Source organism: Papilio xuthus, unplaced genomic scaffold, assembly GCF_000836235.2.
Source record: "Papilio xuthus unplaced genomic scaffold, Pxut_1.1 DF826949.1, whole genome shotgun sequence".
Lineage (NCBI taxonomy): Eukaryota > Metazoa > Arthropoda > Insecta > Lepidoptera > Papilionidae > Papilio > Papilio xuthus.
The window spans coordinates 1,681,711-1,753,799 of NW_013531700.1; the positions used below are offsets into that span (position 1 = coordinate 1,681,711).

General features: G+C 34.0%; 2 protein-coding genes across 5 annotated transcripts in view; one reads left to right on the forward strand and one right to left on the reverse strand.

Annotated features, from left to right (window-relative positions):
• Positions 1 to 6,897: 6,897 nt before the first annotated feature.
• On the forward strand, positions 6,898 to 47,749 carry LOC106120769 (cyclin-dependent kinase inhibitor 1). 2 transcript variants are annotated; one of them, XM_013316196.1, is made up of 3 exons: positions 6,898 to 6,971; positions 8,173 to 8,636; positions 46,322 to 47,749. In XM_013316196.1, exons 2-3 carry the CDS (start codon positions 8,189 to 8,191, stop codon positions 46,462 to 46,464), a joined length of 591 nt encoding a protein of 196 aa, XP_013171650.1. In that variant the 5' UTR covers positions 6,898 to 6,971; positions 8,173 to 8,188; the 3' UTR covers positions 46,465 to 47,749. The 2 variants fall into 2 exon arrangements, with proteins under 2 accessions (XP_013171650.1, XP_013171649.1); XM_013316195.1 differs by lacking the exon at positions 6,898 to 6,971 and having other exon boundaries at positions 7,962 to 8,636.
• An 8,252-nt stretch (positions 47,750 to 56,001) lies between these two features.
• Hipk (Homeodomain interacting protein kinase) overlaps positions 56,002 to 72,089 on the reverse strand; it is an 80,076-nt gene continuing 63,988 nt past the window's right edge. Inside the window, exons 1-22 of one of the 3 annotated variants that reach the window (XM_013316129.1) lie at positions 71,541 to 71,641; positions 68,545 to 68,738; positions 67,926 to 67,995; positions 67,460 to 67,595; positions 65,984 to 66,202; positions 65,385 to 65,539; positions 64,872 to 65,048; positions 64,511 to 64,664; positions 64,117 to 64,218; positions 63,782 to 63,892; positions 63,405 to 63,572; positions 63,005 to 63,124; positions 62,175 to 62,395; positions 61,709 to 61,774; positions 60,757 to 60,864; positions 60,050 to 60,252; positions 59,505 to 59,683; positions 58,937 to 59,143; positions 58,606 to 58,683; positions 58,300 to 58,487; positions 57,974 to 58,078; positions 56,002 to 57,749 (exon numbers count right to left, since the gene is read on the reverse strand). In XM_013316129.1, the coding sequence (XP_013171583.1) occupies positions 57,563 to 57,749; positions 57,974 to 58,078; positions 58,300 to 58,487; positions 58,606 to 58,683; positions 58,937 to 59,143; positions 59,505 to 59,683; positions 60,050 to 60,252; positions 60,757 to 60,864; positions 61,709 to 61,774; positions 62,175 to 62,395; positions 63,005 to 63,124; positions 63,405 to 63,572; positions 63,782 to 63,892; positions 64,117 to 64,218; positions 64,511 to 64,664; positions 64,872 to 65,048; positions 65,385 to 65,539; positions 65,984 to 66,202; positions 67,460 to 67,595; positions 67,926 to 67,995; positions 68,545 to 68,738; positions 71,541 to 71,620 (3,228 nt within the window). In that variant the 5' untranslated portion in view covers positions 71,621 to 71,641 and the 3' untranslated portion in view covers positions 56,002 to 57,562. Of the gene's footprint in view, positions 57,750 to 57,973; positions 58,079 to 58,299; positions 58,488 to 58,605; positions 58,684 to 58,936; positions 59,144 to 59,504; positions 59,684 to 60,049; positions 60,253 to 60,756; positions 60,865 to 61,708; positions 61,775 to 62,174; positions 62,396 to 63,004; positions 63,125 to 63,404; positions 63,573 to 63,781; positions 63,893 to 64,116; positions 64,219 to 64,510; positions 64,665 to 64,871; positions 65,049 to 65,384; positions 65,540 to 65,983; positions 66,203 to 67,459; positions 67,596 to 67,925; positions 67,996 to 68,544; positions 68,739 to 71,540; positions 71,642 to 72,089 lie in introns of those variants that run through there. The other 2 variants (XM_013316127.1, XM_013316128.1) reach the window with 2 other exon arrangements.

Here is a 72,089-nt window from a genome sequence, read left to right on the forward strand (position 1 = left end):
CGCTGAAATTTGGCATACATATAGAACATAGTCTGGAAGAACACATAGGCTTCTAATAATTTTTTTTATTTGATGTTTTCCTTCATAGTAAGAACGTCAGATAAATGTACATATGTAAATCGGAAATCGAAAAACACATTGGTACATGGCGGGATTCGAACCCAGGACCTGCAGATTGCAAATCAAGTGCTTGACACCTAAGCCACCGACGCTGTCCCCAATATAGTCATCTACAAACAGAATTATGGCTTAAATTTACTGGAATAATACCATTACATACATCGAAGTACCTCGTGAAAGTCTTTGTTACGTAAACACTTTTGTACCTTTTAAAGATTAGATCTAATACAATTGTAAGATTTATATACAATTAATGTAAGCATTACACATTTTTGTTAGCTATCTAATCTGAATAATTCATGAAGAAACTAATGTTTATCTTGAAATAAATTAACATATTACTTTAAGTGTTCAATTGTTTACAAACTGTGAAACAAGATATAGTAAGTAATTGTACGGATTAGAAATTAAAATTCGTTTTAAACTTTCGAATAGCGTCGTGAATGGATGAAACTAAACGTCTTTGTGAAACGGAGTAACCGTTGGTGTCGTAGATTAAAAACTCAGTATAAAACATATCGTAAAAAAACTTCAAAAACCCACGGTAAATGTTAAGAAAGAAAAAAAGAGATCACGGATTGACGATGACATATATATATGCAAGCACAATAATACGCAAATATGAATATATAAAAACACATCTTACTAATATTACAAATGTGAATGTTTAGATGGATGGATGAATGGATGTTTGTATGAAGGTATCTTCAAACCGCTGAACAGATCTCGAAGATATTTGGCATACATATAGAACTTATATTGTTTTTAATTCCACGCGGACGGAGTCGATGGCAACAACTTGCTTAGTTATTATTTTTACCAGTTACATACCGGTTAAAACCAATTCATTGATTGCACTGGCTAACCTTTAGCCGCTATAAACGATAAAAAAAATCGGTTATCCATTTTAAAAATCGAATATAATAATAAAACAAATGATAACGAGGTGGTGAGACGAAAAAAACGATCAACTGATAAATTTCACACTTGACCGCACACGGTTTTTGTTCGATTTCGGCATAAATACAATCTTGCGGTCACAATTTCACTTTCGTTCCGACCCGTGTAATCAACCCCGAACTTCGATATACTTGATAGTTTTTGTAACATAACAGAGGTGAGGAGGAAGGGAGGTGAGTAGAGGGGTCCTGTAATGGGCTTCATCCTCCCGCAATCAGTGCAGGAGTTTGTGACGCATGAATTTATACGAGCAAGGGTTTTTTTCACACGTAGTGTTTTATTAACTATTAAAATTTACTAATATTATACATGCGAATGAAGATGGATGGATGGATGTTTGTTTGAAGGTATCTCCAAAACGGCGTAACGGATCTCGATTAAATTTGGCATTCATATAGAACATAGTCTGGAAGAACACACAGGCTACAAACATTCGCATTTATAATAATAATAACATATAGACAAGTTCACAATCTGACGACAATTTATAAATATTTTGAAGTATGTGAATAAACAAATTATGAATTCTTCTTAAAAATACCATTGCGTTTGTTTGAAATTATTTTTAAAGGTTGTTCAAAGACATGAGTTCATTGCAGTTCATTTCAACGCGTTCCAAACAAATCATGCACTTTGTAAACATTTTTTATACACATCTTTGTTTAATGACTAGCTGTCGGCCGCGAATCCATCTGCGCGAAATTAAAAAAAAAATAATTAGTAGCTTATGTGTAGCCAACCTTCAAACAAACGTCCATCTATCCAAACATTCGTTTTTATAACATTAGTAAGATAGTGTTCTGTGAATCTCAGCTATTCTAGGCAACCATAAATATTAGGTAGAACCATAACCTACATTTCTCCGTATAAAAAGCACGACACAAAATCGTGTCGTGTGAATCGCGCTTGCACGTACAAGATTGGCACCTGTCAACCGCCACCACGCAGCACGGTCACCGCAACAATTATTGTGTTGCGATTGAAATAGAACTCCAATGTAACTCTAAAGCACTAACGGTCGAGTAATTGGAACAATTTGTCCGTTTTCTGTCTCTTTGTGTCGTAGCTGGACATTGAAATTAAAAAAAAATATCATCAAAAATTCAAAGGTTTTTAATTATGAACTTTTATTCATGGTAGAAAAACTCAATTTTGAATGTGTTCAATTAATTTAGATATACGATACAGTTTACAAAACCTGACCATTTAGAGAAATATATAGACGAGAGAAAGGTCAATAATAAACCGCTTAGACAATTAATTTCTTAAGACATAATAATTTAAAAAAATTTAACAGTGATAGAGCCCGCTTTTACATCCTCACACGAATTGGCGCGGTTCGCCCGGTGAAATACCACGACCACACAGAAGACAGGCGTGAAGTGGAAGCCATTCCGCGTAGAGTCTGATGAGTGTGCGTCCCGGAGGCTTAATTTAGTCCTCTTTCCCTTCCCACCCTTTTTCTTATAAGGAAAAGATGGGAAGTGGAACTGGATTTGGATGAGAGGATGCATGGAAAGGTAAAATATTTTCTTTCTGTGCAACCTCTCACCTTCTCTCTAGTCATCTTATGATATAAAAACAATTGTTAATTGTCATTTTTTTTTAAATTTCAGTGTTAAAAGCTTATTCGTCTTAATCAAGTTTCCTTTGCCGCGATTTACCAAGCTCACGTCCATCATGAGTCGGCAGTACCGACCTTTATTTGTGCGTGTCTAAACTTTTTATAACAACTCCTGTGTGATCTTAGACCTTTTCGGGTTAAATCGATCAATGCATGAACATGCTTTGCCCTTTGTACTGTCGGGTACAAAAGTGTTAAATAATTCTTAATATATTAGGATTGATTGATAGGAAAGCATAAAATGCTTAAGTAAGATTCAAATATGTAGAATATTATTAAAAAACAGAAAACTAACAAAACGCTTTGATTTCAAATTGTAAAGTAGATAAAGACGTCGGTGGCTCAGTGGCCAAGCACTTGACTTGCAATCTGCAGGTCCTGGGTTCGAATTCCGATTTACATATGTACATTTCTCCGACGTTCTTAAGGTGAAGGAAAACATCGTGATGCAACCTGCACATATCTGAGAAGAAATTTAAAGATATGTGTGAAGTCAACCAACCCGCACTTGGTCAGCGTGGTTAACTATGGCCTAATCATCCTTAACTTAGGGTAGGCTCCGAGACCCTCGGTGGGGACGTATAGTGAGCTGATGATGATGATGAAAATAGATAAATCATTTAAATAACGTATTCATCCTGTTTCGATTAAACATTAAATCAGTTCTATCTATCTATAACTGTATTATTGTGAGTTTGGACTGCATCCCATACATTCTCTGTGACAAACCAGAGACGAAAATATGTGTCCATTCAAGAGATACTACAGTCGAGAAACAATTTCAAATTTCTTGAATGGTGTATTAAGATAAAATGTTATGAATGACAATTAAATGCATCAAAACTTTATCGCATTATATAATGCCATTGAACTGGATGACCCAGTTAGCGCGGAAGAGATATTCCGACATCATTCATTGTCCGGGACCAAATTGATAAGACATACTATAGATATTATATGCGTGTATATATTGAATACTACTAACTAATCGTATTTAGTGACAATATTTGCTATCTAAAACTGCACAATACTGAAACAGAGATCAAAAGTTGATAATTTCTGGTAATTAATTTTGCTAACTTGGTCCGCGTCATCGGTTACGCAAATTTCAATCATCCCAGCTAATTTAACTAAAAATTAATCTAACTATAATTAAGTAGTCGTAAGAAGATATTAAGTACCTTTTTTTTATAGTCAGGAAATGCATTTACGCACGCCTACGGCGTAGGGAGTGTGGGACTCGCCGGCCACAGAAGGTGACCAGAATACCCACTAAAACCTGACTGCCCTCTGACGCATTATGGCGGGCGCCACGGGAACGCTTTCGCTTACTAGATATTAAGTACCTAGTACAACATAAGTTAAAAGAATTTTTGTTTGAAAATTTAAAATAAATCTTTTGAACAAATAAATGTTGCTACATCTATGAAAACTTTTATTTATTAAATATTATATTAAAAGGTTATATTATATTATTAGACCAATCAATTTTCATTAAATTGTTTTATTTCATGTCATAATTCTATTACATGTATAAATAATAATAAAAATGTACCAAAATCTTTCTCTCCACGACTGTACAGGTCGTGAATTTTCTACACAATTTCTATCAATTACACGGCACACCGTGCCCATTCCTGTGTGTATTACCCGCCTTAATTCTTACGAGACGTCATGCGTTGATTTTGGTATTTATCTTTTTTTTATACGACGCGTTACTAATTAGAATCAATCCTGATGGAAGAACAGAGTATATTATAGTCACGATTATTTAACCTAACCATTGGACTAAAATTAGTTTATTATAGTAGAAAAAAAATCTTCTTACTCTAGGATTGTTGCGTGGTTACCTTAAAATAAAATCTTTAAATGCTATTATACATAAATATTAAAAAGCTGAATATTTTATTTTGAGAAACGGAAAATATAAACTATAGCTTTCGTACGCGATGTCCGCGCGAAATTTAAAAAAAGGGTCTTAACAGACGGACAACATAGTGATCCTTTAAGGATTCCGTATTTTTTCTTTCGAGGTACGGAATCCTAAAAACTACCAGGGTGAATAGTTTATGTGTCCTTCCAGACAATGTTCTAAAACTATGTCAAATTTCATCGAGATCTATAGTCTGTTCTGGAGACACCTTTTAACATTCATACATCCAAACATTCACATTTATAATATTAGTAAGAAGTAAGATAGTGACAGCAATTTGCAAATGTTTAAAAGATTTTTTTTAAATATTAACAGATCTTTGTAAATTTACTAATATTTCTTTTACCATTCCAACTAAGCTCTAGGCTTGTGCTCGGACATGGTCTACGACAAAAGTCGAATGACGGGATTCGAACCCCCAAACCGATCGGAAATCCGTACCCTTAACCATTAGGCTATTGATGGAACGGAATTTTTTAAGTATTGAATAGAAATATCGTATACCTAACCACGTATATAACTTCGGATATTGTTATACGTAGCAAATGCATTTTGCATAACTCTGACAAGATTAAAAAAAAGTCGGAAACGCACGTAATCTGTGTTTGCCAGCTGGTCGGATGAGGGTACAGTTTTTGTGGCAAGGATGAAGTGTGGCCTGAAAATGTGTTTTGGATCAATCATCTAACGCGGTTAAATCCTACACTAATTTTAAGTTTGGAGAAAAAAACAGTCGACTCGCGACTTGCGTCCTGTTAGTTTTTATTAACACGATTTACAGTTGGACCATAAAGATTTACTTTCCGGTAATATCTATAGGAAATATGTTACGAATATTATATATGCGAATGTTTATATAGATGGATAGTTGGATGTTTGTTTGATAACCAAAACAGCTGCATAGATCTCGCTGAAATTTGGCAAAGGTGTAGAACAGTCTGCAATTATTTCTTCTATTCCTCGCGAACAGAGTCGCGGGCGTCATCTAGTAATGTTTAAAAATGCGAATGTTTGGATGTAAGGTTGCATACATGGATGGATGGATAGACGTTTGTTCGTCGATACCTCCAAAACAGCTGCATGGATCTCACTGAAATTTGGTAAAGATATAGAACATAGACTGGAAGGACGCATAGGCTACTATCTTTTTAATTCCGCTCGTACGGAGTCGCGGGCGACTGTTAGTATTGTTATAAATTCCATCGATGCGAAGCCGGAACGGACAAATAAATATTTCAAATATTTTCTATGTATACATTCTCAAAGTATATTATTTTCGCAATATAATAAGATATCCATATAAACTTTAAGATGAAACTATGCAACTGCGAAGAAAGTTATTTTTTTGTTTAAAATTCGAACATCTACTGAAAACATCTGCTTGGAACGGAAACGCTTTTTGTACGTTTACCGTTCGGTAAAGCATAAGTTTCCGTTAGCGTAAAGTGATAAATTATAAACATCGATTATATACAAATGCCCTGAAACTTAGCATTTTAACTTATAAAAATATATTGAATCCTAAATACATAATTTTAGCGCCTGCTAAAAAATAATATTGTAATTTTTGGGCAATTTATAAACAAAAATTGTGTCAGATTTGCCTGAAATTACATAGAAATTTAAATTTGGCGGTTAAACTTACAAATTCATTGAATTCAATAATGCTACTATTTTAAGGTGCATAATTAATTTTATAATTATTGTAAATATGCTATAGGTTTAAATACTTTTTGCTTGTTTTATCACATATTTAAAAAAAGGATTTACTTCTCGTAGTTTTTTAATCTGTATTTTGATATTTTTCAAATCAATGCAGTGGTCATGATAAATTCCATCATTCTTAAATATTATAAAAAAAATACCAGAACAGACAATTGTAATTAAATGAAAAAAGATTCGTTTTTGTGAAGGTAATATTAAAAATATGAATAATAACGTATTATATATTGCAAATGCTATTTTAAACCTACCTATTTTATATTAAAACAAACTAAACCGTGAATTTAGTTGAATAAATGTACCAACAGCGGTTTAATAAGAAAACACTCATGATCAAAAAGGCGCCAAATAAGATTTTCCGTAACAAAGCTTATGCGCACCGGAAAGTCTTACATTTATTTCGCGCCATCCGCTGCCTCGACCAACCGAAATTTGCCGCCTAAAATCGCATATCCAATCAGACAAGTGGCCGCCATTTTCCACCAATGAGCGTCGATCCCGCGTTCTCGCCATCGCGTCATTGTCATATCTCAAAAATTAGTACAACAGTGCAGTGAACCCCGACGGTTAATTGACGATTTTTCCGTGAAATATCATAGTATATATCTAAAGGTGAGTAACAATTTGTAATATTTACAATAAAAAGTGTTCATCCGATATTATTTTCTGATTTACACGAGTAGAAGTCTACATATATCGGAAATATTCCACAATTTCTTTCTGCTGTGACGGTGAACAAGAATTCATGAACACCCGAGCTACATTTTGATAATAATATATAATTTTAAGTAATAAATATTTGTCTATTTTTTAAAAAGATGTCTTGAAACGAATACTGTAAAGTTAAAATAATCGGTTTAAATCGTACCATACAAATCTAGTCAGTCTTGCATCGGCAAAATGGCGGCGATGTCAAATACTATTAATATATCTTCTGTCCTCCTTTCACACCGTGCGTTTGAGTTAAGAGCAAAAGAGACGGCGATATTTCCGATAAGTAGATTTAAAGTATGCTGCACACGTAACTAGACACGTCTTCGTTCTTCGTAAACAAGTCCGACGGCAGTGTTGCCATTCTTTACACAACTATACCGCCCGAAGTTTGGGGAATATTTATGATGTAATGAAAGACCTATGTTATAAAATACAAATATATAAATTATTATAATTATAAGGTTTTTAAATTTCAAATTTGATTAATTTTCGTACCTATGGACTAATTTGTATCTAGTGTAATATAGGTCCATTTTAAATATACAATTTATTTATTTCTGTTTATTTGTAGGTTCCCACTCCAAATGGTAGTAATTCTATTCTATATGACATATTTCCAACGAAATTATCAAATATAATTAAAATTTTGATATACGAGTAAAACTATCTCTCTAAATCACAAGACAATATTAATTAGTTGCCAAATTATTCTAGACAAAATCTAAGAAAGTTGTGTATTATTACAGAGTTAGTTAAAATAATCTGGTCATGTGGTGATATAATACTTCTACTGAATACCACGAGTATCAGCGCCACGCTGTGGCAAAAAGGGGAACTAAAGAACGCGTCGTCTCGGAGCTCCACGCCGCTGCCGCGGAGCGCGGACAGGGTGACGCGTGCCTCGATTGCGCAGTCGAGAATTTGATTCCGTGCGTACGGACGTATTTTACCGTCGTCCGTAGCGTCGCGTTTATACGTTTTGTTTACTCTTATTAGATATCAACTTTAACTATTAGTGCGTGATGAACCTTAAAGTTACTACGGTGTAAAGTTAATCGCGCTACTAAACTAAATACAAATATTTTTTGGTTTCTGCTAGGCGAAGAGCGTCGCGGATGCGATCGGGGAGTGCGTTCGCCCTGTGTTCGGCTGTGCAATTGGACTCCGTTTCGAAGATGTCTACGTTGAGTGTTCGTGCCCCTGGCATCCAGGCTACCACCATGCTGGACACAAGGTCTCTCAGAGTGCGCGGTGTCACTAATATTGACACAGTGCGAAGAAACTTATTTGGGTGCACCGACAGAGAAGAGAACAGGAGATTTGTTGAACGTGAGTTGGCTCGGCAGCTGGAATTAGACAGTCAAAGATGGGGCTTCGATTTCGCAAATGAGAAACCTTTACCGGGGCCGCAGAGATTCGCATGGCAACTGGTCCCTATATCGAGTATCCCAGTGGCACTCAGAAGAGCACCAATCACGGTCGCTACACCCAAGCCGAGTACACCCTCGCAGGAAACTCAAGTGGCGAGTCCAGAGAACACGAAAACCCAAAAAAGGATAACAGGTCAGTGGTCAATACTAACATTCATAGATGTTTTTATTAACTTCGTAGCTATAACAACAACTTCTGTTGTATTCACAAGCGTAATTACAAAAATAAACATTCTGTAAAACGTCACGTTAGTTCTATCTCGCTCTGTGGTTGACTAATTGACTTTTATGATTTATCCGTATATGTAAAAGGAAACAATTTTAGTCTTTAAATCCCTTGAGTGAAGTAAGAAAATTGCTTGCGAAATTATTAGAGTTAGTGCAATAGCACGTGGTAACAGAATGGAACAAACTCAAGGTCATTTAGCGTTGTGTTCGACGCGACTTTTATCGGACAATGCAATTGTTTTGTTGATCCTACTAATGCATACAAACATAATAATTTATTTGTTCAGTGATTCGTGATACATTTGTACATATTATACTGAACAACTACTAAAAATATTTTAAACATCATCTTCGAATGAAATCCAGATTTTTTTGTACTAGAAAATATCTATTTATTATGGAGTAGTCTTAAAAACCAGCTCGTTGCGTACAAATTATCATCATTCAATGTTTGACGCGTTTGTTTATTAATGTAAATCCAAGTTATGTCTTTAGGGCTTTTTTTTGTTTTAAAATCTTTTGTGTTATAACCCTTTTATACCAGAACAATGCTGTTGATTACTTTCCTTTATTAAAGTAAAGGTCGACCGGCAATTTTTTGTCCATATTGGGTGTTAACTTCATAAAGGTTCGAAGTAGGAAGTCTATTATTGCGTAATTTATAACATTGTAATTAAAAATTAAAACTTAATCCTTTCTTAGTTGCTTTTAAATTTGACATCCGGTACAGGCTTGTTTTACTTATGAAAAAGTTGTCGTACTGCTTATTAATTTAGCGAATTTGATCAGTAAAAAAAACAAAAAGGGTTAAGATGTTGGGTGTCGGATTTTAACGGTATTGGATTTGATTCCTGGTTACAATTTTTTTAATTTAATACGATTGCTATAAAGTTATAATTAGCAATTTATTATAATGTTTACTACGTCTGTTACGGATTAGTCTGATTCGCGTGGTCCCACACATGTGCGAACTAAAATAGGCCAAGTGTGGGAGCGAAGGAATATTATAAACAAACGGATTATGTAGGTCATAATATCACTTGTAGAGACCGCTAAATACAAGCGTAACACATGTTAGGCAAATTTAAATAATCTACTTGAAATTGAATTTGCTGCAACACTTGAATATATTGCTAGGTTTATTGAAAGTAGTTTTATAATTTATTTATCATAAAAAATATACACAAATCTTCTCCATCATTCTTATAAGATTTTTAATAATTTTAGTATATTAGTAGATAATGCTTTTATAATCGATTGTGTAATTCAAATATAATTGCCAACAACGTTACCGATATAATTTGTTACGCTCTGAATAAATATGCGTTGCATAAACGATCGCTCTTATACTATGCAACGTAAGAAAATATATGACTAGCATTAAACGAAAATCTAAATTTTACCTGTCAACTGTCAAAGCATCAAAAAAAAATCCTGTTTAAACTAACTATTTTTCTTCGACTTTACTTGCGCTTTCATAATTCATTGAATTCACGCAACCATTGAGTTATTGTTTTTTTAGAATATAAATATTTCAATTGATGTTTCCTAATAGTAACGTACGTTGCGTAGTAAATATCTCATGTCCTTGTTGCACCCACGCGCGGGATTCTCCTCGGCACTACTCGTCAATTGGCGCCATTTTGCAAAATGGCGACCTAATTTCTATCTTAATTGCGGTAAATCATAAAGAAGATTCGCTGAATTGTAAACGACTTATTTTTAATTCTGTTAATTTTCTTTATATTTATATTATTTATTATTACTAGATTTATTTTTCAAGTCGCTTAACCATGAAATAGAGCGTTTACTTTCGGCAGATGTATGTTTTTACTATGAATTTCTAAGAGTACTCTAATCGCACTTTGGGGTCACGGTTTCATTGTCTGGAACTGACCAGCCGTAGAAACTATGTAGGGGGTCTAAGAAATAATCGTGTCGCCCAATTTCTTACGTCCCTTTGCTTGTTACGGAACATAATTATACCTTTTGGGGGGTTCATCGAACTTTACGATTTGATTTGCGTATGGGAATGTTACTGGACATCTGCGGGGTTTCTAATATTGTATTGTAGTATTGCATTTGAAATGTTGTCCTCTAGTTTAAAGTTACGATCAGATTTCAATTCGATAATTTAAATGACCGTTGTTAATTTTTTAAATGTTAACATTTTTGCTACAAAAAAATTGCCACAACTCTTTTAAAAACAGTTGAAATTTATTTAACCGATTCTTATACCCTGAATAAGCTGATAGAATTTCATAAAAATAGATCAAGTCGTTCGGAGGAGTATGGTAACTAACATTGTGATACGAGAATCTCATAAATAAGATTAATAACTCGGCAGTAAATAATTAAATCTAACTAGTACAGCATTCTAACGCGAAATATTATTAATTGTAGCCGAATTGCATACGTCCCTTATAAATCCGCATTGTGATTCGTAATGCGCGGGCGCAGTGGCTCGTGCCCTTTGTGTTGGCACCCTCGCATGACACCGCCAACGGTCATATCGATTTTTTAACTGTCATTTCTCCCTCTATCTTTCCCGTCATTGTAATGCAAAGATCACTGTTGCAGAACAATATTGTTCTAAAAGTAATAAATTAAATTTTTTATTATTTTAACTTTTTATGCAATAAAATGTAATAAAAACGTATATTGTACACAGTTTATTTATTTATATATTTATAATGGCTATCATATTTTTTTTTATTCGAAATTTAAAAAATGTTACAATTTTTTTTCGGTAGTATACTTTAGTACAAAATTATTGGGACATACGAAATTTGGAGTAAAAATTGTTAAATGCGGGTGATATATGTGCTGTCAGCGCACGTGTTGTGAATTTTCAAATTTGGAAAGACCGGGGGCCGGTAACGGTCTCCCCTGCATCTGCTGCTTCACAATATTTATAGCCTACCCTACGTTCGGTTACCGTGTTGCATTTGCGAGGGATGCGTATAGCTTTAGTATTATTATTTTCAACTCAAATCTATATTATTTTAATTTGTAACTCAATTAGATAGCTTGGAAAATATTATAAAATTCTATTTTTACGTTTTTTTTTTCGTTTTAATTTTTCATTTGTTTTACAAAAAGACAAACTATACGATTGAATAAATTAAGATCGTTTAATTTACAAGTCCTTGTTTGTCAAATCTACCTACAGACTACATCTGGGTCACAGAGTGACACATAAAATAAATGGCCACAAATTACACGTTGTCCTGTTTCGAGTCACTTCCAACGACACTTGTTAATTGCAGACAACACTTGCACTTGTTAACATTTTGCAATCGGTGACCACCGGCATGAGACTAATGCGTCAAAGTACGTTACAGTTCACACGGAAACCGCCCGCGCTCACGTGTGTATCAACCCTAAGGAAACAAGCAATGTAAGATATGGTTCAATGCGCCCAACGGCTGCGAACGTTTGCCGATAAAAAGTAAAGTTTCACAAGCTTTTCTATGCCAATGCCACGAATGGCCAGCTCTGAACCTTTAGTTCCGAGTAACGAGTACGCGTCTTAGCTTTGAACTACTTCCTCATACCTATTTGGATATAATTGCATCCATACAGATGAAGTTGTCGAGCTTCTTTATAAATTCAACAGACGTGTTCTATGATATTGAACAACTAAGATTCTCTTATCGTAAATTTATACAAAAGATATCTTAATAATTAGAACGAAAATATGTTTTTATATTATAATATCGACAATGGAAACACACACGCACAGTGGACACTATTTTTTTTTAAGTATAATACATAAATTTCAAGAACATTCAAAAACTTTCATAGCAAATCTTTCTTACTATCACTTCACTAACGCTATGATAAATAAATAAAATTAATAAAACTCGTGTAACCTTTAACCCCTTGAGGTAACTAGTTTGTTTTTACATTTTCCTCCCCCTCGTAAGAAAGTTCGTAGTAAAATGCATAAAAACAGCTGATAAATCAAGTTCTGTCACGGGCGAAGGACCTCGAATGTTTGTCTATGGGAAAGCCAAAAGACGCAGAGCGTAAAATCTCAAATTCCATTCGCCCCTTAGTTCCAGCGAAAGTGAAATTTTCGACTTTTGCTTTCAATAGACCCATGAGTACAATATATAGCAAGTACTATATCTTACTAATATTATAAATGTGAAAGTTTAGATGAATTAGTGTTTGTTACAAGGTATCTCCGGAAAGGCTCAATGGATCTTTATGAAATTTGACACAGATATTGAACATAGTCTGGAAGAACACATAAGTTACTTATTCATTTGTTTTTAACTCGAAATCGCAGCATCATCTAGACAAAGTATATTTAACATAGTACCTTAAAACAAAAGGGAATGGATACAGTAATTAATTTTTTTTAATATTTTTATCGTCAATGGCCATCATTTTATCGTAAATATTTTTATCGCCACAATTACAGTAGCTAAATTCTCTCATAACAATTATATTAAACAACGTTTTGTCAATCTATAATTTACCTGTAACAAGCAGTGTAGCCCTCGCTCCGGGCCATATAATTGATATCGATATATCGCCCTTGTTAATAGCTTTCCCATGACTATGAGATAAACACGTGGGATCCAATATTGGAGTACTTCGTTACATTTAAACAATGATCCTTTTATTATATAATTGCCCTACGACTGGTCAACCGTTAAATTACATTGTTAACTAAATGTTAGTTTAATCTACTTTCTATTTTATTTTACTAGCTGTCTCCTGCGACTACGTCTGCACGGAGTAAACAATACTTAATTAGTAGCCTATGTGGTCTTCCAGGTTATGTTCTAAATCTATATGCTAATTTTCAGCGAAATACATGCAGCCGTTCTAGAAAGATCGATGCATTTTATATATCAGTAAAAAAAAATTATAAAATTCTTAAGCCCATAGTGACTTTCTGGTTACTAATTTTATTTGAATTAGAGACCAAGTTACATCTCGATTTCTCTTTCATACTATTAAAATAATATATTCGAATATAAATCGATACTAATATTTTTAATGCATTTCATACGTTTAATCGATTATCAACTTTATATCATAGTGTTAAAGTATATAATCAAGCGATATGAATACAGTTTCCTTGGACAGTAGCCGTTCAGGATAATCTCAATTGCACCCATAGACCGGTAACCATACAGTCAATCACATTGACAGATGCACTTCTATTTAATTGCCTACACATCTGTTTATGAATATTAGCTGAATATGGAAACTAGGGATGTACCAAAGTTATCGACATATCGATCATACAACTTATCGTTTATTTTGTCGATAGTCGAATAAAATCATTGTGGCATAATATAACGATCTCTTGCAGATTAGCGTCTACTATAGTTTTATATTTATCGATAAAATTTACAGAGCTTTGCACAAATAAACTCCCCCAAGCACACCTCAGTGCAAACAAAGCGAGGGGAGTTTTTTTTTCGCATATATTGCACCGGATCAATAAATAATCGCCGGTGTTTGAACCTCGTGTGAAAATGACCTATACTCTTGCTGATATTTAATTAGTCAACGGACACTTACGTGCAGGATAGTACTAAGTACAGATAAGTGATAAAAAAAAATTGTCAACCACTGTACGCTGCTTCAAAGATTTTTTTTGACATCGTATTGATTTGACATGACAGTCAAATTGACATTCTGTTCAATTTATTGACAATTCTTTTAGAAACGAACCTAGAATCTTTTACATACTAAGCGTCAAAAATATGGTAATTGGTACATTGTCAAAATTCAAATTTCACTTCTTTTATATTCTACTAACTAATGCTCGCGAAGAATTAAAAAATAAGTCATAATCAATCACAACCTATGTGCTCTTCGAGGATATGTTCTACGTCAATGCCAAATATCATCGGAAACCGTTCAGCCGTTATGAAGATATATTTTAACAAACATCCATCATTGTAAACATTCCCATAATATTAGTAAGATTTCGAGTTTTTTTTTAAATTAAAATATTAGCAGATTTTTTTGTAAATTTACTAATATTTCTTTTACCATTCCAACTAAGCTCTAGGCTTGTGCTAGTATATGGTTTACGACAATAGTCGAATGGCGGGATTCGAACCCCCGACCTCGTGATCGGAAATCCGCAACCTTAACCATTAGGCTATTGACGCTTGGATGTATGGTTAAAATAAATATTTTCTGATTGTATTACCTGGCAATACTAAGACCTCAGTTCCACTGGGGTGGTCGCTTACCCCTACACTTCAGTGACAAGCTTTAACACCAAACAATTCCGACATCAATCATATTTTATTATGTTCAATTTAAACTCGGTAGCGTTATTGTTTTAATGCAACGCGTCAATTTCAATCAGGCAAAATGTCGGATTTTTTTTTTGTTCCGTCTGACAACCGGACAAAGAGGGCAACGCCATTCTGTCAAATACGTTAGCAATAAAAATCGATAGCGGTGTTATTTAACAACTATTAGAAATATTTCTTGACAGTAACTTAACACGTACAATGCTGGCACTTTCAAGTAGGGCTTGTGCCATTTAACGTGTTAAATGGATTTTTTAAATGCAATATTTTTAATAAAATAATAGTTGTAGTCTTTTAAAAGATCGTTAACTCTCAGGTTAGTGACTTTTAGTATATTAAAAGCAAAAAAAAAGATATACGTAATTATAATTCTCTAACTAAAATATGACAAGCCGAATCATTTCTTCGTAGTCTCAAATTGTGCAAACCGTAATGTTCCGCATACTGAACAAGATAAGCAGTTGTGGTACTTTACTTTGTAAATAACGGTTCCAAGCGTTTTATTTTAAGAGCTGAAAAAAATCAGCCAGCATTTTATTTAACTGGAAAAGATTAAATAGAAAAAAAAACAATAAAAAAGTATTTTGGTTGCAGACGTGAAGTAATCCATTATAGAAAGTATATACTTATATACTTCAAAATATTATAAATGCTAATGGTTGGATGGATAGATGGATGGATGTTTGTTTGAAGGTATATCAAGAACGGCTGTATGGATTTTGCTGAAATTTGGCATAGATGTAGAAGATAGTCTGGAAGAACTCATAGGCTACTTATTAAGTTTTTCTTTAATCCCGCGCAGACGGAGTCGCGAGCGATAACTAGTACAAAAATAAAAGTAATTTAAAGTAGAAAATCAACGGATACAAAAAAAAATAACACGCAACACAGAAATGTTCTTAGTGCGGAAGTGGCATCCGTGGGAACCAACACCCTGTGACGTCACAAGGACTACTCGACCACCCTTGAGGGTCATAACAATCACTTAAATTACTTATTAAGTGCCTACGTTAAATCTTGATAGTCTTAAGTATTTGAAATCGTAAATAATTACTAACTTTATGTAAATTGCAATTAAAATTCGCACAATTCTATTTATTATGTATCTAAGTCTCAATAAACATGATACTTAGGTGATTGAACTATAGGAAATTAACATAGTATTTCTTAAACATAACCCAACTTGTATCATAACGCACCTAGGTCTTTATGCAAATAGGTTAAAGACCAAGTAGTGTCGTATTCCAATCCGGTAATAATAACGAAGTAACGGCCCGAGCCGAGGTTCCTGAGGGAGCCCTCGAGCTTAGTTACTCTTAAACGAGGTTTAGGCTAAATGACATCTGCGCTCAGCCACCTCAAGCTCGGTGAAGCTGTAAATGCCTCCTCAAGTCAAACACTGGCAATCAGTCACAAAAAAAAAACAAAAATAGTGTCGTATAAGTGTAGTTCCTTAAAGGGCGACAACGCATCAGTAGTTCCTCTGGTGTTGCAGATGTCCATGGGTGTCGTTGATCACCTCGGTGTTCCCGTCGCTCGTTTGCTCTTATAAAAAAAAAGTATTTTTATATTCCATTCTAGCTGTCGCCCGCGATTCCATCCGCGAGGAATAAAAAACAACTTAGTAGCCTATGTGTTCTTCCAGTCTGTGTTCTACATCTATGCCAAATTTTAGCGAGATTCATGCAGCCGGTTAGGAGATACATACAAACAAATTACCATCCATCTAAACATTCGCATTTATATTAATAAGATATCATTATACAGATATAAATATTTAAAAAAAAAACTATTTTCTAAATATGGTTCTTAAATTTACTTTGTAGAATAAAACTATTGCTTAAATCCTTTATTCATTCGAAGACGACATTGTTTACTAAGTAAATAACTTCAACCCTTTACTGCTGTATGTAAACATAACAAAACAAATCAACAAATAATTGAATAACATCCTAATGTCAACATTAGAAAGTAAATTAAATACTTTCTCTAAGACTTTCTAATATAACATATATTAACTAAGATATAGTAAATTAAATGATGGTCCATAAAATACTTCAATTAACACTTTCCGGTGTTATATAAATAAAAACTCGAACAACCATCTGGTCGTTTACAATCTCATAAAACGAAATAATTAAGAAATGTTTCGAAATACGTTTTTAGAAAGGACTCTGTCCCATAATTATGTAAATGACATCTGTTGTCTGTTTCTGGAAAGGCGTGAAGATGCGTGATGAATTACAAACCCTTGTGTACAGTCCTTGATATTTATAAATCAACATTATTCCAAATGGAATGTTACTATTGAAAATACAATCGCCACTCGAGACGCGGTCGGATTAGGCGTTTCGTTACATTGTTACATTTTAAAGAATCACTATTGTTATACGATAAATCATATCATTTACATTATAACGTTGACAGAAAAAAAATAAGGGTCAATAACTTTATTATAAAAGTGGCCAGTCACATCTTCGCATGGACGACAGTTTTTTTAATCATAATTCTTAAAAGCCAGCAACGTATCTGCATTTCCTATGGTGTTGCGATAATCTATGGTTATCGTTGATCATCTCAGTTTTCCCTCCGCTTGTTTGCTCCCTTCAAAATATACCTAGCAGATGAAAAGTTTATATTTACATGAAGACATCAATGTATGTGGATTTTAAATATATACTAAGGCAAACACTAAACCTAATACAATACTCAAAAGCCTACCTGTCAAGCTGCTAACTTAATTTATAGTTAAACAGGTAAACACTTAACAGAGTCGAGTTTCAAAATGTTTGTCGTTTACTATTTGTACTACGCACTGTACGTGATCCCTCCAATACTCTTACTAGCGTAGGACGAAGAAAAAATTTAGAGGGGTTTTGAGTATTTCCAACACCTTTCACCGTAGCAGAATTACCAAACACGGCAAATACTATTTGATAATTGTGCTTGCTTTTAAATTTAACGTGTTTAATACTTCCCATTGAGTGTATAACATTCTAAAAACAAATTTAAATCAATTACAGAGTCTAAATTTCCCTACTAGATTTTGTAAATAGTTTTTGAGTTTATTTAAAATTAAAGCATGTACATTTTTTTTACAAAAGGCAAACAAAACACGTGTGAAAAATAACTCCATAGGGTTAATCTGTCCAGTCAATCCAGTGTTTCTATTATTCGCGCCAATTCATCTGTCACAAATGTCATCCGAGATGTCGTCCATCTTGAAACTACGACCCCGATTTGACGGATAGCGTTTGTTGAATAGATATTTATGTAAATGCCAAATTGAAATGTTAATTTTCTTTATAATAATTGAGTTGAGTTTATAACTGAATAAATATAAAATGGAATGGTCATTTATAGTTTCACACGTATTATTTGTTAACAGACATATTGTTGAAGATACATGAACATTTAATTAAGAAAACATATACTAAACTAATATTATAAATGTGAATGTTTAGATGAATGGTTGAATGGATCTCGATGAAATTTGGTATTAATATAGAACACAGTCTGGAAAACACATAGGCTAATAATTAAGTTTTGTTTTAATTCCGCTCAGACGGAGTCGCAGGCGACAGCTTGTACTAAAGTAGAATTAATAAATATTTTAATCTATCGATATTATATGGCCAAAGGCGTACACAATTTATTTTGTCATTATTAATGTTAATAATACGTATATTTCGTTTAAGTTTATTTGTACGGTATAAACAAAAACAAACATAAAGTACTGCGTACCATAATGTACTAAGGCCATGCCCCTTTGACCCATGCACTCTGACACTCACATGATTTATTACCATCATCATCTTTGCATTATGCTTTTCAAACAAATCAAACCGGACTCGAATCATATTATTCACTTCTTGTAAATATAATAACAAAACGACTGAAAAATCTAAAAACGTTATAAGTTGTCGAAAATCTCAAGTTTTGCTTTAGGACTTTAGTACTTTTTTTATAAAACATCTTTCGAGCATTGGTACAATTTACCTTCAACACTTTAAGGTCATCCTTCTCGATAGGAAGCACCCTCCTTTCCATATATGACTGGCATCTAGACTTTCCACCCTCATACGTAGTCACTTTCACGGTTAAATTCTTTACTTGAATAAAAAAATGTCATGTCTGTTGCTTCTATATTCTATGGTATTTGAATAGAGGCCACAGCAATAATAACAAGCCGTTGTTGAAGACGTAAATTCATATTTCATTGAATTCAAGATGACAATTAAAGATATAGAGTTACGAAATGAATTTAAAATTAAATTTATACAAATATTAAATGTATAATAGAGCTAATTGTGTGTGAACGTAATGTGAAATATGAATATTGATTATGCTAATTAAAATCATTTCCAACAAGGGGTTGTGAACAGATTTTTATTAACTTCACAAAAGGAGATTCACAATCTTACTTTTTATATATATTAAAAGCGAATGTTTAGATGGATGTTTGTTTGTATTGAAGGTATCTCCAGAATGGTTCAACGGATCTCAATGAAATTATGCAGGGATGTAGAACATAATCTACTAATGAAGGTTTTTCTTTAATTCCGCGCGGACGAAGTCGCGTGCGTCAGCTAGTTACAAATTCCTTCGTTGAGGAAGTCAATAATAACTGTTAACCCCATGATTAATATAATCGTGAGATTTTGTATTAAAAAAAATACACAGTCGGTAAAATTTTGTTTGGTTTCCCAAGACAGTAATTCGCAATCAACGCATCAGTGCACATTTGGGTTGATACCCGAAAGTTTTTGCACCGTTATTTGAGGCTTTAATCGTCAAACTGTGAGTTTTAAATCGAAACAATAGAATATAAACATTATCATCTCTTTCATTTACTTTGAATAGAACAAGGACAGTTTTTTATATAGTGAAAACTGTACTGATATATTTTAATCTACTCTGTCTACTTTATTAGAACTTTATTTTAGAGAATAGGGCAAAATCAATGCTTTGTTAAGATTAGATAAAGACTTAATTATCATATTGTAACATTGGTTCACATATCCTACGTACTTCTAATATATTGTTATAAAAAAATCCGACACTGTGCCGGTGTACTGACGCAACACTAGCCTTAATAAAATGTCCACGTTTATGTCCCCTCACTAATCATTCTGACAATTGACATTGTAACGAAAGCGCGCCATTCGCGTCAAAGGATGTTACTAAATGTCTAAAAATATAATCGATTTTCTTAATAGTGTGTAATTAAATTGGCGTATTTTCAGTACAATATGAACTAAATTAATTTATGATTCATTTTTAAATGAACTCATGCGTTAGTTAACAGGATGCACGCAAGGTTTCACAATAATTACAGAACAGTGACCTATCGTCTAAAGTTGCCAACCCTAGCTCAAACCATCCGACGAAAAGGGTAACTGAGACATGTAACTCTTTTCAGTATCTAGTTTAAAAAACAGAGGAACATATGAACTGTGTCTAACTAGCGATTCCGTTATCTTGTAGGCCGAGGCCCTAGTAAGGTATGGCCTTCCTTCTAACGGTAAAAAATTGCCTACTTTTGACTTCATTCGTTGTTTACTTTACCTCTTTTGCTATTACGGAAAAATTGTCGGATTATATGATTTTGACACCCCTAATGATAGCAATTTATCAATAGATAAAACTTTATGTTGACTTACCCGTATTTTAAGCCAATATAGAATGTGTCATAGTCAATAGTTTCGATTTTTTTGACCTTAGCCTATTTAAACAATTGACGCATTGTAATTTCTGTGTATTCTTGATGACAAATTGTAAATTTTGACCTTTAGCATAAATCATGATACGGCCATTCTAAAAGCCCTTTTTTGTTTAAAAATATTCCACTTCGATAACTTTACAACATTGTCAATTATTCAATTGTTTATTTACCAAATAGACTGAGTGTGACGATTTAAAAAAAATTGCGCAGTGCGGGGCTCGTCTGGCGGCGCCTGCGCATCGGGGTCATCGAACTGACAAGCTGATGTTATTGAACGTGGCACTACCATAACACGCAGTAGGCAAACATAGGGCTACCAGTGGTTGTAACTGGCCTACGACAAACTATAAAAAAAACGAAATCATAATTTTACGACTCTCTTAAACGTACACCAGTCTTCTAATTTGTGTTTGGATAGTCCTTTTAAAAATGATTAAAGAAAAATTGTAACTATCCATTAAAGGTTGGCAACGCTTCTGCAATGATGTCTATGGGCAGCAGAATTCAGGTGACCGCTTGCTCGTTTGCCACCTTTTAATTAACTTAAGCAACCCTAATGTTGCCATGGAATAGAGTTTGCATGTTCAAAAGCATTTTGTTAACCGATTAGGCACACATCTTAAAATACACAACAAGAATCTTATGCACCACTGATAAGAAATAAATAATTAACCCTGCTTACCATACTATACCTTTATAAATGTAAAAAATCAATTGACTTTAACTGCCTTACAAAACTTCATAAAATCTTTTAAACGAAGGCCACATTGAATAAACTAAACACAATCTCAAGCTATTTTGTTTTGTAATTTATTTATTATATCTACAAAACCCACGGATTCTTAGCAATTTTAAAAGTAATAATTTTTACGTCGTGATTTTATAAAAAAATCTAGTGTGTATACAGCCTTATGTCAGTGTTAACGGTACACATGACAACGCCTTTCGAGGCCCGACACTAAATTTGAATAACAACGTATGCATTTTTACAACATAAACAATATCTGTATCCTTTTTGCTTCGACATTGTAGATGTTAAATTATTTAAAAACAAACAAGAATATATTTAGAATTGTTAACAGGTTAACGACTTGTATTTTTTTTTTAATTTTGTCTGATAAAGTTTATTTTAAACATTTTTTGAATATGAGCCAAATAGTTTTGTGCTAATTCTAACAAAATATATTATACAATAAATGTGTTCTTTGTTTAAAATTGTTTTTAGTCTGTGGTTGTTACTTATTACGTTTTTACATAACGGTAAAACGGTAACTAAGTTCAAGTAATTCAGTTTGCTAGATTTTTAAGACAATGTCAAAGAGGTGATTGAACTCAACTAAGTTAAACGTTCCTTTTGTATTATGAATTTTATTTTAATACATAAAATGCAATGAGATGTTATTACAAAAACTAAAGTTATTAATGTTTGGAAACATCGGACATTTCTTAAGCAGTTTCTAAGTAAAGATTTAATTATCAAGAAGTTATACAATTGTTTTTGCTAGAGAAAGTGTTAAATTAATTTCAACTAAACATGTTTTTGACAATTGTAAACGTTAACAACAACAAGACTTCAACATATCATGAATAATGTTTGTTTAATTTGCAAGTAAATATTTACGATTTCCGTAGTCCGTCGCGTCCAGAATCGACCATTAACCTTACCATGCCAAAATCGACACAACAATACTGAGTTTACAAACAAATAAAGTTCGTCGCACTCACTCTATTAATGAGTGAGAGAGACAGACGCCTACGCTAAACGTTTGGGCAAAGGGGTTATTCAACTTTCGCGGGCTTCTGCACGAAATTGTCGTAATCGCTCCAATTTTATTGGGTTATTTTTACAATGACAATGAATTTTAGAAAAGTTGACGTTCTAAATTCAAAATGTTTATATAATCGACCAGTTACAAATGTCAACTTTTTATTTTTGTATTTACTAGTCTGTCGCTATTTTTTATTCGTAAAACCGATAATATTTTAGACGCAAATTATCCGCCATTTTAAATGTTTTTACAATTGCGACAGACTGGCCATTATCATTTGATTTGTAATGACCAACTGTATAGCAATATGTACACAAGATAATGTGTTTGTAAACTTATGACCAATTAACTTATTTATTGCGTTTAAATTGAGATTATTCACTATCTAAAATAAAACTTGGTCATTTTAATTGCCTTTTAAATTATTTGAAACCAAAAGTTTTAATTAAAAAAACTAAAGTCATTGAGTCATTATGTTGGTATTTACGAACGTCGGTGGCTCATGGGTCAGGCCCTTCATCTCGAATCCCGCCATGTACCAATGTGTTTTTCGATTTCCGATCTACATATGTACATTTATCCGACGTTCTTACGGTGAAGGAAAACATCCTGATGCAACCTGCACATATCTGAGAAGATATTCAAAGATATGTGTGAAGTCAACCAACGCGCACTTGGCCAGCGTGGTTGACTATGCCCTAATCACCCTTAACTTAGGGTAGGCTCCCAGCGCCTCAGTGTGAACCTATAGTGAGCTGATGATGATGATTGGTTGTTTGACGTGTTACGAAATTAAAACAAAAAATGTGTATAATTACTAAAAAATATACGTAATATTGTCAATTATAATCTATTAATACTCATAAAGTAATGTATTTCTATGTAAGAAGTTGTTTTCATCACGGTTAGTAATGAAAAAAACATTACGTGCATGACAAACGTCCTGCGATGCCTAGATGATGGATGATGTTATGCAAAAAGTCGTCAACGTTGTTTAATACCGATATGGAAAATAATTCACACCCTTATGATAGTGAATGTGTTTTATAAATAAAAATGAAAGTATACTAACTATATCTCTCGGTTTCTGTCGCTCAATTTAAAATAATATTATCATTTTTTCATGTTTGTTTTTTATTAATCTCATTAAAAAATAATCTTATAATTGAATACCAAATTATTTTTAGACATTACTGTTTTAAGCGGTAAATATCCGACCTTCACAAATTACACGCAAGTGTAATTAAACTGTTTTAGGACAGAGAAAGTGCTGCGCTCCGCTTTCGTAACTGTAAATTATCTTACGCCTTTAACACCGTTTACATTATGTTTACCGCAAGTTTCCACTTACGAAACATATACAAAAACGTCATTCCAAAAGTTTAAAATAAGAACTAAAAAATGAATAAAGCGATTTCAAGATGTACATAACGAATACCATCATACATTGCCATAGATTGTTACATTAAACTTACATCTTTTATCGTGGGTTTCTGAGATCAAAATCTTCTTTTCAAACACGTTGTTATCTCTGTTTTGTCAAATATCACAGGGATGACGATATGTTTTATACAGAGATTTTTGTCTCGGAAATCCACGGTAAAAGGCTTAGTATGAAATAACTATAAACTTTTTTTTCCGTTGGACACTTCCTATAGTTATAACCGTTTGATATTAGACCACTTCAGTCCTTATACAGACTATTATTTTAATAAGCGGTCATTTGGTCCTAGTACAATTATCTCGAATACTCAGAATACCAGTGGAAAATCTAAAAAAGTAATTGACTTGATTGAAGTAAATTATTTAGAATTACGTGTATACCTTAGCGTGTTAAGTTCGTGGGAATTTTAACTTATGATATTTAAGTTGAAATACATTTATTCTATTACTAGCTGTCGCCTGTGACTCCGTATGCGCGGGATTAGAAAAAACTTAGTAGCCTATGTGTTCTTCCAGACTATGTTCTACATGTTATGCTTAATTTCAAACCTTTAAACAAAAATCTGACCACTCAAACATTTGCTTATATTAGTTAGAAATAAGATTTGTTACGTTTTTGGTTTAAATTGAAAGTATTTTTTTTATATCATTGCAATATTTTAACGTGTTTTTTTTTCTTGCAGGTAAGAAATTCCAACGTAATTCAAAATGGTGCATCATACGCGTAAGTTGTTAGAAATCGTTATTTTCCATACAAACTCGATCTCGCCAACATAGCTTCTAGATTAATTTTATAGTTGCCCTGTTTTCTATTACTTATAAAGAATGATGCAACATGTATCAAATAATATCAGTCACAATTTCTTATTCATAAGACATGTCAAATACAATTAATGTTTTTGAAAACCGGTATACAGTTATAAAAACACGATACTATGATACACCCATAAATGGATACTAAATATTCGATATTACTAATATTATAAATACGAATGTTTAAATGGATGTTTGTATCTCAAGTACGGATCAACGGATTTGGAAAAAAAATGGCATAGATGTAGAACATAGTCTGAAATAACACATGATTTTAAATACCACACAGACAAGGTCGCGGGCGACAGCTAGTGCATAACAAAATCCTTCATCCTATCCGTTTTATAAAGGTGTTGATACACTATGCTACTTCGTTGTTATAAGAAAACGTTATTAGTATGCTACTGTTATTTCAATCCGTTAGTGAACAACTCCCTTTCTCGCCATTCTAATAGCGCTTAAACGGTCGAGAAGTGCGTTCCGTTTTACGTTTTGTTGGCATTACATTCGCTTGTACGCATTTGTTGTTTATTGCGCGTGTTATCGGGTAACATTTTGTCTCGACCCTCGTTACTGTTTTATGCGTAACACTGAAAGCGCCGGCCATGTACTGCTTTGCTTTTTGGGTCAAGTGCGGGCTACCACTTTGATAGATGCTGTATTTGATAAGAAAGGTTTAGTCAATTGTTTATTAAATAAAATTACCCTAATCTGGATAGGTTGACAACCCTATGTTAAGGTTGACTCTAGACTATTATTTTAACAATGTTACTTCGTAAAGTTAAAATAAGATTTAATATTCAACGTAATAAAATCCTATGTATCCAAATTAAGAAGGCGTTACTTACGTTCATGTATACGAGACCGCAATCTGATTTGTATAAAGATCAAATAACATGTGGTACTCACCGCGTAATGCGAAACGGATCCCTGTGCGGTTTTACTGCACATCTCTGATGTCATGACATTTGAGACAATTTGCTGTCGCCCTCTCGGATTTGCTAACCGAGATTTCCTTGATACAATCGTTGTTACGATAAACTTAAGTACATTAAATTACCTATCTAAATTTTGTTATAGCAATCGAAAAACTAGATCTATCAATTGATAGATCTAGTTAGATTATATCTAGTATAAATTAAAATAATCTACGGATCCATTATTGTTATCGATGTTGTTGAAGTCTAATCTAGATGTTATAATAGAAAAAATCATCCTGTATTGTTTAGTAGAAACTAATCTAATTATAAAAATACACCAAAAATACAACGCACTAGGACAAAATAACAAAGAATTGCCTCACGATAATGAGTTCAAGGGCTATCTCATCTCAGTCAATGAGTTACAATTACTAAATGGGACCTTCGTAGTTTTTGTGGCCCACTAACCCCCTTTTCTAATACAAGATAATATTTTTTTTATTGTCAAGATTACGCTTAATCTCTATTTGATGACGTTTGTCTCCTAACTGAACCCCCGAGGGCTTTTGAACTGACCTATATTTAAATAGTATCATTATTTAAAAAAATATCCTACGTTCTAAATGTTTTTCTGTGAAAATATCTCACTTTTTCTCATGAATCTTTTTTTAATTTATAGAGATATAATTTTCTATCATACACTTTTTAGCTTAGGTTATTGTTTTTAAATTTAATTTACTTTTAATGACAAATCAACTATTTTTAGAACTGGCTGACAATTTTTTTACATAGTCATGAGCATAATTTACGCACGCTGATGCGCGCCGGAATAGGCTACTATTTTTTTTTTATTCTGAGCTTACAAAGTTGCAGGCGACCACTATATTAATTCAAGTTTCATGCCAGTATTAATCCACTGTAAATGTTGCCGTTAAAAGAACAACGAACAGGCAGACAGACGGCTAATATGTCTGATAATTCACGTGCGCGACTTGTATTACGAATTGTATGACCGTTTATTGTACCTCAAATGTTCTGCTCGAGCATAATGCCCTCACAATGTTACACTTCTCTGAATACGAACTGACTGGGTGCGTTAAGACACTTGGATATTTTCTTAGAACAAACTCATCTAGGGTTGGCAATTTATTTTTCCTAAAAATACTTTTACGATATATTAAATTGGCCAATGTGACCATATAAGTATCTATTAATGATGTATGAGTAAAGGGGAAATACATTATAACATGTTTTCTTTTTCTAGTCCATTTTGGTTAGATGACAACCCTATAGCCTAATCATCCAGTAAAGGTTTTAAGTTACCTGTGCGACTGAAAGGAACGATATTATCATACAGCGTTCTCTCTCTCTCTCTCATTTACTATTCGAGAGAGCTCGTAAACTGATTTCGGAGCGAACGAAAAAAAATTGTTTTGGTTTTTTCACAACGGGCCATCGACTCCAAAAAAAGCTGGCTTATTGGAGATTTTGTACTACGCCGTAAATAAACTACTACGGGACGCTTGTTTTTTTTTATTGTAAAGCGTAAATTCGAACGTGTTTAGGCAACGGTCTTACTAGTACTTTAGTTACGTGGCGTATGGTACTGCGTTTTATTTTTTTCCTTATCAAAGTGAAGTAGGTCACAGCTAATCTAATGTTTTTTTTTTTACGTACGCTGTAGTATTTTATATTCAGCCAAATACATTTTTATCTGTCGCTGTATTCAAAGAGGTTTTATATAAACAATGAATTAACGCTATATTACTTTGGATTGTAATTTTAAAATAGAAAAATAGACTTTACAATCTGTAAAGAACAACGTCTTTCGTAGTACGGTTACGACAACTTAAGTTGTCTAATGTTTTCATTTATAATTATATTTTAATTGAGCAGAAACTAGCTATCTGAAGGAAGCTGCCCGGCCAATGCAATCTCGGAGATGCGCGGTCACTGACCGTGCGAGCGAGATACCGCTATACGAAAGAGCGAAACGCATAAGATGCGCGTACGCACCGAAAAGGAATGAAATTATTGTGTATTATTGTTTGATATTGTTGTGTGCAAGTCCAAGTTGTAGGTGTGTGTTACATTAACGTATTTATTATTAATAAACTATAGAACTACGCCATAAATATATTCAAAAGTATTTAACAAATACAAAAGCTTCCTTATATCCGTTAAACGTTTCTTACAAGGTTGAATTCCCAAATTACTTTGTAAAGTTTTTAATACCTCGTGTATAGGATCGACTAATATGTACCTACAAGGATTATTAACTTTGATTCATGTTCCCAACGTGCCGACACGTTTCGCTCCGTCCTATGTTTGAAATAATAAAAAGCCTTTGCCTTCACGCATAATAAATATACAGAAGCGTTCTATAAAGGTTACTACGATCGAAGAAAAATATTATTCATAACCTTGTGGCCAATTAAAGATTACGTAAATTTATTACAGATAAAAATATCTTTAAAAAAACAAAGAAAGCTAACTCTAAAATCAGTCAAGATATTTACGATACAGATTATATACATTTCGTCGAAAAACATTGCTTTTGCTCTGTCGGTCAATATTAAAAAAAAAACAAGTTTCGTTAGCCATCTGTCAATGGCGCATCACTTTTCCCGCCAAACGCATTCCGCGCGCGATTCCCATGCAATATGGCGAGCGTGTTACTCTCGCTACGATAATTTCTAATGATTATGCATCAACCTTACTGCGCCTGCACACCACGAGCTCACGCAACCGACAATACGCTTTCAACCATTCATATTCAAATCTCCACAATCGCATAAAACTTACTGTTTATTGCTTAAAATACACAAATAGGGTCTGTACCCAGTACCCGTCTTTGTGGGTCAAACTGTACCCATTGTTACACTAAGTTGTCCCCTCTGAATGGGAATAGGTTACAGGGGACAAAGGTGGTGACATGTCTAAAGATAGAGAATGGTCAACCCTATTTCGTTCTTAGGTTATGTTAATGAGATTTAATTGAGTTCAATAATGGACGGAATGATGGATTCGCAGTGACCCAAAGGTCGCAAGGCGCGATAATTACAATGACTATGATTTTTTTTAATATGTCATACGTATATTATATGTTATGTTAGAGCGTCGGTGGCTCAGGGGATGCAATCCGCAGGTCTTGGGTTCGAATCCCACCATGTACCAATGTGTTTTTCGATTTACATATGTACATTTATCCGACGTTCGTACGGTGAAGGAAAACATCGTGATGCAACCTGCACATATCTGAGAAGAAATTCAAAGATATGTGTGAAGTCAATCAACCCGCATTGGGCCAGCGTGGTTGACTATGGCCTATCACCCTTAACTTAGGGTAGGCTCCGAACCCCTCGGTGGGGACGTGTAGTGAGCTGATGATGATATTATATGTAGTGTCTTTTACTATGACTTACACGTGCAAATACACTATAGAATTCGAAGTCAAAACTTGAAAGGGATGTGTTCTTTTTCGTAATACAATTATTTGTCATGTTGTGAAGTTATTTAACCTTAATCTAACAGTGGTAGACACCAACATCTGTTCTACGAATTGGCTAGCTATACCACGACTAGACAGAAGACGTAGTAATTACGCGTTTGTTTTAATGAGTCGTGCTGGACGCTTAATTTTAGTCATCTTTCCCTTCTTTTTCTTAAAAGTAAAGTATGGGAAGGGCAAATATCTCCTTTTCATGCCATCACTGAAGTCTATAGGCAGGCTTGCCAGTTTACCACCTTATAATGTAAAAAAATTTATACCATAGTATGACGCACTAAATTAATCAAAGTCACATAATTAACGATATAAAATCGTTTGTATAATGGAATTGATAAACAATCACTATCCACAATCTATTGTTTATTTCCGTAATCGTAAAGATAAGTTTCAAGGTATATTGATATACAAGCTGTAGCGCGCAACTCCGTCCGCGCGGTATTAAATACAAACATAATTAGTAGCCTATGTATTCTTCCAGATTATGTTCTACATCTATGCCAAATCCATACAGCCGTTCTGGAGATACCTTCAAGCAAACATCCATCCATATTAGTAAGAAGTAATATCTAACAGGAAACTGCGTCGTCTTTATCATAGAAACAATATTAACAGACAAGACAGACCGTTTTCATAACATATCCTGCGGTAGGTCGGTATATCTGTAAACATAAGCACGTGCGGACTAGCGGTAGTGGGTAGCGGCAACAACAAAGCATTATACAATAATGAACGCCTGTTCTGACGCTTCGACAACTTTTTACACTGTTCACAGTTAACCGTGATGTGTAAAGGAAGTTAAAAAAAAAGTTAAAATAAACGCGTCGAAAGTGAATCGAAATTGGAAAGATTAAGAATATTTAAGTTAAAAAAAGAGATTTTTTTATATTAGTTTATGCCATGTTAACCCACGTTTAAGTTCAACAAATGTCAATCAATTGAATGTCAAGACAAAAGGTCGTTTACCTGTACTTTTGACATTTCAAGAATTAAAATTATACAAAGACTAAGCTTAGATAATAAACGTTTATAAAACAAGATTTAATTATTTATTTTTTGATATGCAATAATGACGTAATTCATTTTATTTGCATTTACAAATCTACATTAATTTTGTACTAAAAATTATTACAAGTTCAGTGCACGAGAATTTAAATATCAAAAAGTTTTTATTCGTCTTGGTAGTCACGATAAACAACAACACAAGAAAAAAGTTATAAAAGAAAATAGAAACTATTGACTACGAAATATGTCTCTAAAAAGAGCCTAAAACATTCACATGCATACAGTCAAGAACATTTATTCCATACCCATTTCAATGTTTTAGTCTAAAACGATTGTATTGTAAGTGGTAAGCAAATTTAATTCTTTAACTGTACTTCATAATCACTATATGTACAAACGAGCATATTCTATTTATAGGCAACAAACACGGATAAGGCAACACTAGATATGGCATGTGGGACAGACAGACCGTCTCTACGCACTTTATCATTACACGATTGTAACATATGCAAATGGCTCGCACTAAGGTCAAGGAATACGTCTATTGCTTTCAATATTTACTACAAGGCTACGTGCAGTTTAACCGTAAACATTGTAACTGTGTTTATTCTTAACTATCTTACTAATATAATATACGAATGTTTAGATGGATGTTTGTTTAAAGGTAACTACAGAACAGCTGAACGAATCTCGATGAAATTTGGCATACATCTAGAACATATAGACCAATAATTAAGTTTTTTAAAATTCTACATCTATGCTAAGTTTCCGCGAGTTTCCTTCTGACAGAATCTATTCATCCATCCATCTAAACTTTCGCATTTATATTAGTTAGATTATGTCAGTGTAAACCCACGGTAAAGTGTCAAATGTTGTTGACTAGTCATTTTACATGACAATAATAATATACAAAAAAATATTGTTCCATCAAACTTTTAGACACACGCATAAATCTCGAAGTGATAAGTAAGAGCGTAATTACTTTTTTTCGTGAAAGTGCATTCGAAGTATATTGAAAGTGGCAACATACATGAAATAAATACGTTAATACACATCAGCAATATGCGTCGCTGGCAACATTTGTCTATAAATAGTTTTATCACGAACCCGTTTACATGTTATCGTTCGAATGTTTTGTAAACAATGCATCTCTTACCTACGAATTTATATTGAATACTAGCTAAAAAAATAAAAAACTTAATTAGTAATCTATGCGTTCTTCCAGACTACGTTCATTGCATTCAGCAAGATCCATGTAGCCGTTCTGGAGATACGTACAAAAATATCCATCCAAACATTCGCATTTATAATATTAATAAGAAGTAGATTTTTTTATAATATTTTAAATACTACGACACACAAGTTTTTGTAAAAAATGCAGTTTAGCTTGTTTTTAAGTTTAAAGAAAATACGATAAATAAAAATAAAAACGATAAAAAAATTGAAAAATCCTCTTAATTTTTTTTATTTTTAATTCAAAGACATTAGTAATATTTAATGCCATTTCTTATCGGACTGAAAAAAGTCATTTTGAATTAATAAAAACACGTCAAACTAACTTACCTGGCGAGTTCACTTTCATACGAAAAAACCGTAGTCGCATGGAACGTGTTAAAATCACTTCCATATCCGCTTATTATTTTGTTTCAAATAATTAAATGTGCCCAACCCCACGAATTCAAAGTGGCGTGTAAAAGGGGCAGCAATTTGTGGGAACCGAAACCAATGCTTACTAGTTTACAATGTCAGTAAAAATTAACCAAAGTTTTTCGTTACAAAATTGTTTAATATTTACAAAGTTTATTTTCTAATCTACGTGATTATACAATTATTTATTTTAAAACACATGTTCTCGTATTGTTTGTTTACAGAACAATGACGATCATAGGTTTGTTTTTCCTTCCATCTTGTGGTTTCCTATATTTATATATACATTGACTTCCCGTTAACGAAACTTTTTTTTAACTTAATTGTGTTTTATAATTAATGTAATCTATAATAATATTATTAAAAAAGATTTGATTGTTTGTTTGCATTCAGGCTCAAAAGCTACTGAATTTATTTGATATTTATTTAGAGATTATTGATTCCGCGCTGACAAAGTCGCGAACAACTACTAGTTCAAATAGTAAAAACCACGTTTTTAATATCAATTTTACTTTGACTCTAACCATGGAACAAAATAACATTTTTAGTTGCTTGTTAAAAATAATGATATTAATATAGCGATTGTAACAAAAAATAAAATATTTTCAACCTGAATAACACTACAGGTGACCAAATTCATATTCGCTACATCCATTGTCTTGTATAATAGCATACAATTATTATAAAGTTTCTATTATAATTACAAAGTACATTGTAATTATAAGACTTAAGTAATCGAGGCGTAATAATTTACCCTTTGCAATGTTTTGATCGTTAGTACAACGACTTGTTAATTTATGCTAAACTGTGAACACGTCCTAATATGCATATGTGCTCGTGAGAACCGTACCTTATGTTTAAAGTTTAATTGTTTTGTTTTTAATTGATAGCGGTTTTATATGCTGCCAGTTCTATTTTTGTTTGACAATTTCAGTTTTCTTTTTAAATTTAACTTTTATACATTCATTTGTTCGTTAATGTTTTCAGCCAATATTTTGTCTTGATACTATCCTCTGTTCTATGAACTGCGATATAGTCAATTTAATATAAGTTCATTGACCTTATAATTTCAAGTTTATATTAAACGAACTGAACACCCACAGTACAATTTGGCATCGCAAATCGCGCGGTCTCTACCAAGCAAATCGCCGCTGGTAATAAGCGTAAGACCGTTAGAATTTTTGGAGGCACAACCTACATTACACCGCAACTAAATCTATTTGAATACAGTTTTGCAACGTACAGTAATAGAATTTAATTCACTTCCCACTTATGATTGCCATAAAAACGCTTATGATATTTCACTGAAATGGGTAGTGAATAAACATCCTTGGCTGTATAGGTCAACGTATGAATTAAAATTTTTGTAAGGTTTAAAATATTTAATGCTATTAAAACATGAAGGTGAGAACAAAGTCGTTAAATGCGATATTTCTTTGGATTGAACAATGAAATGTCTTGACTTGGTGACCTAGCATTGACCTAATCACGTCCACTCAATGTTGTATGAATAAAACGTAAGACTGTTTTTTTTTATTGCTAAATTGATACTGGCAACTAATTTGCTTTTACAACTAATTAAATTAAAACATAAAAATAATCTTCACGAAATGATGCCATAGTTTTCAAGCTTCTCATCATCGATTATTATAAAAATCTGTTTTTTTTTTTTTTTAATAAAAATAAGTGAGAGCATTCAACTAAATGTACATAAAACACAGATAACATCGGGTTTTATCGACCCAATCTGAGCGGAGAAAAAAAAATGAGTTTCACACAAAATTTGCATAGATGCAGTCGCGAAACAGGTCAGTTTGGTTCAGTGTCTCTCTTTCCCACGGACGATTAGCCGGATTCGTACGCATGACCGCGACGTCTGTTGACACAAAAAAAAACAAATGTCAAATTTTATTACACAATTGATAGATATTTCCAAAGGCATTTAGAATTTACCGCCAAATATAACATTAAGATAAAAATGCCCCCAAATTAAGTTATTTTCAGAACGAATAAGTTACTTAAATGACGCCATTTTTACAACTTGGTATGTCTCATTTGGGCACAGACTAAAACATCGAATGTTTTTAATTAAAAAATATAAATTGAGGTCATCCGTTGTTATGGTCTCGTAATGAAGTTATCATCGATTCGATATTCAAATATTTATTCGGTTTGTTTGCAATTTTTATTTGTGTACAATAATCGATAACAGATTCAAAACAAACAGTTGCGCGGACACGAACAGACAAACAAACGGGACCGTTATATTGAATTAACTTTCGATTCACGTACGTCTGCGTGTCGGAACGTACCGTACTGTTACGTACAATCAAAACAGATTATCGAATTCCTAATCAACCTACTTTGTACTATTCAACATTTTACAAAACTGTTTTTTTATTTTTATTTTGAGAATGGATTTTATAGCTTTATAGTCATCGTTAAATACTTTGTCGCCTTTTGATCACAACCGGAATAGACATATAGTAATAACTATTTTTAACTAAAGTAAGTGTTAAAATGAAAAATCGCTAATCGGGCCGTTAAATAACGTCACGCTATTTCCTTTCCCAAGACACCCGGTGACCCATATTCACAATATCACAGAATGAAATCATTATGTTCATGATCCGTCAATGCTTGACCAATCGTTTTTATGATCCGACCCCGGTCTTTCACTGCGCGTCATATTATACTTTTATTGACGTACAACGACCCCCTGATGTTTTACTTTCACACGTTTTAAAATACAGAATTTGTCCAATCTTAACGAGCGGTCACCTCGTAAAACCTCGTTAGTTAAAAAAAGCCAAACAATCCCCGCATAATAATGTCGTAAAAATATAATATTTATGTGAAAAATCATCATGTGGCAGAATGGGACGATTGTCGTTGCCTCTTTTTATTGGCGGGTAACAATTTACGTTCTATATTTGAACTGTATTCTCTCACGTTATTCTTTGAGGTATATGTTAGCGGTATGCTAATTGACCTTAATACAGCTAATAGAATACTGACTTTAAAAAAACCTTATTTCATGATCATAATCCACACTAATTTGAACAGTCAACTTGGGTGGCCTGAGCCATATGGTACCTGTCTTTATTTTTTAAACTTTTAACTCACACTGGCCGCTAAGATTATTTTTAATTTGTCGTTTTAAAAAACAACATCTTTTCAAAAGTGCAGCACAATTCGAAAAAGCATTTGCGTCTTGGGAAAAAACCACTCAAGTTGAAACACTTAAACATTTTAAACACTAACGACTCACAGATTTTAATTGTAAAAAAATAAGTCCACTTACAAGCTCATTATGGTGAGATTCGCCTGAAACACTTAAGATAATGCATTATTCTAGTCGCAAGATGGCGTTGTTATTCGCGACTAGGTAGGAAGACGATCTGGTAATCGAAGAAGGTAACTCGAGGAGGACTAATCCAGACCATGTGGTGACCGAGCGGACTTCTAAATCATTACACCGATAAATAATTGCTCACAGCACTCGACCAGGCTACCAAATGTCGCAGTTAAACTCCTATATCGTGTTAACGTTAGCTACATATAAGTATACGATTGTTTTTAACTACGATTACTTGTTCAAAGTGATGTTGACTTTATTTTGTTTCTACAACGATTACATAAGTTCCTACAATTCCCTTAATTTATTAAATTTTATGATGTTTCAATCTACCGTTTTTTTTCTATTTGTGAATCGCGGGATCTCTTACTATCAGGTGTTCGTACGTCTAATCCTTACGTATTAAAAATAACAATAGCCGTTCATATTGCATTATATTAGAACTAGGATTACACAGAGATCGCATCTCCCTTGAAACGCACGATTTAACGCGAATTCGTTATACAAGTTGAATTATCTTGAGAATGAAAGCTTTGAACCTGTTACCTTATTAACATAGCACCGGCCATTGTGCGTAGTATTCATGGGTAAACATACACCGTTTTTTTGTTGCTATTGTTCGTGTAATACTTAGCATCTCTCCCCTAACCGATCCCTTTTCTTCTCATTGTTATGGGACAATAAGAGAGGACTGCCGAAATTGGTCCAGAGGTCGTATCTTACAGACAGGTCAACCCGACAATGCGAGTGAGCGTGTTTACTATAAGAAACCGATATTTACGCGCGTATCTCCTAGTTTCGAAGCTTATGACAATGGTTAATAGTGAACGAACAATGAAAACTTTTGTTCTATGGATAGTTTAGCTACCGTTGTCCGTTACTTGTTTCGGTATTATCTTGCTTATTGTTGAATAGATTTATGATGTAGTTTTATCTCCCGTTTTCTAATAATTTAAATTTAAACTATGGGAATCGCTTCTCTTCTACCAGTTTGATGTCGTTAACACAAAACTAATCTTACTAAAGATTTCTTTGATGGAAATCTAAACTAGCGTTGAGGGCTTCAATAAACTATTTTTGTATAGTTCTCTTGGTATTATATACCTTTTCTATTGTAGAAATACTTATATATTAGCAAAAAAAAATATGGTTATATGAATATCCATAGTTCAGCTGTACAAAAAGAGGCAAAACACTTAAAAAGAGATATTTTAAATCCTTAACGGTAAAGTAAAAGTGGTTTTTAAAAGGGCATGTGTTTATTGAGAGCTTTGAGTATTTTTAAAAACTAAGTTAAAGTAAACGTAAGAAATAAGTGTTACCACATTTTTTTTGTAAAAAGTTAAGTTACATCACACGTGTATCGATTATAAGATAAAGGCGGTACACGGTAGCTTAACTATCGACAGTTCAAGTGGATAAAGCGCTTTGATGTCCGCCGGCTGGGAACCGCTTTCATCTCGCCGACGCACGGGTGCTTTATTATCCAGCGATTAGGGCCGTTTCCACTGTGCAAACTTTTTGTTTGCGTTAATCTATTGATACGATTATTTAGTTAGTTTATTACGAATATGTGAAAAATGATTTAAGATATTTTTATTAATTCCCTTTGTTTCGACTACAGTCGAACATTGAAGGTTAGACAAAATGTATTCGCTCCGAAGCGAATCCATAGCGAACTTCAAAAATGTATGGAACTGACAATAAATTTTGTTATGTGATTGTTTAATACATTTTTGAAGTTCGCTATAGATTCGCTTCGGAGCGAATACATTTTGTCGAACCCCCCTGGATAAGGGAGAAAAATATCGTGGTCCCTTAGATTATCGAATGTTTGATTAATCGTAACTTGAGCAAACTTTCCTTCAGTCAAAATATACCTATTTACATTTTTCAAGGTTTTAAGACAACATCAAACTAATGAATCAAATTCTTGACCTAACACTGGTCTTACAGTAAAACTGAACCCTCTTAAAACACAGTAAAGTGTAAACAACAGTAGTGCGTTAATAAATACAGACTTTACAACATAACTCCTTGAATTACCATAGACAGCGCAGCGCTTCGTTTACAAAAGCAAACAACAAACAGCCTCTGTGTACAAGGAAGTCGACAGTCCGATCTATATTTATGAATTTAGATTATGTCTATGAATATTAATATAATGTCCAATGTGAGAAAGTTAAATAAACTCACATTTTCATGAGTTGCTTCGTCGTTAATTTGTTTTTGAGACGTATTTTTGTATGAAATATATAGTCATCTCTGTCATTATTATCGTTGACAAAATAGAGGTAACATTATGTTTTCAAATTGGAATTCTGGTCCCAGAAACCCACAGTTTAATGTGGTCTTATACAGTATAGATGAACGAAAACAAATTAAATTAATGGGATCTCTATTTCAATCTGTCAATTCCCATCATTCGTATTTAAAAAAAATTAATAGAGTCGTACGGCGACATGGTTCTATATTTATATGTGTGTTTTATGATTTCAATATATCAATTACACCTTTGTCACTCTACCTCGGGTTTCATTATCTAGTATGCGGACACGCGTACCAGTCCTTATTTGATTCGTTACAAAAAGTACAATGCGAAAAAACCCTAAGGATATTAAATTGGTTTTTTGCTTGTCCAGAACGTTCGATGTATTTTTATAACAGAAACTTCGCATTAAGGATTACGACGAAACCCTATGGAGAGAATAAATTAATATTAGTCTTTTTATTTATACATTAAACTTCAATAAATCTAGAAAAAGTTTTATATACGACGTAGACAAATTGTTTTTTTTTTAAATCTATGTTGCCAATATTTTGCGATGGAATTTCATTTAAAGAGACAATCTTTCATAATGACAATGCTCAATTTTCTTACGATGTAATTTTTTAGTCGGAAAAATATTTTTGAACAAATGTTTCGACAATGGAAACCCACAGTCAATACCAATTCATGATAAAAATCTCTTGTACTCTGTCTTACTGAGAATCATTTATGGTATAAAACACTTTAATTTCCTTTGTATTTTTAAGATAAAACATACAAAGGATGTTTTAAAAAAACATTTGCAGTCTTTTTAGCAGTTAATAAATGCTTTAAGTCTGCATTCGTGACAGTATATTTATCTCTGTTCGTGAAATTTCGACACTCTTAACTTATACTGTAATTTAAATTCGAACGAGAAATTTATTCGCATTGAAAAGGATCAACAAAAGAAATAAATTACGAAAGAAATCTTACTTCTTACTAATATCATAAATACGAATGTTTGTATGTATAGATAGAAATTCTTTAGAATGTATGTCCAAAATGGCTCGACGGAAAAACGCATAGGTCACTAATTTAGTTTTTTAACGCCTCGCAAACGGTGTCAAGGACTTGTGTATAATAAATTTATAAAGAAATGTAATATCTTGTTCTCTTTATAAAATTAAAAGTTTAAAAATTGTTAACCACCAGTACTTGATTTTAACCGAGTTAATTTTTGGACTTTCGTGTATTTTTAAATACCAACGCGACTAGCTCACCTTGTATTAATATGTAGCATATTAATGTCAACCTTTAAATGGCGACTAAAAGATTTTTTACATTCACGCTTTTAAAATAAGAGTAATAGTTAACACAAAAATCACACTGGCCAATAATAAAAAGTAAAAACAACATATTGCAAATCGATTCAAAAATCATTCCATCCTAAAAATTTTATCAAAAACTTACTTACGACTCTGTTCATAGGACCCCGTTGATATTTTAAATTAACCCAATACTACCTCGTGACGTTTGAGGAATTAACCGAAACTCAAACTAGCTGTTATTATGCCAATGTTTAGTGCAATAAATCCGGTAAATGTTATTGCCGGCAGTAGCGACTGGACGGTAACCAGTGCTCCGTTTCGACACGCGACAATGGCCGGCCGCAACACCTCCCTCACTTTCACAGTTACGTACAAGCAGTTTCTAAAGTTTCTATAATGGCCGCACTCCAATGAAAGTTTTCAACGCAAATCAGACACGTTCGTTATTTCGTGTTATTGAATTATATAGCAATTTTAGACTAACTGTTGTACGGCCTTTTTGCAGACGAAATGCATGCAATTTATATTCTAACTGTTCTTTATAATATCTATTGTTAAGTATTAATTTAAATTCGGTTTATACTAATATGTCTTCTTATTAGTTACATTGTAAAAAATATCTTTGAAAATATCTTGCCAACTTATATTGCCCTTGGATAAGAAACGTACGAGCTTTACTTTTTACATAACAAGTCAATAAACTATCCGTCAACAAGCAAACACGGTTCAACAAACCGTTACCAAATATCTGCCTAACAACAATCTCGCAAATATTGATTCTATATGTCAGATTTTTCCAAATCCAAAGCAACAATACACACATGACATTGCTTCACGAAACCAAAGCAAATATGTCAAGACGCTATCGTTCCTTATCTTTGAAAAACCTTTAAATTTTTCTGTCAAGTGCACGCGAAAGTACGAAGTGTGTATTTACTTTAAACACGCAATATTTGTATATCGAACTTACGTTCACACGACCAACTTAAATAGGTCAAGTTGATGTTATAAACCTTTTTATAAATAAACTAGCTGTCGACCGTGACTCCGTCCGGATGGAGATGAATTTTTTTAGTATTTTTCCCCGTGTAGTTATCGATCTGGCGATACACCATTACAGTTTTATTGTTGAATATTGGGACACGCTGTATAAAAAATAATAATAAATAGTATTCTATGTCCGTCTCCTGGCTCTAAGCAACCTCCTCACCAATTTCCAGGCATATCGGTAAAGTCGTTCTTGAGTTATAAATAGTGTAACTAACACGACTTTCTTTTATATATATGTAGATGTTTTGCAACTTCTTACGTCGGTATAACTGTTAGTCCAGACTTGGAAATATAATCATTCTAACTAAGTAGACGAATTTGTAAGCAATATTTCTAATATCCTATTGTATTTTTTTATAAATAAGCATTTAGAAATATTCTTATAAAGTTTTATAAACTCAGTTGCGTAATCCCCACATTCATAATAACTAAGGTACAAAATGTGTTCGAGTCAACCTAAGTCTTTGGATTTTAATGATATCTCAAAATGATCTTAGCTATGTTATTTTCAGACCAAATAAACCATCAATTTAAACTTTTTGGAAGATATTATCTAAATAATTGCGGAATATCGCATGAACAATAGCTAATCTAGATGTTGTTAAATTAGACGTTTGGTTTATGACCTAGGTTTCCTTACATCTCTTATCTATGCATATCATTCCTCTATATAAAAAGACAAAAATATACACATGTTTAACCTTGAGTTTTCATTGCCTGAACACTAGTGCAATAACATATTATTGTCAGTTCTATTCTCTTCAAACAATATGCTGTTGTATATATATGTACATGGTTTTCGACAATGAAAACACAAGCACAACTATCTCTGAGAGGGAAAGTTATAACTAACAATATCTTATTTGTTGTACAACAAGTAGTGAAAATAGGTTAATAAATCTCTTTTGTCCCGTGACTCAGTTGTCTATAATGGTACCAAATGCGACGCAATTTCCTGCGCAAGCGCACCATTGTTCGCTCATGCAAACGATACCCAAATGGACATGTTTATTTAATGTGTCAAGAATTCTTAATTATCTTTGATTGTGACTTCGAAAGTGTTTAAATATTAACTTAATTTATAACAACCAATTTATTTTGTCTAAAATTATTTTTGTAACCGTTTCAAAATATCAAAATAAACTTAATAACGGTACATCAAATCTATGAATAAACTTATTAAAACTTAAGCGCGGGTCTATGCGCGATAAACTTTATCAAGATAATATTTAACAAATGTTAAAAGGGATACAATGTTTCTGGTGCCATGTCACTTATTTGTTTAGGCTTCCACTAAAAACCAGTAGCTACCACTATACGTATATCTATATACGGAGCGGGCTTTTTGTTACTTTTTTCTTTTTTTATCGTCGGCCAGTTGCACTAGACTAGGGTTGCCATCTTTGTGATGTTACTTTTATGGTAATTTTATTTATAAAAAAACTCAACACAAGTTGACATGAAAGGTTTTATTTAATTAAGTAATATAGTATATAATATTACAATAGCTGTCGTCGGCGACTCCGTCCGCGCGGAATTATAAAAAAAACCTACTGAGTAGTCTATGTGTTCTACATCTATGCCAAAGTTTCCGAGGTACCTTCAAACATACAAATACCCATCCATCCATTAGTAAGATTATGAATTAAATATTTGTAGTGTGTACGTGTGTGAAGGCATATTTTAACATGTGTTGTGCCGTGACATCTAAACCCTAGTAAGTTTAGTAGAACATAAACAGTCCGTTGACTATGAATGGAGGCGTTGGCTTTGGTCTGGCCTCAGCACGCACCGTATCCGCGACCGACGTTTTGACATCGACTCGCCTTTCACTTGACCTGGATATTTGGGAACTGGTTCGTAATCACAATGCGAGTTTGCATTCCATACAGATAGATCTTATTCGCATTGTAATCGACGTTTCCTATCATAAATAATATTGAAGTAAACATAATACATAAATGAAGACAATTCCTCCTTCGTCATTTTTTGGCACACTTTAAGCGTGTAATAAATTTCAAAAGTTCCTCTTTCTTATGTTATAAATTGCATGTGGCACCATGATAAATACAAAAAAACTGTAAAGTTGATATGACATGTCAAGTCCGTGGCAGATTCTCGGTAAACAAATTGTAAAAGATATGACAGGTGTGCCACCGTTCACCCAATTATAGCAGCCCTGAAATATAAATAAAATAAAAAGCATCTCGCTAGGGCTCCGAGGCAACCTGTTTGGACGCCGCCTACGCCTCACAAATCAGCGCCAGTTTTTTCTTAACCCTGCCCCCTCTACCCCCAACCTCATACAATCATACTAAGCTCGTAGCGTGCCCGATCAGGTTTAGACGTGTTTCGGAATGACCCGGCAAATGGCACACGTCATACGAGTTCTACCATGATGAAATGCGTCACATTTGTCATTACTCATTACGGGATTACCAACATTTGGTTGAACAATTTAATTATAATTGGTTACAATAATTATTTATACAATGATTATGAAACCTTTCTAATTAAATTTGTCTACTACCAGGTCATAAATTACCAATAAGTTTCTATGTCAGTAGTATTATTAAAAAATATGTTGAAAAATGTTGACAACCCCTGTCTGCTAGTATTATGCAAGATCGACTTTCAAAAAAGCTTACACGTCGCAAATTCAATGTGAAACCGCTATTGCGTGGGTTCTGTCTACTGGTGCGTTTACATTCACATTTTTACTCACGTCTAGTTTTCCACTGATGTTGAATTGTTTTCTTACGTCACAATACGTCGCAGGATAGCTAACATTGGAAATTATTCTCTATTTTTAAGACCATAAGCTTTTTTTTTGGTATCGGGGGGAGGAATCTTCGTAAGATACCCTGCTTTATATAAGGGTTATGTGAGATTCTTACTCACTAAAACCCCCTCGATGGCCAACCTCAAGTGCGACTGCGAGGGTCCCGGGATCTCCAAAAGAACGCACCGGAACCCTCTGCACTGGGCTTCTGCACGACTCCAGGAAAATACTTCCTCGTGCCTTCTCAAGATTCGGCAACATTGGACAAGACCATAAGCTACGTTATGAAAATGTTTTTGTTCATTTAAGACTGCTGATCTGTTATAAGTGTTATTTGTAAAAAAAGCTTGGTATATGAATATGTTTTTTAAGATTATTTACTTCCAAAGCTTACATTTATGTTTTTCCTCATTTTATAATGTAACAGGCCGTTTCATTTTCGAATACACACTTTTAAAAATACAGATTTAACTTCCTAATAGCAACAGTTCGAAGCGTATTTTTAGTTCACTCATAACGATATTTTTTCATTTCTGTCGTGTCTCCTTCGTTATATTCGTTATATTATAAGCGGCTTATAACAAAGGGTAGTGACAAAACAACCCCCAAAATTACTTGTACATTCACGCCCTCGCTTCAAAAAGCGTGACGTCAAAAAAACCTCACGAGATACTTTATGTTTTTAGTTTTCTTTTCTTCCACTTAAGGATTCCACTCGCGTAATAAAGGACGAAAGACGGATGTATCTTGTTTTCATGCATAGCATTCGTTATGTTTTAGTATTTGAAATGTTGCCAACATACTAAAATCACTACAGTCAACATTGCAAGAATAATTTACAAGCATTTAAAAAAATAATTATTAAAAAAATGCGAAGATGACGTAATAATACGGACGGAAGATAGTAAAAATTCCATATAAAAGTCACACGCACGATCGCACAGACATATGGTGAGTGTGAACCGCAAATTGTATACCAAATTGTTCTGTACGCCGGTAAACAAGTGAATTGTACAAGAGGGCGTCGTTCGCCCGCAGATATTTAGGTCGACCAAAATAACCACGGCTCTCCTCTCGCGTTCAATAAAACTGGGCATTGGACCACTCGTTTGAAGCACCTTGTTTGCAACACAAATTACCACACTGAATGAATTGAAACTATTCTTGAATAACGAAACATATCCTTATATCCGTGTGTTATTTAAATGTTCAAAACATTTCTTCGGGGCTTACTTCTATCTAATAAAAATATCATGAATAATATAACAATAATTGAACTCTAGAATCACAAGTTTGTAGTTTATTTTGTGGATTTTATAACACAAATTTTGTCTTGTATTATTTTCTTTTCAGCCTAAAAGCGATAAAAGATTGATAATGGCCGCCGTAACGAGTGTAGTGGGCGTGTGTGAGTTGTTTGTACAAAATCATCGCTAGGCGCACGCGCGGATCCACCAAGGCCATTTTGTTTACGCACACCCGCATGTTTACTTCAGTCCGAAGCGTATAACCCGACTAAATCCAAGATGTCGTACATTCAATACGATACAGGCGATCAAATACGTTTACTAAATCAGTCGTATAATAGGTAACACGAAATGGCGGGAAACGCTTCATTGAACGTTTGGCGGCAAACTATTGCATAATCGAATGAAAGTATTTTCTCTAGTTTTCAGTAGCGTACATTATTTGTATTAGCAGAAGATAAAGGTATTTTTATCCGTAAATCCATCCATCAACAATAGATATTTGTAGGTTAGATTTCAAGCATGTTTTCACTTACATAACACATTTTAATTTTTATATATTCGTATTTTTCTTTGATTTGTCGCGATTTATGATACATTTTTTCGACAATCCACTTAGAACATAATATTATGTTGTTTTGTAGTTTGACAAAAATAGCTTGCCACTACACGTGGTTTGATTTGGCGGGAACCGAAATCGGCGTGGTCCAGTCGACCTTGGGCCTTGTGACGTCACTGACATAGTTCTGGCTGCAAGACACATCGGATTGGCCTTTTTAGTTTTTTCGCACTGGTTCAGATCGTTATTATCTGTGGGGACGCTTCACCAAACATTATCAAAAGACCGCGCGCTTTTTATTCAAGAAAAAACTTTGGCGCCTTTTTCTACTTTTGTAGCACAAATTTATTTATTGAAATTTAAATACGTTATAATAGACATTTACAAATATTGATTGCTATTAACTAATGAGAAAATAATTAATTTTTGATTGAATAAAAAAATATTAACTTTCTTAATGACTGCCATAAATGCCCAGAGTCTGTAAGTGATCATTACGGGACTTTCTTAGTGTAGATTTCATACTAAATACGAAAGACGACTTAACAACTTATACTTCTAACCTTGATTTTAAGCGATTGTAAATTATTACAGTCATATTGACTTGACGGATTATAATTAAAATTTAAATGTAAAATTAAAACAATCGAGTTAGTATATTAATAAAGCGGTTTGGCGCGAAACGCGTGGCCTTGAGCGTGTGTTGCCATGTCGTTGTAACCAATCGGGAGACGGCCGTCAGTCATTCTTATCTATATTTCTTAATTCTTAACTCGACCTGCGATCTTCTCTGTTAGTTTAATATGAATAAATTAGCATTTGAAATATAGATGACAATTTAGACCTAAAATTTTAATAATTAACAGAAAAAAAGAATCCTGTTACTACAGTTTTAGTAACCAACAAGCAACCCTCGCACCTGTGACCCAGAGTTGTAGGCAGAGATTAGGGATTTCCATTTGCCGTGGTCCCGACACACCTCACTCGGCTTATCTGTATTCATACATCTACACATACATACAAAAACATACTCCTCAGGTTTTTTGACTCATAATCTCCATGAATCAATAACGAAAGCTCACTGATAACAAATCTATATATAAATAAAACAACAACAATTGATTCGAGTTATCTAAATATAACTGTAATTTGTCCATGAACTTCATACCCAGTGTGTCCCCACCCTTTGCTCCCAATGGAACCAACCTCGCAGTATTACAGCCTTTAGCCATTACAACGCAGATTAAACAGTAGTAAAAACCTCGTAAAACTTTTATACTTATTAAGGTCATAGACTTTTTTCAAATTCAAAAAGGACTACAAAGAGCCCCGCTTGCGACGAATTTTAAATGGATTTCGGTACAAAATATGTTAGAGAGTAGGGTGGCCATTTTGTTATGTTTAGAAAGATATTTTATTTTATCATGAGGATAACGACTTCGCATTAAACAATTATTTGACATAATAATTTTTTTGTTTTTAATTTTTATACCTAAAATTAGTTCGATCAAAGAGGTGACAAAATAAATCTAATAGGTCTTACATAAAAGATAGTATTTAATAGTTTAAACTATGGCCTAAATGCAAATCATTAATCATTTACAGTCTATCATCACTGAAAGTAAAAATTAAATACAGTTGCCATGGTCACCCTAACATTTGAGGATACTTTTTATGTTGCTATTCTTTTGGAAAGAATCGTAAAACTGTCGGGACAAATCGTGTTACTGCGCACCCCACAACTGTCTCAACGTACCTTCCGTACAACGAATAGCTTACCACGCCTGCTTTTGACTTTTACGACATCTTTAATGACCTCAAAACAACGCACCCTTTAAATAAGAGTTATAATTATCATTGTACTTATCATGTTCTCTGTCTCTTTCCAGATTTCCTCAAGCCTCGAAAGAGGACGGCGAGCAATGGCAAGAAGTCCCCCTCAGTGCACAAACATGAGTGCGGGCACGGAGCACACATACGCCCTCCCAAGGTCGCCCGGCTCAACCAAACGCATTTCAAGCGCTCGAGCTAGACCCGTCCGGTACAACAGTCCGGATGTGTCCGGACACTAACCGGACGCCTAGGCAACTGCAATCCACGTGCAATGCTAGACCCCGTGTAAGACTAACTGAAGCCGGGTTCGCGAGATGCAGTGTGCATTATTTTATATCTCTTTATTTATTCTACGCCGGACACTAACATGTCCGGCGACATATTTAAGTAATTTGTAAGATAACTTCAACCATTATACTTTAGGATACTTGTATAATATTTCTCTATAGTTACTGTCACTCGTTACAACACAAAATTTGCTCAACGGACCATTAATATCTCTAAACTTGTATCCGTTAATGTGAACTCACATTGTTAATACACGTAAGAACATCCTGTCATCTCTCTTATTCTCTATGGAAAAACAGAGATAACAATATGTTTTAATACAACTCAGTGGAATTTCACTAAAGGCAATCATTCTAACAATATCACAGATGCAATATGGAAGTGTGACGCATAGGTTTAAGTTTATTATGATCTCTTTGACATATTAATTAAGTTATAATAGATTAAGTAATAAGTTAATAAGGCTATAGAAGTCGGAGTATATATTAAGGTTTGGATTTAGTTCAGGTGATTGTATGCGAGTAATGTAACCTAACGTTTCGCTTTGAAAATGTTCAAACGTTGGCGGGAATTAGATTTCAGTCGAAATGCGTTCGAACATTTTCGACGAGCGTTTGGTGCGCGCTTTTTGTGTCCCCCTATTGCGCAGGCGCATGGGGGGACATAAAGAACAACGGAAACGATTGAAGAAGGCAATAGAGTAATAAGATACAAATACTCAATTTTATTTTGCCAATACTATTAAATAAGTTAAAAACAAATTTTATTTAAACTATAATTTTTTGTGTTTGGAACAAGTAATGTATGGAGCCTGTCTCTAATTAATATATTCGTTTTATTGTTGGATATTAATGGAGTATATTCTATAGAGGATTTGTTTTTTTTGTTCTTACAAATATCTTAAACGTTTTACCAGGATAGTTTTACGAATGGCGTTTGCATATTCCCGGCACTGGACGGTGTCAGTGTGGACGCGGCTCTGTTTTAGTACAAATTATTTCATTTCAGTTTAGTTAGGAGAGCCGCGTCCTACGTTATAAAAGACAATTCATTTTCATCATATCATTCGAATTCATTCGGTTTAGTCTTAAAAGTGTTTAGAGCGAGTAAATTGTCGCAGTTCAACCAAAGTTAAGAGTTAACTTGACAAGGCCTCGGCCGTAATGAAATGTTTTAATGAATTTCTTATTTTGACGATAAAAAAAATTTAAAATATTTATACAACGCCTGTTATAGACATTTTTAACTTTGTAATCGTTCTAATTGATTAAGTTTGTTTGTAAGAAATTTTTGAAGTTGTGAAATTTATAAAACGTGTTTATGTCGCCTCGGAGACAGATGTCGCTATTGTTTACAGGGAACATGGAAAATATATTTATATTAAAAATAATATACGAATGTTACACTATTTAACTAACATACAATATTTAAAAATGTTATTAAATAATCGTCTAAAACCTTCATAATCGTTTTAGACGAAGATTTATTTATACAACAATTGGACCTTTATTTTCGAGGCGACACTTATAGATTGTTTTGAAAAATGTCTGAGCAAATACGCTGCTTTCAATTGTAGTCCGATTTTCATCACAATATTGATTATAAGTTTTCAACGGGGTTGCTATGTTCGATCGTGTTTATATATTTTATTAAAAACAAAGAATAATGTCATATAAGTGTATTGTTTTTAAGTTAGATTAATAATTGGGTATGGCAACACTCGATGTTCGGGGGCTCACTGATTACGTCACGATCTTAATTTATTTCTGTACAACACCTGTGATGTATTAGATATGATCTCAGATGATAATTTAACTGTATGCAAATGTCAATATTTAAATATGCTACTAATAAGTAGCGAGAAACTGTATCCCTGTTGTGGAAGCAATGAGAAACAATTTAATACATCAAATTATTTAATAATATAGAGTAATGAGCGTATAGATGGCGCTGGCGGCACTGTAAATATGGCAACACCAGTGTATTTATTGCTAGAAATTGTGCACTTTTGTAAGGGGATACAACAAAAAATATATATATAAGCTCCAGAGGCAAAGCTGCGGACTATGGCCACTTTAATATCTGGTCACAATTAATATTAATTAATTAATTTTATAAATTACATGACATTATTATGTAACTACAAAATAGATAAAATTATTATGTTGGTTAAAAAAAAACAATTTTGTATTCCAATTACTATACGCGAAATTTTTTGTTGCATATAATTTCTTTTTTAATTAAAAACATAATGTCGTTGCCAAATAACTGTAACTAATAATTAATATATTAATTTTTAATTGATTTATCATTTAAAATTTTAAATGGTAAATTAATTAACATTTTGCTGTAATACATTTTGATTTACCGTTATAATGATTTTAAAGTATCATAATAATATAAATATAACAAAAAATAAAAGGTATTAAAAATGATATTCAGTGGTCCATAGTCTATACGCTGATATAAATGTAGTGCTAAATAACAGTCCGTTTCCACTGTCTAAAGATTCTTACATTGTCTACCTTATTCTCTTTTAAAACTAAGATGTTAACTATGTCTTTGTGTTAATGTTTGTCAGTGGAAACAGACGGTAAAGCCCGGCAGTGTTCGCGTGGCAGCAGCCTTTGGCCGCAAACATTCACACTTCTGTATATACTTCGGCCAATGTTCTAATATACGTTTTATTATGTATCGAGTCTTATTGTGTATTTATAATTTGTATAATGTATAAAAAGTTTACTAGTTAAAAAAAGCTTACTTCATACTATTCATGTGTTTTATTTTATTTTTTATCCCTGCAAATAATACAAAGAAGGTTTTTGTTGTAATACTGACTTAGAATCGGAATTAAATCTTACTTCTTACTAATATAAATGCGAATGTTTAGATGGATCGATGGATGTTTGTTAGAAGGTATCTCCAGAACGGCTGTATGGACTTCGCTGATATTTGGCATAGATGTAGAACATAGTCTGGAAGAACACATATGTTTATTAGGTTCACTTAACGGAGTCGCGTGCGACAGCTAGTAGAAGATTAAAATTGTAAAATAAAACAATATTTGGATGCTCGTATGAAAATGTTTACTGATATCACAATCAAATCTACACATCTACCCGTTTACCCATCATATAGTCGCATACACGTCCAATATTGATGATACATGCAAAATACAATACCCAATAAATGTAGTACACAGAAGCACCGCACCGCAGCGGTGGCGCTAGTATCTAAAATTCGAATACATATAGATTTGTTACACAAAGAAAATGAAAATATTAAATTTCACAATTAAAAGCAAAGTCTGGCGTGCTACAGAATTTTCATTTTATTCTAATTAGCTAGTGTTCGACAACAATACGACTACGTGTCCACATTTAAATTTCACATGAAAAATTGAAAAAAAAAATATTTCTCAATATAAAAATTCGCATCTAATCAGTACAACGCTAGTTTGAAAAGTGACAAAAGTTATTTGCATAATAATTATAAACCACAGCAATGAGTAATAATACAATTTTACGTAGATAATTTTATAGAAGAAAAATTAAAAAAAAAACTGCACATACAATTGCAATTTAAGAAGTTATTGTCTCAAAAACGATTTAAAACCACCACAATATAATAAAACTACTAAACAGTTAAACTTTATATGAGATATAGCCGCCATTGCTCAAACCGAACTTGAGACATACATATATAATTATTTATTTATATAAATTTACAATGATAAGAATACATATTACACTTAGGCACATCGATTGTTTATAAAATTACGAATTAATTCGAAAACGTGATCCTGTCACCGTCAGCTATACTACCACGAATCTAACACCCATAAGTGATTACAAAATTACATGAACGTGAGGTTATTCGTTTAATTATTTTTTTTTAAATGACATTTAATTATAATCTATAGAATTATAAACCGAACGATGCAAAACGACCGAATCAGAAACATCAAGAATTATCTAATTCAACATTTATTTAAATTTGAAACATTTAAAAACGACACCAATGCAACATCTTTCACTTATATAATACACATAAGGAAAGAGTTCGAAAGCTTATCGGAGTGGGAAATGTTTTCATAAATTTGTACTTTAAAGTTTCCCATCTCAATCAGTGCTTCCTATTAGCAGTACAGATAACTTTATATTTGTGTTTATATGATATATATTATTATTACTTGCTAATTTGGTCATAAACCTACATTGCACGACTAATCTAGCATAAATATGTCAGTAATATGTACGTAATGTGTAAACACCGCGTCTCTAGTACACAATACAAGGATCATGTTGGACGCTACGAGGATATTCGATATCTTACATTATAATATATAGAAAACAGCAAATCTCGATTAATCTGGACATTGAAATCACATAGAATTATATAATGTTAACCTAGTTACAAATGTCGGGCTGTGGACGACGATTTAACATTTGACAAAATTTTTCTTTAAAATAAAATAAAAATGCTTATACGAAACATAACAATCTTAAATTTTTAACTTCGGAAAAGTATACAATGCACAATAAGATACACAAAGTTATCAATAGCAATTCAAAAGTGACTAAAACTAAAATTCCACATGACAAAAACAAACTTTACAAAGTTAAGGTACTTTACGAATAACCTTCAAATGCGTCTCACGAATTTCGTCTAAATCTCATAACTCAAAGTATGTTCGTGTCACTCGCCGTCCACTGGGGATTAAACATCGACAAACATCTAATCTTATGCAATATAACTACACCCATAGCTTGTATAAATCATTTGACATGTATTTCAATTAAAAGCAACGGCTACATTTTAATAATTCATTTAAATGTTGCCACTTTAGACACAAATGTGGATTAAGTTTGTTTTGTGTGATGGCAACATTTAATTCAATCAATACAACGACTACTGCCCTATACAATCTATAAGCTCTATAGGTAAATATAAAATATTTCAGACATTTATATAATATTAAAAACTGACTTCATAAATTTGGTGTTTAAATCTGAATGGTAGTTTAAAAATTCAAAATAAATATAATTATTCAATAACAGTCCAGTTGTCCGAGAGTACGATATATGGACGGCAAAATTATCTTGGTGAAAACAGCCCTTTTTGTTATAGCTTTAATATTGTACCACTTATAAGAAAATTTATAGTTCTATTTAAAAATATACAGCAATAAATATTAAGAACATCTCACCCGTAGGGTAGTTGAAAATGTTCCAAGACAATTTATTAAGACGATTGTAGAAAAGAGAAGAAAATAGACAGAGACAGCATAAAAAAGCACAAGATTAGTAAGAACTGCACAACTGGACCGCGCAGTAATCTAAGACATTATCAACTACCGACAAAATCACATTTAATATTAGTAGACAGTGTAAAAATAATATTTATAAACATTGGCCTATAAGTTAATTAGAATTCATTGTACTCCAACTAGTTGAGAAAGCTTATTCATATTATCACACATACCTATCAGGTAGATAACGTCGAGTGTTACAAAAGTTTACACTAAACAGTAGAGCCTAAATTTAACAGCCGATAATGACACGTTACAAATGTACGACATCAGACTTGTAGAGTAAATCCTATGATATTTCGAGTACGGAGTGACAAATTGTTCCCACTTTAGTTACACAAATTTGCCTTCAACATTTCCACAGGCGCCGTTATTTCTTTTGCTTATGTCCCTTTTTGAATTTCACTGTCACTGTTCACTATATAATTCAAAAATTCTAAGTAACCGTGGTGCGCACATTTAAACGTTACAATTTACATATTATTCATATCTATATACCCCCACATATAAAGTTCTAGATAAAATACACTTTAGTGCACAACTACTACACAGGTGGTCGTTACAAAAGCTGATTTCTAAGCACATTTAGGATAAGGTAAGATAAAGTAATCAGTCAATATTTAAAATGTGTTTTACAATTCATAGGAGATGATTAGAACGATATTGTGCGTGAATTTTAGGTTTCAGCAATTATAAAATATATTGATTTCACAAAATTGTATGTCTAATTAGTTGTTTATGAATGAAAGAAAACAAATACTTAATGTCAACCGACATTCAAGCGTATCTAATATTATATATATACACCATTATTATACATTAATAATAAAACTTTTCAAATGTATTTATATGAAAGTGGTTGATTACATTCAATCATTGTGCGACCACGCATTTTAATCTTTGCTTGAACATTTAATCAAGAAATGATGTTTAGTGTATTATTTTAATTTCACATTTATTTTAAATTTTTCGTTGCTCTAATACCATTTGGGCATAATTTCAAGCGCCTGCAGAAAATAAATAGCAACTATTTGCTTATCGACAACTATACTATTTTTAGATAATATCTAGTGTTTTTGAGATTACTGTAGATTTAAATCCAAAATAAAATGGAATCAAATATATTTGTAGGCAACTATATTTACATATGCAATTAATAATTACAGGAACCGAATCATTCATTATAAAAAACCTAAAAGTAACCAACATGGAACAAATTTTAATTAATAAATCCCATGGTATTAGAACAACGTACTAAAGGACTACATAGAACCTAACGTATATAGAAACTATGGCCTACAAGAGGTGAACAAAATTAACTACTGATAAGCAAATAATAAGAATCATTATTGTCTGACACTGGGTTATTGTCGAGACAGCAGCTCCGGCGACGAGCGCCAATCTATTGACTATTCATGTTTACTTCGAGACACGGACTTACTGACATACTGACTGACAGTTTAACCTTTAAATATATACTGCATTTAAAATACATTATCCTTACTTAACTTGCTACTTGGAGCTACTTACTGTGAAAGTGGCAGTTACTCCATATAAAAATCTATTAATTTTTGATACGACAGTAAAAACCAACGGTAAAAGTTTTGTATTGTGACAAAGCCATAAAATATGACAAAAAGATAATTAAATAGTTGTATGTAAATTAAAAAGGTAAACTTACAATGACTCCTATGGAACACAAATTTTACAAGATAAAACTTTTTACATTAATAGGATTATAAAAGTACAATAGACAACCAAAATCTACAATTTTTCTACTTGTTGTTACTTTCAAATTTACACAGAAATGAATATTTATGACGTTAATTAAAAATAAAAATAAAGGGTAAATCGCAAACTTTTTCCAGTATATTTATGATGACGGTATAAAATACCAAAAGCCATTTAATATGTCAGTAAGTCCGTTCACTTTCACAAACACAGAGCAAACTACAGTAAAGCGCGGCAATGCGGGACAAAAAGGGTAGGTCAAAAATAAAAGTAAAATAAAAAAAGGGATATTTGGATGTTTATTTACAACGCTTTCGTTAAAACTACTCGATTATTGAAGAATAAAACTTAACGTCAGTCCTCACATCCCCTGATCACCCACAATTTACAAATAGTGTTAAATATTTTCCGTCTCTAACACAAGCCCTAAAATACCCCACTGTTATATTAAAACGTTCAACATACATCTTTATCGTTAGTGAATTATAAAATAAACACCTCCGTTATACAATTATCTCAAATATAATCACAGAGGAAATTAATGACTTAATTGAAACAAAAAAAAATATATCGATAAATGAAAATGATACATCACTATAATGGAGCATTAGTTTGTACATTCAAATAACAACTATACGTTTTGACTTTCTACTTGTAAATACACATACTGTCGTCTCTATTTTATCAAAGAGAATGAGAGAGAAGACAATACATGTCAATGGAAGTTTCACAACAGTCAAAACCCACAGTCACATAAATATAATATAACGGCGACAAACTTACTTATTGTCGGTGCAACTTAATAGGGATGCTTCAAGTATCGATATTAAGCATAGATTTACAATAATATCGATATCGATATAATAATATTCATAATTTCATTATAATCCAATCAAGATATTTAAAATTTTATTAATATTTTTGATCAAATAATTTTACTACAATTTATCTAATTGTGCAAATGATTGATGAGACATATTGCTATCTCTGTTCCTTCAAAGAGAAAGAAAGGGATGATAATATGTTCTAAAGTGTTTCGAAAGTAATATTCATGCCTAATCAAAATCCTCGAGGAAAAAATGTTGTACATCAAGATAAACATTATTGCATCAAACCCAAAACATTAATAAGCGTTATCAATGAGTCAAAAAAAAGTCGCACCGATACTAAAATCGCCAATAGAAAATAAAAAGCGGAAAAATAAAATATTTTACAATATTTATTTGAAAATGAAAACGTACTAATTTAAGTCGATTATCAATGAGATATAATAATCCTAAATGGCATTTTCAAGGTCATTTCATATTCACTAAGAGCTGTGTTTGGAATAAGTGAGAGAAATCAGCACTAAGGGATTGTTTAAATGAAAGATTAAATGTTAAGTAAGGCAGCAGACAAAAGGTTTGTATTTTTCAATGTAACGGATAAAGTCAAAAACTATTGGACCGAAATCGAAAATTGTAACATAGACTTTATTTATTCCTAGATTTTATCTACGTGCAAAACCTAGATAATTAAGAAATTGGAAGGTGTTTATTTTATCCTCTAGAAAAGGATTGTTCGAACCTGTTCAAAATGAAATCAGTCCCAATATTTCATTATTATATCTCGTAGACAACCGACTCAAACGTGGGATCTCCAAACTTTTTTTTTGTATTAAAGAAAATTGAACATGTAAGAAACGTATACGTGTACGTGTACGTATACGTAACGTGTATACGAATACAAAAGAGATACTTTCTTTGAGTAATATTTTGTTTATGAAATCTAGTAGAAATAAGTAACATAATCATAAAATAGTCGATTTACAAACAAAATTAGTCATAGTAAAGTTAAAAAAAATACGGAGATCCCTCGAAGGCGTACGTTTTCATAAATACCGCGTAAATTAGAGATCAATTGAAATCCAATTTATGATTTCCTTTGAAATTATCAGATGTGTTTGTTTATATACTTAAATATAAAAAAAATAATATTACATTATTTAAAAAATAACCATCAATTTATATAACAGGATGAATATTTAATGATTTTAATAAAACAAAAATTATGAGCGTCAAAAAAATTCCTTGCATTACGTATTGAAAACACATCTCGTAATTTCAAATTATTTCAAATAGTATACAGAAAAAAAAAGAAAATAATATTGATCAAAAGACAGCAAATGTAATAAAAAAATCATATTAAATATATGCAAGTGACGTTTGCTAAATAACACAATGCTAAAAGAAAAAAAACATCAGTAATTGAATTACAACCATTACAACTAAGGAACTTAAAAAATAAAATTTTTATTGTCAGGCAGCAATGCTATATGTACTAAATTTAAAAATTAAATTAGTCTTGTCATTAAAAAAAAACGTTTGGTAGGAATTAATGTTACATAATGTAATAAAATCAAATAACTATATTTGTTTTAGCGATTATATTAATAAGGCCAATTATTAAATTAAATATACGTACTATTATAATTAATAAGCAATAGTGTACCTCCATACAATATGGACACTTGAAAATCAAATGAAAACCCCGAAAAGGGCAAAAACACTTATCCTATTAAATTATGTACAAAATGATTGGTAAGGGTCGCTTAAATAAAAAAAATTCACAGCAGTACTAAAAAGTACAAACTATTAAAAAAACTCTCAATATCGTAGTTTAGCACTTAAATGAAAAAAAAATCTTAAAGTACACCATCAGCATAGGAAATATTCTTAAAAGTGTTGCCAAGCTATCAGGGGATACACCAAGTTACTGGCAATACATAAAAACCCGCAACACTAAACTTCACTTCGAAATTACACAACTATCAACTACAAAATTAATTATACATTGCAATTAATTAAAAAAAATCGATTAATCGTTCGTTATTGTAATATTTTTGCGCTAACACGAGTACACATGCATTTTATAATCGATAATTATCTATGACTGTGCTAAAAACTTTATATTATATATTTTTTTTTACCATTTCAATAAAACTTGTCTACGTCTACACGAGTACTCCAACACCCTACACACATAATTATACCTATATATTAATAAAATCCCCCATTAATTATATAATATAGTAATTAAAACACAGCATTGTTTGTATTAGACATTAAACGCTACGTAATCCGGAACGCAATTCAAAGAAATGAACACGTCCGAAAAATTTTGCGTTTTCAACAAATTAAAATCTAAAAAAAAAAATCATTAAAATTAAAAACCATAATTGACATACAATTAGGTGGAACTTAAAACATCTAGGAAGTTGCGCGTGCGCAATCCAAACCATTTGGTACAAACGACTACACTACAATAAAACATTAGTAAATGCAATCCACTCGCTCCTCCGATAGAATTACAATTGAAAAATTAAAAATATACACAATATAGATCCATATACATAATGATTCCTCACTAACATCTATATTAAAAACAAACGGAACAAAATCTAACTACGGCAATAAGAGAATAAGTACCTTTTGGTACTATATTTGTACAAGATTAAGTGTACGTGCGATATCGGTGCATAGAACCTTCCTAATAACGACACACTAGTCATAGTTTTGAATTAAAAATTGCAGTGTAATAGGAATCGATCTCGTCACTCCCAATCACTCGACCGGCCTTATTCACCAAGAAGTACGGAGAATATCCAACCATACTCTACCGCCTTGTTGATTTATAAGGGCGGCGAATCGATTTACATCGTATTCACACCGCTTACGACAATACACTGTTTTAACTTATATAAACTGAACAAATACACGAGTCATTTGCAAAACAACCGTTGTACGATTACCAGTCTTTCACATGACAGTTCTGTTATCGATGACGTCACTCCCTTCACAAGTTGCCAGCCGGGATACACGCCACTGCGGTACACGTTAGGTATGAGAAGATTAACGGCCGTTGCCTTGGTGATGGTGGCGGTGTGGGGGGCGTGGCACGCTCGGGGGGCGGGAGGGGCGTGGCACTCTCAGTCGTACCAGAGGTGCTGCTGGTGCGGGGCGTGCGTGGCGTGCGCGGGGTGTGCCGGATGCGCGGGGTGCGGGGCGTGCGGCGCGTGGGGCGGCACCAGGTACGTGGGCGAGTAGGGCTGCAGATAGCCCGGCAGCCGCGCCCCGCTGCCGTGGTGCGCCGGCGGAGGACCGGTCACGCCCCCGCTGGAAATATGTACAATTTACATTATTACAAATGTATTTTAAGATGGTAAAAGAGCTTATTAGTGAAAGAATAAATCGTTTACTTACCAATACTTTTAATTAATTGCCGAAGTTTTGAATTAACAAGGAACAAATCAAAATCAAATATAAATTTTGAATAAAGTAAAAATTAATACTAAAATGTGGTTCATGACAATAATTAAGGTGTGATGGTAACAACTCACGTGTGGTAGTGATATGTGGGCACGTAGAGGGGCGGGGGCGGCAAGTAGCCCGGCGACACACCTCCGCCCGGTCCGCCCGGCGACAGCACGCCCCCACTGCCCGTCCTGTTACATACAATCAAACATACAATCATTATCATGTCTTTATACAAACGAAAAACCAAAATGTTAATTTATTTAAAATATATTTTTACTAAGTTTCTCTCACGATTTATTTGTTCTCTCAAGATTTAATATAGACAGTTTTATATTCTACAAAAGATGAATGATTATCAGAATCGCGTAAATATAAGTTCGACTCTTGAAACTTGTAGAAATTTACGTACTTGTAATGCGCATGTGGATGGTGATGCCAGGCGTGGGCTGCGGCGTGCTTGTGCGCGGCGGGCGGGCCCACGCCCACGCTGCCCACTCCCACAGCGCCCACGCCCACGCCCACTGCGTGCGCGTTCACCGCGCTCACCGCACTGATGGCGCCGCTAGTTGCCGGCAGATAGTCACGACATCCTCCAGTCTGTAGACAATATTAACATTGTGAAAAACATTCAGAATTTGTTTTTTTAAATTACTATAGAATATTTAATTAGCCAACTTTACGTTAAATAACTATTAATTATGTGTAAAATACTAACGCTATCCCGCTTTGCATGATGCGGCGGCAGGTACTGATTGCACTGGTAATCATTCGTCTGGCGGATCGTCGCGCCGCTCTGCAATGAACGAAAAAAAACAAAATAAATATAGTATCACACACAGTAATGTATTTCTGTTCCATTTCATGTTGAGACATTCAGCCATTCTGTAGTTAAAACTAAGAAATATCCATACATCCATTGCTAATATTATATACGCAACAAAATAAGTTTTTTTACATTGGTCAAGGTTCTCCACCAAAAACTACGGAAGACTCAAAAAGGATGTTTAATAAAGTAACAAATAAGTCAAAAGAGATCTTAAACTAACGGATATGTAGTGTGTTGGTTGGTGCTCCGGCAGCAGCTCCTGCTTGGCCTGCGCCTCCTGCTGCGCCAGCGCCAGAAGACGCTTCTTCTGGCTCTGAGGCGTGGGCTGCGCAGACTGAGCAGACTGCGCCGGCTGCGCCGACTGCGCGGCGGTCGACTGCTGGCTACGTGCGCTCGTCTGCTGCTGTTGTTGTTGTTGTAATTGTTGCTGGAATTATAAATGTTGTTGTTGTAACGCAAATTAAATAAACAAGCAATTTTATGTATACAGTGTATTCTTTGAATTAAAAGTAGTATAGTTCTTTGAAATATTTTGGCGGTCCAAGGTTATCGTAGCTCTGTACCCCACTATATCTAAAATTGCGTTGTGCGCGACACGCGCGAAGTCAAGAGCCGCCAAGATATTTAAAAATTACTATACTTGTCTTAAATTAATATCGATTTAGTATAAGAGTTGATAACGACGATCACATGCAAGACTTCTATAATGTACGTCCAATAAAAATGCAGTAATTAATCTTTGTTATCACGTGTTTGTGTCACCAGGGTTGTTGGTTGTTGTTATGTACCTGGTTGTGATGATGGCAGCTGTTGGTCTGATGCTGCTGGTGCTGGTGCTGGTGGGGCTCGTGCTTGACGTGCCTGTCGTCGCGCGGTGTGCGGGCGCTGCAGATGACGCCGCCACTGCTCGCTGTCGTTGTGTTGTTGTGCGCTGACGATGCACTTGTTGCTGCACACTCGCCACTTCCTACAATACAGGATACATGTAGTTTAGTCATTTTAACTACATCGAACTTGTACTATCATTGATCGTGTTAGTTATTTTTGTTAATCCTTATATGAACAAGTGAAAACTACTATAATAACCTAATGGCTTACAGTTTTTGTTCCTTTTTAGGGTTCCGTACCTCTAAAGGAAAAAAAAATGGAACACTTTTAGGATCACTTTGTTGACCGTCTGTCTGACAAGACCCTTTTTATGTTACTTGGTGATAAAAGAGCAGCCACCTAGATGCGCAGAAATAGCGGAGCGACCTCTGCTCATAGACATTGTAAATGCGTTGCCTAACTTCAATCGACGGAGTTTTCTACGTAGTTGAATTTGGTGTTCTACCTCTGTTGTTGTGCGAATGTTGTTGTTGCTGCGTGTTGTGTGCAGGACGCGGACGACGCGAGGCCTCCTCATCCTCGGAGTCGGAGATGGTGATGACGGAGACAGCAGGTGATGGAGTGTCGCGGATGGTGATGGTGTGAGCTCCGCAGCCTGCCGCCGGCGCGCCGCCCTCCCACGTGCCCGCCACACCTCCATTTTGTACGCTGTACCAAATACGTCAATACTTGAATTATGGATTCATTGGGATATTGTAATGGTCAAATTTCATTGCCATATCAAAATTTTCGACATTAATCTAAAAATACAAAGTTCTTGCAACTATTATTGCAACACCATAAGGGTTGTAAAAAGCAAAAGCAATAACAAGACAATAACACTTCTTCATTGGCCGTATCCTTCACTCCTGTTAAGTATATAAATCTTAAAACCATATTGTACAAACAAAAATAGACTTTCAAGGAACTATGCTGATAAACTTTAGCTAAAAATATAACTGTATATTTTCTATGTCTCTAGTCAAACAAGGATATCTGACCTGGTGCCTTTCGCGATTTGTTCTAACAGAAAATATATAAAAACCAACAAAAAATATTTTGTGACAGGTTTTTGACATTGACATGAGGGCGCTAGTGAGGTGACATAATTAAGTTTGACTTGACACCATGACAGAATGTATTTAAGTGTGTCAGAATGCACAATATACATACGTGTGGTCGTGGTGATGCCTGTGTCGCGAGGGTGGTGTCCCCTCCTTCACCCTCTTCTTCACCGGCGACAGTTGAGTCGGCTCCTTCTTACCGCCACTGTTTGCCATACTGGAAACAATTATGCAAACAACTTTATAACATGCTAACTGTCGCCCGCGACTCCGTCCGCACGGAGTAAAAACAAACGTAATTAGTAGCCTATGTGTTCATGGATTAATGGATGGATGTTTGTTTGAGATACCTTAAAACAAACATTCATCCATTCATCCATCTGAACATACATACCACTTCTATAATATTAGTAAGGTGGCTATTTATTACCAGATTTAAACAGATATCTATGACTTTTCTCAATTAGTAAGTAGGCGGTGTAGATCTTAGTATTCTACTTTTTAGCGGACATATTAAAATTCGCGCCTAACGCAAATCGTTCTTTAAATATTGGAACTTGGATGAGCGAGAAAAATATCACGATTCCTTTAACTGCCGTTATTCCTGGGTTGACTATACTTATATAGACCAGCATTTAGATTGACTAAAATATACTCCTTGAACGAAAACAACGACTTAACAAATAAGCATTTAAAGATAAATAAAGTAATTCTTTATTAAGCTTAAAGGCAACATACAATTACTATGTTTAACAGTTCACGAGTCATTATTTCTTAGTTTATAAATTATATAGTATATAATCCACGTTAACCGAAATAAAAACTACGAAGTATTAACATAAATAGAATTTAAAGGCATCATAAAGTAACATATTAACCAAAACGTGCATAAACGAAACGAGAGAGTTTGTGCATACGAGGCGATAGTTGATTGCTAAATAAAATAAATCCAGCGATAAAATTATATTAGAAACGTAAATATAAATAAAATTTTAATATAATAGAGTACATAATATGAGCTATATATTAATAATAACAATAATAATGAACTATATTTGCACCTGTATTGATGCGTTTGGTGGTGCGGCTGGTAATGGGGCACGGCGCTCGCCTGCTGCTTTGTTGATCTGTCGACAAGCGCGCAATCAAAACTACGCTCTAACTATACTGACATAAGTGCTATTTCACATTGATAAGCACTTCCGAACCTATACAATATACCTAAGGAATATTATGTAAAAAAAAATATTCCCGTACACTTTTGGACGCTCGAAACAATTTGGAACTTTACTAAGTATATCCGCAAATATTAATATCAGCCGTATACATAAATATAAATGGATATGATATAAATAATTACGTTATTTTCCTTTAAATATATTCAATATAATTGATTTATTGTACTATTGCGAAATATAACCTACTCCGAAAATTCGTCGATCCCTATAAATATTAAATCAGCACTATGGAACAATCTACAAGACCTAAGATATAGACAATTTTGTAAAAAAATATTCATTAGCTCACCTTTTAGGAGGGTGATGATGCTGCGGGTGATGAGGATGGAAGTCCCACACGTCGGCGTCCGGCAGCGGCGCTGGCTCCACGATCAGCGGAGCACGCCACTCGCCCACATCGCCCACGCCCACGCCGCCAACGCCCACTCCTACGCCACCAACGCCCACGCCCACACCATGTTGATGGTGGGCGGCGGCCGCGGCGGCTGCAGCTGCTGCTAGTTGCTGCACCTGATGATGTGTCATAGAATAAATAAACTCTTGGACCTGATAATGTGCCATCGCAACGATTCCTTTCAATGATATTACAACACTGATTTTAATTATAATGTAAAAGTTAATGCACTTTATAATTGTTTGCTTACTAAGCAAATATCAAGTTACACAAAATTCTATTGAAATCATTACTTCATTTTGTAATTTAATACGAGGTCAAGTTACCGACATGTATATGCTTCACTATAACTTAGAAATGCTTAATGTGCAAATACAACTAATAATTATTAATTCTTACGGTGAAGGAAAACATCATGATGCACTGCACATATCTGAGAAGAAATTTAAAAATATGTGTGAAGTCAACCAACCCGCACTGGGCCAGCGTGGTTGACTATGGCCTAATCACCCTTAATTTAGGGTAGGCTCCGAGCCCCTCGGTGTGGACGTATATTGAACTGATGACGATTGTCAATTAACAAATCTAGATGTTTGTAACTTCGTGATGAAAATATTAAACATTGTATTACTTGGTAAAAAGTAAATGTAAGGTTTTTTTTGCTAAACCAATTACACATATTTAATCTTTAAACGGTATTTAGTTATGTAAAGAGATATAAATACCTGGTAAGCGGGCTGGCAGAGTATGGAGGAGACGAACTGGTGGGGGAAGGGCTCTGCGGCGCGCGTCGCGTACTGCCGCGCCCCGCCAACAGCCACGCGCCCGCCCTGGTACAGCTGGTACTGACAAACAATAAAAAAATTAAAACACTGTCCAATAACCCTTTTGGCATAACATAATGACACATCAGTTATCAGAGACATAAAAATATATACAAAAAATAACAAAAACAACTTGAAGACACCATAATATTAAAATAACTTGCTTCATAATGTATACTTAATGTAAAAAAACTATGAAATTAAAAAAAAACTTTCAAATCTATTCACATTATTTTAGAGCACAAATAAATACATCATATAGCTGTAATAGTTGTATTTGTTGTATTGTGTTGACACTAACCAGGTTGTCGTATGGCGCGGCGCGCAGCCTCTGCTGGTTGATGGTGAGCGCGAGGTGGTGTGGCGCGGGGGCGGGGGCGGGCGCCACCACACCGCCCACGCCCACTCCCACGCCGTACTCCGCCGCGCCGCCCACACCGCCCACACCGCTGCCAGAACGACGGCACACCTGGAAACAACATACCTAGTTATTTTTTTAGACCTGCATGTATCCATGCTTTGGATTTGCTTAAGAATTATGTACGGATATTATGGGTTCTTTTCCAATCCATTCTACTTTTTGTCTTCTGTATTGATGCAGCTCTGTTGCAATACAGTTTCCCATCCAATTTTTTTAATTCATCTTTTTTTTAAATATAAAACGGGCTGAATGCTTACCTCCATCATTTGCACCGAGGCCTTGACATTGTTGCAGTGCGCGTAGTCGACGAGATGAGCAAGAGTCACAAACGCGTGGTTCAGCGCCTCTCCCGGCATTATTCTTCGTTCCTATCAATCCAAAAACCATAATGTTAACTAACAGTTCCCTGCGACTTTGTTTACGGAAATTAAAACTAAATCTAGTACATATATCTTAAGTCAACCGGGCATAGTATAGGAACCATTTCAATTCAAACAAACACTCCTATGGTTCTCTGGCAATATTTTTAACCTTTTTTACCCTGTTAGTACCAAACGTCGTGCAAGTATACTTTTATATGTAAAAATTTTACCTGGTCCATAGTGAGCATTTTCTTCAATAAATCAATGAATTCCCTTCTGTCAGCTTTCTCAGCCAGCAGCTGCCCGCCTTCGAGATCCGTTGGCACGTTGACCTGGAGAATAATTAAATAATAATATAAATATAATTATTTGTACTTCACCAATGAGTTATACGAATGATTTTTAAACATAAAATATCGTTAAATTCCATCGAAATATTGGAAAGTCTCCAATGGTTATGACGTAGCTAAATGCAATGTATAGACCGACTAGGATATCGGACTCGGTGGGCGTAAGTCAAACTAAATTATGACAGCTCACTAGCGCCCCCCTGTTAACGCCAAAAAATATCACAAGAACAGCTAGCGACGTCTCTCTCATCTTTGTTTAATTAAATGTACTCACCTGTCCTATATCATCGAGGCAGTTGAATATGTACTTCCTGGCCTCCTTGCTCTTGATGCCGGTCTCCAGCTCGTGCTCCTCCGGCGTCTTCAGCCGCCAGAACGGGTAAGTGCTGTCCACGTCGCGGTAGAAGAACTTCGCCGTCTTTGATGCGCTGCAACACAATATAACTTACATATTAGTCTATATAAACATGATTTAAGTAACTTAGTCTTTCCTTAGTGTAGTTTTGTGGGAAATCTTTCTTAATGGCCATCCCATTTGGTCCAAAATCTTTGACAAAACAAAGTTAACATGATTATACAGGGATTTCGGTCTCAGAAACCAAGGATTAGTTTTAAAATTTGGAGTGGACACTGACCTGTTGAGCATATGTTCAGTGGGTAGACCCTGCGTCTGCGAGATGTACCGGATCTGGTCGTACTCCGAGGAGCCTGGGTACAGCGGCCAGCCCAGGAACAGCTCGGCCACTACACAGCCCAGAGACCACATGTCGATAGCCTCGCAAAACGCCAGCCCTAAGATTATCTCTGGTGCTCTGAAAATTAATTACATTTGCTTTATTGTATGCCAGATATATGGTCAGTTTTAGTACTTATGATCCAAAAGTTAACTTTATTAAAAATTAAGATTATCGTAATATTATTTGTTACACACACAATACTGGTGTCCTTGTTTGCAGGGTTTATGGAATAAGACATAACTCTATTTTTGCAGATACAGTGTCTGGCAGAAGTTCTAAATATATGAAAGAATAGTTCAAAAGTTGTGTTTTACGTTGAGTCATTTGGCCTGCCCATTATTCAGCCTAATGAAATTTTCTCCATTGGTCCACTTAATTCTGTGGTCCAATCGGTTGTCGTGTTGCACGTACCTATAATATCTGCTCTGAAGGTATGTGTTGCAGACAGCCTTGCTGACGTGTGAGGCGCTGCCGAAGTCTATCACCTTGACGCGGTACGGCTGGCGCGCCGGCTCCACCAGCATTATGTTCTCCGGCTTCAAGTCCGCGTGGATTAAACCCAGTTGCTGCAATTTGTTACATTACTTTTAATAACTTACACAATAATAACATATTATTTCTCTTCATAGTTGTAATTAAAGAATCTATTGTCAAGAATTAATTACACGGGTATAACTGTTTTCGGATATCTTGGCGGCTCAGTGTCAATGTAAAATGTTGATTTTCGAAAATCTTTTATAGTATAATTACTACGCCCAGTTAAATTAATATAGCAATGACAATTGTCCACGGTTTAAGGCCACTTTCAAGATCAAACGAGAAATAATTTACTAAATATCATAAAATTGAATTTTTTTATAAATAAATTAAAAAATGACGACATAACACTGATATCTTACTTTAAACCAGGCAACGAAAAAGAGTTCTTTTTACATCTCTGTTAGGACCTCTTTAGAGGTGACTTTTTGTTGGATGATTCCACATGAATACAATCAAACAAACAAACAAACCTTAAGTTTGAGTAGAGCTGTGAGTACTTGCTGCAGTATCGGTCTGATGTACTTGAGAGGCAGCGGAGAGAACTTGTTCTGTTTGAGAAAGTCGTACAAGTTCTGTTCGAGCATCTCAAACACGAGGCATGTGTGCGAGCGATGCTGGAAGCACTCGTATGCACGTACAAAGTTGAACTCGTCCGCCGATTCCTGCGACAGTCGCGACAGGATCGACACCTGATGACAACAAAGATTAAAAATTATATAATGTTCATTTACACTTTAACAATCAAAGTCCCAAATAAAAAAAAGTTACTATTTTTAGGAAGAAAATTCGACAGTGTGCCGGTGTACTGGCACAACACTAGCCTTACTAAAATGTCGACGTTTATGTCCCTTCACTAATCATTGTGACACTTGACTTTGTAATGAAAGTGCGCCTTTTCGTGAAATTATTCTAACTAATAATGTCTAAAAGTATATTACTAATATTATAAATGGGAATGTTTTGATGTTTAGATGGATGTTTATTAGAAAGTATTTCTAGAACGGCTGGACGGATCTCGATGAAATTTGGTATAGATGTAAAACATAGTCTGGAACACACATATGACCCCGTAAATGCATTTTTTATCGTGGCATGCGTTCCATTAACATAATTTCTCAATAATTCGGCACGACTTCGACAAATCTTATTATATTAAAATTTTACATATATACAGAATTTAGCTTCTAATATTACATTGGGTCCTAGTTTTTATTACGCGCATACAAAGTCACAAGAACATAAATATCTCGTTCAGATTATATAATTTCGTGTGAACTCTTCTCAAAACAAAGCGATATTTTATTTTCTTCATTCCCAATAGAAACTCGATAGTTGAACGTTCCTCTTTCATCTCTGCGGATACGTCGTTATAGAAAAGCACTTCAGCAAACAAACAAAAACATCGTATAATTGGAAGTCGGCCAGAGCTAAGAGTTTCTGTGGAAACTTCGCAAAATAAATAGAGAAAAGAAACGGCCCGGCCACGTTGCGACTGTAATTTATGCCGAGATTAAGGTGTTTTTAATAAGTGCTGCGTTCAACTGCGCTTCTGTCTGATGATTTGTGGGAATTCTTTTAAGAGCTGTAAATATCTTTTAGAACAAGGTGTTTTAAAGTTTATTTTTAGAGTTACATTTTTAAATTATGTTGAATTATTGCCAGTATTCTTCGTTTAGTTTGATAATCTATAGTTTACGCAAACATTTTATTTTTAACCTATTGTAATTATGTAACATAATTTTGATGAGAAAATGAGTGCCAGTGTTGGTTGGGGTTGTCCTTGACGGACTAACACCGCACAGATCACCCTAAACCGACGAGTATGAAGCTATTCTTAAATCATTGAGAGTCGAAGAGGCAAAAGAAATGTGCATAAGGGTTGTCCATAGTGTGCCCTCTACTCTATGGGTTTTGAATCTGAGTCGTATTGTTGTATATCGTGTTACCTCAATCTGTCCTTGTCGTGCATAGCTGGGGTGGTTCTTGAGGATTTTGATGGCGACGATCTCATTGGTGCCTTTCTTCCAGCACTTCACCACCTGCCCGAATGTGCCGCGACCGAGGAACTCCAGCACCTCGTACCTGGAACACATCGTTTACAAATTAAACAATCGAAATTATACATTTTAATTTTAAAAACCTAATTCCAGCTTTAAATATTACAGTAATCCATTAAAAAAAGGGCCTTAACAGACAGACGGGCGTACAACAAAGTGATTCTATAAAGGTTCCGTTTTATTTTTCTTTCGAGGTACGGAACCCAAAAAACAAGAAGTAAGCGTTGACTTTGGAGCCCCTACTTGATCAACGAAGTTCATTTCTTTTAAAAGGTACAAAATGTGTCAGCAAATCAATTGATGACGTAATGATTAGACGCGAGTCGCTAATAACTAATGATTCAATGATACATACCTATTGGACGAGGAGTAGAGCACCTCGTGCTGCACCAGCTGGTAGTCACCATCGCCGCCGCAGCCCGACCCTGCGTCCACATCGCCGCATGCGAGAACAAACGGAACAACCCACGTTACGTATGCACTAATCTTAATACACACTACATCTTACTAAAATAATAATGTTTTGTAAAAATATCTGACCTTATACACCGAGTAAATTGTTACTTAGGGAAAGAATCAAAGTTGAAATTAAATTATAACTCATGCAAAGTTTAAAATAATCACGGCAAAATTGCGTAACAAATTCATAAAGTTAATATTGGGGAATACTTTAACTAATATAACAAAAAAGTTGTTACAAAATTCGATCGAAAGTATGAAGTCTTAACTAAATTTACATGAACATTTCAATACGCTCACAGTATACTTAAGTGAGTAAACTAAATCGAAACCAAAATACAAAATCAGTTAAATCTATGGGATATGTTGTGATATGTGTGTGTTATCTGTAAATTGTCATTTTTTTTTAATTGGCGTCTTTCATCTGAATGGTCTGTGTTTTCTGTGTGCAGGCTGTGTTTTTGTGTGCAGTGTGCGATTGGGGCAAAGGGGCTAACAAACAATGTGGACATTACGTTTGTTACCTTGCGGCTGGGGCGGGTGGTTGGGCCCGCCCGCCGCCAGCTGCTTGCTGTGCGCCGTCGTCGTTGCGACCGCCGCCGCGCGGTGGCGCCCGCCTCCCCCCGAGACTTCGCCCGCGCCTCCTGCGGCGCCCACGCACACACCCTGCCCACTCCCGTCCGCCAAGTGATCGCTGTTATCTCCCACACTGTAACAATACAAACACATTAAGTTAAAAACAGTTATCACTAAAGATAATGTAGTTTTTAATATACAATAACACACTTTGTATTTTTGCTTCAAACGCTTTACCGGAGATTTCGGAAACGATATGTTTTATAAAGACATTTTGATATCATAAAGTGAGTTAATACTTTATATTATTACATAAATAGAACATAATCTATATTTTAAGGTGTGTTTAGTAATCAGATTCAACCTTAACGTTTTAGACAATGTTGTTTACGATCTCACAAGTATATATTATCGATCACTAGTTAGGAAATATTGATGAAGGTCGAATGGATTTATTGCGCGAATACATTTCAAAGGCCGACGTTATGTCTAATATATAACCCATGAATACCTTATTACATTACACATGCGAATAATCATAGCAAGATTTATGCGTACCAAACATATCTACATAATGAAGCGTACAACTCACTGAACTAATCTAACATGCTTTGATAAAGAAAATATTTGGATAACGGAAAATTGATCCGACAGATTTTACCTAGCGAATAAAAAAAACATTTCTAATCTTGAAAAAAAAAACAAAGATATTTGGTACAGACAATATAATGACAAGTTTTAATTTCTTTGAAAAACATTTTTACTATTATAGTTTATTGTGGGTCTAGTATAGAAGTAAAATCGAATGTAAATATAAGTCGAGCTGGCATTCAAAGTGCAAAATAACGTGGTATTAAAAACTCCCAGTTCCCAATGCAATCTGAACGACGCCGACGCGACGTAGCGCAACGGCAAAAACGTACAGACCCGTCGCCAACAAACTAATTTGTTTCTTATACGGCCGAAATCCATTTTTAATCTTAAACCATTTTAGTTTATTCACAGTTACATATTGATTGAGATTGAATAACTGTTATAGCTAGGTAGATACACTCCTCATACAAAATGCTTGAAATATTTTTTTTTTAATAATTTTTTGGATCTCAGGGATCAAACATTGATTTCGGTCGAAAGAGAAATACTTGTACTACAAAATAATCATAAAGCCAATTAACAATATAAGACTTGACATTTCATCTAAACTTCGTAAACAGCATTTCCTTTGACCGCCATTCCTACGTTACAATATTTGTATATTACTACGCACGTATTTTATTTTAATTACGTGACCACTTGCCAGTTTAAATGTTTTTATTACACAATCAAATTATTTCCTGCCAGTGCCTTGAGGAAATAATAAAGGCCTGTAAACATCTTATTTGAAATAATTTTAAACTATTTTCTATTTACTCCGACTATAAATAATAGTACTTTTTTAAATTTAAAATCAACTAAATGATTAGTGTACGTATGCATAAACACATTGTCTCGGAGTTTTTTTAGATAGAAAACATGTTTATGTGTATGTCAGCAGTGTAAACGCACGGTTACACAGCGCCATGGTGGGGATACCAGGACAAAATACCTTCCTGTCCACACGCTTAAACAAATGATGATTAACTAATTACGTATGGTATTAACTACACACTAACGTCAAAACACCACGCGGTGAATCATAAGGGCAATTATCTGTTGCAAGTCTAAGCGTAGATTTCCACTGCAAACATTAAAACATATCGTCATCCCTTACATTCTGCTTGACAAAATAGAGACAACAATATATTTTCATATAAATGTTGTATCACAAGTTTAAAATATACTTCAATCTATTACTTTATACAAGTTGCAGCTGCGGTACGTTTGTAGGATCAAGCAAAAGGAATGTTTTTTTATACATAAAAATGTTTTGCTCGGACGCGGTCGGTTGGAAATTTCTTCTATGGTTAACGTTTGTAGAGCAAAAAATTTGTTTTACCTTACAACCTGCTATTTAAAGGTTTGTTGCAATGTTATTGAGTGATTTAGTATAAACATTTTAAAATAAACCGGTAAATCTAACTTTGGCTTATCTTCAGCATCAATTGTAACTTGAAACTTATAACATAACTAGTCGCCCAACTCGCTCCGTCCGCGCGGAGTTGAAAAAAAACTTATTGAGTAGACTATGCTCTACATTTATGCCAAATTTAATAAGGTTCTTTGACAGTGGTAGAGCCCGCTTTAACATCTTCGCACGAATCGGCTCGGCTTGCCCGGTGAAATACCACGACCACACAGAAGTCAGGCGTCAAGTGGAAGCAATTCCGCGTTTCGTCTGATGAGTGTGCGTTCCGGAGGCCTAATTTAGTCCACTTTCCCTTACTAGCCTTTTTCTAATAAGGAAAGGATGGGAAGTGGAAGTCGACTGTCCGGAAGAGGGGATGCACGGAAATGTTTTCTTTCTGTGCATCCTCTCCTCCGTCGATTAAAGGTAGGCAACGCATATGCAATTGTGTATGTCTATGGGCAACGGTCACTTCGCTATTTCAGCGATTTCAGGTGGCTGCTCGATCGTTTGCCACCTTATGATATAAAAAAAAATAAAGATCCGTTAACCCGTTCCGGAGATACATTTAAACAAACATCCATCAATCTTAACATTCGCATTTATAATATTAGTATGATTGTTTATTCTAGTTATTATACATCCACCAATAATACAATACACTTTGTTAAATCACATTTGTATATTGCAGTATATTCTTTAGATCGAAAAGTACTTACGTTAAAGTTAAAATTTAGTGATACAAACGAATCACAGACGATGGCGGCTTTATCAAATGCAACTTTAAGTTCTTACAAGCGATAAAAAGCTTGTGTGGTACGTCCTATTATTATTTCTAAATATATCTGATTACTAAAGACATAAAATGCAACATTCTTGAATATAACTTACAGTTCTGCCTCTAACAATTCAAACTCATCGTCATAATATTCCTCAGCTTCATATTTGATCCTCGGCAGTGATAGATCCATTTTTATATACAATCACACTATGTTTTAAAACTACATATATACAAAATCAAACCACTAATATCATAAACTATATTTTGCCACTATTATTTTCAAATATAGCACTTTACTTTTTGGATACGTTAAAAAACTGCGTCCGCGCATTGTAGAGCGTTGGGGATGAAATGAAATGAAGAAGGGGAAAGGGACTCAACAGGGGGCTGGCGTAGTGGGGGTGCCAGGTAGCTAGGGGTCGAATAAATCCCAAATTCTACGTATTGAAAGCAAAACAGGACTAGTATGCGCTTGTGCACCGTTTTCTATTCATATAAAAGTGGTCTTATTTCGGTCATTGTTTTAACAAAGTAGTCTAGGGCTATTGTTTCCACTAAGAATTTTGTTCGTCTACTAATTTAATAATGAATCAATTACTGCGTCATTACGTTAGTTAAAAATATTACAGAGTACAGTAATGAGTTTATAAACTCATTAA

What these genes read in the sequence shown, in the direction of transcription:
- LOC106120769 (XM_013316196.1), top strand. Translation starts at nt 8,189, where the DNA reads ATGCGATCGGGGAGTGCGTTCGCCCTGTGTTCGGCTGTGCAATTGGAC. An exon ending in AACCCAAAAAAGGATAACAG is followed by an intron (nt 8,637 to 46,321) that starts GTCAGTGGTCAA and finishes GTCTCTTTCCAG; the next exon opens with ATTTCCTCAAGCCTCGAAAG.